Source organism: Pseudophryne corroboree, chromosome 6, assembly GCF_028390025.1.
Source record: "Pseudophryne corroboree isolate aPseCor3 chromosome 6, aPseCor3.hap2, whole genome shotgun sequence".
In the NCBI taxonomy this organism is placed as follows: Eukaryota; Metazoa; Chordata; class Amphibia; order Anura; family Myobatrachidae; genus Pseudophryne; species Pseudophryne corroboree.
In genome coordinates, this window is record NC_086449.1 from 17,314,919 (window position 1) to 17,383,636 (window position 68,718).

Genomic DNA, 68,718 nt, shown 5'->3' on the forward strand with positions numbered 1-68,718 from the left:
TTGCGGCTTAGGGAATTTTTCAAAGACACATTGGAGTCTGATGTGAGTACAAACAAATTGTCATGGACCAGGGACTCACCTCCGGTGATGATCTCCAGGGGCTCTCTCTCAGATGGCTAGCTCTACCGCGGTGGAGGTCTATGAGGGCCGCTGGTGTGCTGCAGTTGAGAGAGAGCTGGTGACTGTGCCGCCTGCTGTCACTAGAGCACTGTGCAGGGAGGCTGTCTGTGTAAGATCTCATGCTCTGGAGCACCGTGCAGGGAGGATGCCTGAGCAAGCTCCCCTTCTCTGGTGTGTCTGCAGTACTGGGAGCCGCCATGTTGGAGACCAATTCATAGTATGCCAATGGGACTTGGTCTTTAGTCTCTTCCAGCCAATCACAGGCTGAGCTCTCTGGTAAAGGGAGCAATCCGGTTTCAAACCTTGCCAGTGCTTTATGTTTCTGTCCCAGTACAGGTGTTTTAGCTCTGCGCTCCCACAGGTCCACCTGTGTGCCTTTCAGTGTCGCTTGGATTTTCAGCTCCACGGAACTCTCACCTCAGCTGTTGTTTGCTGCACAACTATCAGTGGTTACCCCGGCCTCGCGGGTCACAGCTTGCCACTTAGGACAGTGTCTCCTGGAGGTCTATACGTAGAGGATTTCCCAGCAGTTCTGCAGTGTTCTTCAGTCACGTCTAACAATCATCCACTCTGCAAAACCTCTTCAGTGCTTTTCAGTCACGTCTAACAATCATCCACTCTGCAAAACCTATTCAGTGCTTTTCAGTCACATCTAACAATCATCCACTCTGCAAAACCTATTCAGTGCTTTTCAGTCACGTCTAACAACCATCCACTCTGCAAAACCTCTTCAGTGCTTTTCAGTCACGTCTAGCAATCATCTACTCTGCAAAACCTCTTCAGTGCTTTTCAGTCACGTCTAACAATCATCCACTTTGCAAAACCTCGTCAGTGGGGCGGTGGTGGTGCTTGATTACCAATATTATTGTATTTTCGCTTTGCAGAATTGCGAATGCCTGTGCAGCAGAGCGCCTGCAAACACATTTTGTGCAGAACAAGACCAGTCCTGTTGTTTCTTATTCAGCGCAATGATTGCTGCAATGAGTGACATGGTAATGATGTCAGACACCTGCCCTGCAAATGCCCGGCCTCGCCTGCATTTTTCCAAACACTCCCAGAAAATGATCAGTTGCCACCCAGAAACTTCCACTTCCTGTCAATCTCCTTGCGTTCGCCAGTGCGACTGAAAGTGTTGTTAGAACCTGTGCAAAACCACAACACTTGTTGTACCCGTACGATGTGCGTGCACGTTGCGGTGCATATGCATGCGCAGATTAGCCCCATTTTGCCATGATCGCTGTGCTGCGAAAATCAATAGCATGCGATCAACTCGGAATGAGGGTCATAATCAGCTGTCAGTGGTGGGGTTCTACATGTGTTGTTTATGTATGATTTTATGCAAAAAAAATAATTAAGACATCTTAAAGAGTAATCTTTATATCTATGGAATTTCATAGCTTCTGTTATAGCTAAAATTCTGTTAGATCGACGGTCATGACATCTGTTTTCTTCTCTGCTTATTAAAACTATGGTGGTCGCTCGGTAAATTTCATCGCATCGCAGCGATTTTCCGCTTAGTGCGCATGCGCAATGTCCGCACTGCGACTGCGACAAGTAAATCTGCTAAGAAGTTAGGATTTTTACTCACGGCTTTTTCTTCGCTCAGGCGATCGTAGTGTGATTGACAGGAAGTGGGTGTTTCTGGGCGGAAACTGGCTGTTTTATGGGCGTGTGGGAATAATCGCTACCGTTTCTGGGAAAAACGTGGGAGTGGCTGGAGAAACGGAGGAGTGTCTGGGCGAACGCTGGGTGTGTTTGTGACGTCAAACCAGGAACGACAAGCACTGAACTGATCGCAGATGCCGAGTAAGTGTCGAGCTGCTCAGAAACTGCACAGAGATGTCTTATCGCAATATTGCGAATCTTTAGTTCGCAATTTTAAAAAGCTAAGATTCACTCCCAGTAGGCGGCGGCTTAGCGTGTGCAATGCTGCTAAAATCGGCTTGCGAGCGAACAACTCGGAATGACCACCTATATGATTTGTCCATTTTTATGGAACTACTGAGATCACAGATAGATTATAGCTTTTTTATGTCATTCAATTTTTTTTCATTAATGTTGGAGTTTTAATTATATGTGTATAGATTTTGAATTTATTCTTTTGCACATGCAAAAGCTTCTCCTTTTTTTCTTTTGCCTGATCTCTAGAGACTTATAAAGACATGGAATAAGGTATTATCACATTGCAAGTTTTATGTACTTATTCTTTACATTTTTTTTTTAGTTTACATTTCTTCTTTGCAAAAGTAAATTCTGTTATTGAAAGAATTAAATTATTCACAATGCATATCTCTCAATGGGCTGTATTTGCTGACACTAATTTACTGCATGGCAAAAACTAGCTTTATAGTATGATATTATTATTGGGCAATCCAATTACAGCCTGTTTTTACTGTGTGGTTAATGACTCATCTTTTGGTGATAACATATGAAGTCCTGGATAATTTCCCAGACGCTTGTGTTATTGATGATAAACAGGTCTCTGGGGGATGCTTATCAGGGATTCTTTTCAGCAAGCCTGAGGCAAGTGAATCCTGATAAATGGCGGTGGTAAGGGCAAATTGGATAGCCGCCAGGGCGTCCATTAATGGCAGTGATTTACCACAGCTAATAGGATACCACCAATATAAAAATAAATATCCTCAATAAGCACATGTTTTCAAGTTGAATTTCATTTGCACAAGGTTTTAAGAAATAATATTGAGTCTATTCACACTAATTATACTTTATAAATTGATATGTTATTTAATTAAATGAAGTTATGTTTACATTTCTCAAATGTTTCTTTGAAGTCTTTATTCCTCAGGCTATATACGAAAGGGTTAACCATTGGTGTCACCACAGTATAAAGCAGTGATAATGCCTTGCTGGTAGCCAATAAATGTCCCTTGGCTGGAACCATATACACAGAAAGAAGAGTGCCAAAAAATATACACACAACAGTCAAGTGAGAGCTGCAGGTGGAGAAGGCTTTCTGTCTCCCGCTGATGGAGCGGATGTTTAGGATGGTGGTGATGATGTACACATAAGAAACAATGATCATTGTAAATGGGCACATTATCAAAATAATGCCAAAAAAGGTGGCCTGGAATCGAAAAAATGAAGTATCTGAACAAGAAATCTCTAGAATAGGAGGCAAATCACAGAAGAAATGGTCAATAACATTCGGTCCACAAAAGTCGAATTTGCATATATTTATTTCATTTTTTAACAGCAACAAGAAGCTTAATGACCATGATGCCATAACAGATTTCACACAAAATACTTGATTAATTATAGAGTTATATCGCAGAGGGTTACAGATAGCCAAATATCGGTCATAAGACATCACCGTTAGGATGAGACACTCTGAAGACTCTGTGTTAGCAAACACATAAAACTGTGAGATACAGGCACCAAGCGACATGGTGGCACCTTTATATAGTACAATGTGCAGCAAGTTAGGGAGAATGTCCGTGACCATCAAGATGTCCAGTACAGACACTTGTGTGATGAAGAAATACATGGGAGAGTGAAGATTTCTACTCATTGAAACCAAAACAATGATTATAACATTACCACACATGGTGACGCAGTAAATGATGAGCAGAAACAAGAATAACAGAAAGTTGAAGCTATTAAGATTTGGAAATCCCAAGAGAAATACAGAAGATATATTGTTTCCATGCATCACATGATCAAGACCTGAAGGATGCAGCAAATATCACACACTATTATTATTACAATCGTTTATTCTGCTACAGTATATATAAAGAGCATTTATAGTATCCCAAAAGACGTGAATACCTGTCTATGATTGTGGTGTGATTTCTTTAATCCTGTTGTTGAACAATCAATATTGTATGTTGTTATTTTAATCCTAATGTAGAGAAACCCTTTCCCATATTCCAGGCATTCCCAACCACGGTCCTCAAGGCACAATAACAGTGCAGGTTTTCGTAATATCCAGGCTTCAGCACTGGTGACTTAAATAGTAGATCAGTTATTTTGATTTAACCATCTGTGCTGCAGCCTGGATATCACTAAAACCTGCACTGTTGGTGTGCCTTGAGGACCGTGGTTGGGAATGCCTGCCAGAAACCCATGGTTTCAAGCTATGGTATACTCAGTTATAATTATGAGAACTTAAAATATGTAAGACAGAAATAATTTTGTCAAATAAGTGAATAGATTCCTCTTAGATGCATTATTATTCTCTATATATAATAGCATATATTGCTAATTGTGGGACTGATCAATATGTAGGCAGTTTGATTCTCAACACAATACGCTGCTCACATCACTTTCTCCCTAATGTCTACTTTAGGCCACATAGACCTGGACCTAAGCACATTCATAAAAAATAACTAAAATAACTAACAGTTACTTATTATTCCTTATATAATGGGACACAATTACTAACTATTATGCTCTTATTGTCTATTAATGTTCACATAGAAGGCCATTCAATGTACAATGGATGACTTTTATATTTGTATCTCCTGTCTGAAACCCCTCCTGGCATGATGAGAGAGCAGCCTCCTTGAGATTTTGTGAAAGTGCTCTTCCAACCTTCTCTTCATTCTAGTCAGGGGCAGCTCCAGAGGTGAGGCTGCAGCTCAGTTCAAAATTCAAATAGGGGAGCAGCACCAACTGCCAGTGAGTCAGTTTGAAATGGCAATTGGTGACAGGTGGTGTGGTTTCCCTATTTAAAATTTTAACTGGCCTGCAGCCCCTTCTCTGGAGACACCACTGAATCCAGTTAACATTACTCTCCAAATTCAAACACATCTATCAGAATACAATTTCCTGAAAAATCCCTTGTGCATAATGAATCATGGAGCTCTGACTTGATATGAATAATTATTCTGTCATTTGTGGCTTTAATGTGCTTAGGGGGATGTTGGGCATTCTTCTTTCAGATATAGCTGTACGTGTAGCTGTGCTGAACTAGTCCCAAGTACTCCAAACATATTAAACTGCATTGACGGTGCTTTTTTTTTTTTTAATGAGTGTCTTACCATGACCACAGGACATAATATTCATTTACATTGTCACCAGTTCAAATCTCTATATAAAGATGTGTCCTTATTCATGTTGTGCTTTGCACCAAACATTGCAAGACGCTTGGTGCAAATTAGAGGTTTGACCATGGGTATAAATGTGTACATTGTCTTATTTGTATTCTTGGTGTAAAATCACAGATTAATTATACAAATACAGTACATGGCCTGAGGCAGTTAAAACAGACCAGGAAGAAATTACAAGTGCAAACATCAGAGTTTTTGGTGCTTGTGACCATGGCGTTGTAGTTTGGAATGGGTGGAAGTGGCATGATTGTGAGACAGACTTGATGTGGACAATGAAAGAAAAGGAAGAGTTGGGGATGATACCAGACGTTGTACTTGTGGGCAAAGGAGATGATGGTGTTATCAACAGATACAGAGAGAAGGAATAAGGACAATGAGAGAAAACAATGAGTTTAGTTATGGATACATTTATTTTGAGAAACTATGGAGACAATGAAGAGAAGATAATATAGAGGCACAATATAGGGTGAAGGGAAAATAGAGGAGAGGAAAATTTGAGTATTATCGGTGTAGAGTTAGTATTGGAAACCAAAGTAGTTGATGAGATCACAAAAGAATGAGGAGTAAAGGGTGAAGAGAGGGGGCTAAAACATACCCTTTGGGAATATCAACTAATAGAGGTAGGTAGGTAGGTAGGTAGGTGGAGTAAAAGGAAGATTCAGAAAATAAACAATCAGAGAATTAACAGTTTAACCATGGTAGAACAAGGTCAACTAGATGGACAAAGTCAAAGAGACTGAAAGATTCAAGGGTTTGAAGTAGTAGAGGTTGATCCATAATTTTTGCAGATAGTTAAAGGAGAATAAGTAAAGAGAAAATGATGTTCGATTTAGCAATGAGAGGATTATTATTGACCTTGGTTTTGGAAGTTTCAATGGAGGGTATGGGATAAAGACAATATGCATATAGTACTAACATAATGGATGGAGAGGAAAGGGATTTGGTTGTGATAGGCAATCCATACAGACATTTGGAGTGGGAGATAGATACAGTAGGATGGTATTTGTTGATAGAATATAGGTATATTTTAGGATGGGTGAGATGAGGACAGGTTGAATATGTTGGCAAACTAGGAGATTGTATCAAGAGGGAAAGGACCAAGTGAGAAGTAATGCAGTCAAGGATGCAAACGGTGAGAGAAGAGAAAGATAAAATGTAAACTGAATTTAACCCCAGTGGCAGAGGACAGCAAACTGTGTGTCAGGCACAACTAAGCCAGTTTCCATTTTCTCTGCCCCAGGAGAAAAAATAACATTCCTTAGATCCAATACAGTTTCTTGGATAGCATTAATCCCAATTGATAGAATATAATCCATTAATTATAGTAAAGTTGTAAGACAAAATGACAGTATGATGCAAAGAATATAAATATTAGTTAGATACACATACTGTAATTAAACAGTCATAAGGTACAAAACAATCATTTAAAAATCTAAATGACAACTTAAAAACAAAATGGCTGTATGATGTAAAAGAAAAGCCAAATGACAGAAAATAAAATGGCAATAAGGTGCAAATAACAAAAAATGCAAGTTTCAGAAAATAAAATGACAATTGTTGACAGACTTATTTTCAAATTAAATACTTCTATGTGAAATTCAGTCATGTTAATATTCTATATTAAAAGACTTAAAATTTACATGACAATTAAAACTCTAAACTGCTTGGCCATTTCAATACCAACAAAATAATAATAGTATACACTGCAAATGCCTTCCATTATTAACTAATTATTTTACTAAAGAGTGTTTAATTGTTTGAGATCCTGCAGCTAGTCCAAGTATTGTCTAGCAAAATTATGTGATGAACTTAAACTTTGTACTGATTTAGGACTTTTTCATCCATACTGTACACAACTTCATTAGCTAGTTTCAAGTGACCAAAGAGTATATTTACTAAAAGTCTGTTTAGATTGATTTCCATGTAATTTAAAATCAATAATTAAATTATAAATTCTTAAAAATGGTAGAAGTAACCTTTAGTAAATATGCATCTATATTGGTAGTTTAATTGGCTCCTGACAAAATTAATTCTAGCATGAACGCACATGGGTGTGTGTGTGTGTGTGTGTGTGAGTGTGTAAATGTGCTACAGAATATATATTGTAAGCTCCACTGGGGCAGGGACTGATGTGAATGCGCAAATATTCTCTGTTACATGTGGCGGAATATCTGTGCACTATATAAATAATGGGTAATAAATAAATAAATAAATAATAATTTTCAGCACTTTCCATTTAAATTAGCTGCAGGAACCCAGAGCACTAATTAACAAAAGCAGAATTTTTCCTCACAGCCTCAGGAAAAATATGCCTTAAATCTGCATTCTAAGGTGTGGAGAACCCCTTTCATTATGCATTTTGTGAGGAAATAATGGAATTGCAAGCATTAACCCTGTGATTACTGTGCTGGGAAAAGGGTAATTAATTGAATAGTTTTTACCCACAATGTGTTCTCTATTAGCTGCAGTATAAAATCCTTGGCTAACTGAATATGCCGCATTGGATTACCATATGTTTACATTTACATTTTTTGCAAAACAGGATTAATAAATACATTTTGGCAACTTGCAAGTGTCCATTAAGAACAAGAATACATCACAAACTATATAAACACACCAAGCAAGAAATATATTCACAGAATAGCGCTCATGCAACCATTAGTCACCATTATAAATTACTTAATTGAAGATGTGATTGAATTAGAGATGTGTGGTTCGATCCTTCAGAAATCTGAATCCACAAGAATTTTGTGCATGCAAACCGAACCGAAACCCACTCCAGATCACTGACAAGATCCACTCAAAACCGAGTCCAGGTTTGAATTTTCCTGTAGTTTATAATTTGGAATTTAAATCCATATTTCATTTTGGATTGCAAAAATTACATTTTAGATGCTTTTATTAAATTTTTTATAAATTTTTATCAATTACTGTTGTTTTTTTCCCCTCAATTTAAAACTGAAATGTAATCCGAATTTGAACTAAAACACTTGATGGGCGTTTTGCAAAAACCAAAACAAGAAGATGAATCAGAATAAAAACCAAAATATCAGTATTAAGTATCAGAACATTTACAGATCTTCACAAAGGTAAATCTTTGTATTGAATATTTAAATGAAGTGTAAATACTACTAACCAGACTTTGGTGAGTGTTGCAATTTTAAAGAGACTGCTTTATAAAAAACAGGAATCTTGTTTAACAGTATTTGAAGGAGAATCCTTAGATTGAGTCAGTAATTTCCATCAGTCAGGAGGAGACTAAGGGGCGTTATACTGAAATATTCTGATTGAAAAAAGTTCAGAGGAGTGGATAGAAGCGCATTGATCAAACTCTTTTTGCCCATTTGATCCCAACCGAGAGAGGAGGTTTTGCACAGTGCTGAATGTTGCCACTTTCATATTCATAGTCTCATGGCTACATGATGTGTATAACCTTGCTTAACATACTCTACGGGTTCCTACTACTAGATCATGTGGCTTCTCCCTATATGTCCTCTATTTGTTAAATTGTGACTGAAATACACATGATATATATATATATATATATATATAAATATATATATATAACCTTGCATAATGTTTGGGTGCATAAACAGCATTTTCCTTGATCCAAATATATGGCTTCTGTTTGCTTGTACTGCAATTCAAATATACAGTAGATCCATGTTTACTGCCACATGCTGCTTTTAGGTTTTTAAAATATATTTTATGCATCTTAAAGCTGAAATAAAATATACCTCATAAGGAAAACTCTCCTTTTGATTCCCTTTTGACTATTAATATTTATTGAGGATTAAAGACAAATGTTTCAGTACTATGCTCCTCCGGTCTGATGTGGATTACTATGTGACATGAGGAATATCCCTTCAAAAACTATTGACAATGATCCTGATTCTCTATAATGAATCTATTTTAAAGTTAAACACTCACCAAAGTCTGGGGAGTAATAATTGTACTTTTTCTAAGGACTCCATATATAATGGCAGTTAATCCACAAAAATGTGGAAAGAAGATTCTTGCACTTTTATACTGTATCCCTCATGTTTCATTTTTGTCTGTTGATTTTCCCTTATGTGCAGTGTGTAAGAAGTTTTGCAGGAGAATTCACATATGTGTTCAAATTTAAAGTGAATTTTTTAGTACAAGCAGTGCTTTTATCTTCCTATTTTTTATTTTTTGGAGATATATGTGTAAGGATTTGGGATAATTTTTCATGATGATAAGAGCAGCGTTAATTGAGTGCGCTGAAAAAAACCCTGTTTTTAAGTTGTTTCACTTAATAAGATTTAGCCCATACAAGACAGAATTGCTGTAGAAATATTGGGTCTTCAGGAGATCTCTTTGACATACTGTTGGACTCACTAAATACACCTGTATGGGTGCAATTATTTACCCTGATTAAATGACTAACTGGATCTCCTTATTCTACCCACATACTACCCTTATCCATTTTATTAAAATATAAGTATGAATATTGCCAAATCCTCACCACTGATAAGTATGAATATTGGCATATTCTCACCATTGGCTGAGCAGCTACAGTATAACTTCATTGGCATAATCTCACATCCCTACCTAGATACAATCATAGCAAAATGCTGATTTTTTTAAGTTAAATATCAGAGATAGATCATTAAAAATGCAATCCAACTGAAAAAATAGGTCTTATAAATGTTTCAATCACTAGTTAAAAAAGACTTCTTGAAAATCCAACATAAAAATATTGTCCAAATATTTTTTAAAAGTACATTTTATGTTCAGTAAATTATTATTCTGTATACCTCTTGTATTCTTTAAGAACAATAAATAAATAAACATGGTTATTAAATACACATTTTAGCCAGTGTTGACCTACAGCACTACTGTTTTTTCTTTGTAACATTCATGCTTTTTGAAAAAAAATCAATAAATACTGTTAAGGAAAAAAAAGTAAAAAAGCCTTTAAAAAAAGCCTTTAAAACCAAGAAGCAAACACCTATGTTTCCATGGGGGTATTCAGATTTGTTAGCAAACCAAAAACACAAGCAACTGGGCAAAACCTTGTTGCTCTGCAGGTGTGGTAGATGTAACATGTGCAGAGAGATTTAAATTTGGGTGGGTTATATTGTTTCTGTGCAGGGTAAATAAAGTCTGCTTCAATTTTACTCTGCAATTTAGTTTTCAGTTTTAACACCCCACACCCAAATCTAACTCTCTCTGCACATGTTATATCTGCCCCACCTGTAGTGCAACATAGTTTTGCCCAGTTGTGTGCTTTTTTGGTTTGCTAACAAACCTGAATAAAGCCCCATATTTGGCACTCTGCAATAAACTGACATTGAAAAGTAGAGATGTCCACTTAATCAGGACATATTGACTTACCTAGACAAATTCTCAAATTGTCTAAATGTAAAAGAACGGGGATAATGCTCATTTTACAACACATTGCTGCAGATGTCTCTTATTTATCTACAGAGTTACCTTAGGTAAACTGGTTAATCTGTGGAGACTTTCTTGAAAATCCCTTGTGAGTGATAAATATAACCTTTAGATAATACATTATTTGGAGAACAATTTTGTTGATTAAGAGAAGAAAATCTAGTAGAAAAAAATGGTATGTAGACAAATCTTATTCAGAATATAGACTAATAGCAATTAATCTAACTGAGGGAAGAGTAAAATAGCACATAGTCTTATTGCAATTAGCATATGTATTCTAATTGCAATCATCTTAATTACAGATATGGCCATCTTCACGGTCACGGGTTTGATTTTCATGTGGTCAATCAATGCATTTTCTATGGATCGCATGTGAGCCTCTATGAATGCACCCATGAAAGTGCAAATGCATCATGGTAAACCTGCCATGAATACCCGCAATTGCGGGTAAGCTGAAGAGTGTTACATCTGTAGAATAAAACTAACTGAGCGAAGATCACTGTGTGTGGTTACCTTTACTTTTAATTTTGACTATATTTTGAATAGTCAAAAAATAGACAATTACAGTAACATGTTGACATGCCAATATTTTAAATCTGAATCAGCTCAGTTGCGCTACAGTATGTATATATATATATATATATATATATATATATATAAGTATATAAAGCATTCACAGCAAAGTGAGTGTTCAGATTCTCCAGCATAGATACAGTAGGACTGCCAAAGGTGCAACTGCTCCCTTACATTCCCCCTGACTAACTCATCTAACCAGGTCTTTATGCCTTAGCTGTTCTTAATTAAGGAAAGGTTGTAGTTCCTCCCTGAGCTACAGCAGGTTAACCGTTTCCCCGTAATGTTATAAATCTAAGTCCCAATCCGGGAATTTACTAAGCACCAATCTCGGCAGTGTCTGGTCTATTCGTAATGGTTTGAATGACAACGTCCCGAAATACGAATGAATAGACCATCGGTCAAACGCGGCTGTTATTTCATAGAATACGGCCATTCACTATTCATTCGTATTTGGGTGTTAGTTTCTGAGTGCTCAAGTGCGGGTCTGTTTCTTTTCAAATCGTTAAAAAAGCAGCAAAAAAATAGACCTGCTTTTTCCAGTCGAGTTTGGATAACCATGCACGGGGCAGTGAGATCTGTGCATGGTTATCTATGGGAAAGGGTCTGTTTAGTTTAAAATCTGAAAAATAAATTGCGTGGGGTCCCCCCTCCTAATCATAACCAGCCTCGGGCTCTTTGAGCCGATCTTAGTTGAAAAAATATGGGGAAAAAAATGACAGGGGTTCCCCCATATTTAATCAACCAGCACCGGGCTCTGCGCCTGGTCCTGGTTCCAAAAATACGGGGGACAAAAAGCGTAGGGGTCCCCCGTATTTATGAAACCAGCACTGGGCTCCACTAGCTGGGGAGATAATGCCACAGCCGGGGGACACTTTGATATCGGTCCCTGTGGCCGTGCCATTAAAACCCCAACTAGTTACCCCTGGCCGGGGTACCCTGGAGGAGTGGGGACCCCTTCAATCAAGGGGTCCCCCCCTCCAGCCACCCAAGGGCCAGGGGTGAAGCCCAAGGCTGTCCCCCCCAGCCAAGGGCTGCGGATGGGGGGATGATAGCCTTGTTGAAAAAATGTGAATATTGTTTTTAGTAGCAGTACTACAAGTCCCAGCAAGCCTCCCCGCAAGCTGGTACTTGGAGAACCACAAGTACCAGCATGCGGTGGAAAACCGGTCCCGCTGGCACCTGTAGTACTACTACTAAAAAAATACCCCAATAAAAACAGGAGACACACACCTTGAAAGTATAAGTTTATTACATACATGCACACCTCCAAACATACATACTTACCTACCTATGTTCACACGAGGGTCGGTCCTCTTCTCCATGTAGAATCCATGAGGAACCTGTGGAAAAAATGATACTCACATAATCCAGTGTAGATCAGTCCTCTTCTGTTCTCTGTATAATCCACGTACTTGTCAAAAAAGTAAAACGCAAACCCGACCACGCACTGAAAGGGGCCCCATGTTTTCACATGGGACCCCTTTCCCCGACTGCCAGGACCCCCCTGACTCCTGTCTAAGAGGGTTCCTTCAGCCAATCAGGGAGCTCCACGTCGTGGCACCCTCCTGATTGGCTGTGTGCTCCTGTAGTGTCTGTCAGGCAGCACACGGCAGTGATACAATGTAGCGCCTATGCGCTCCATTGTAACCAATGGTGGGAACTTTGTGGTCAGCGGATGACCGAAAGTAACCTCACCGCTGACCACAAAGTTCCCACCATTGGTTACAATGGAGCGCATAGGCGCTACATTGTATCTCTGCCGTGCGCTGCCTGACTAACACTACAGGAGCGCACAGCCAATCAGGAGAGTGCCACGACGTGGTGCTCCCTGATTGGCTGAAGGGACCCTCTTTGACAGGAGTCAGGGGGGGTCCCGGCAGTCGGGGAAAGGGGTCCCATGTGTAAACATGGGACCCCTTTCAGTGCGTGGTCGGATTTCCGTGTTTTTTTTTTCCAAGAACATGGATTATAAAGACAACAATGGGTACACTGGATTATGTGAGTATACATTTTTTCACAGGTACCCCAAGTATTCTACATGGAGAAGAGGGCCGAGCCTCGTGTGAACATAGGTAAGTTTGTATGTATGTAGGTGTGCATGTATGTAATAAACTTTTACTGTCACGGTGTGTGTGTCCTGTTTTTTGTTGGGTATCTTTTTAGTAGTAGTACTACAGGTACCAGCGGGCCTGGTTTTCCACTGCATGCTGGTACTTGTGGTTCTCCAAGTACCAACTTGCGGGGGAGGCTTGCTGGGACTTGAAGTACTGCTACTAAAAACAATATTCTGATTTTTTCCCCTTGGCTATCAGCCCCCCATCCGCCGCTTTTGGATGGGGGGGACAGCCTCGGGCTTCACCCCTGGCCCTTGGGTGGCTGGAGGGGGGGACCCCTTGATTTAAGGGGTCCCCACTCCTCCAGGGTACCCCAGCCAGGGGTGACTAGTTAGTGATTTAATGCCATGGCCGCAGGGACCTAGATAAAAGTGTCCCCCGGCTGTGGCGTTATCTCTCTGACTAGTGGAGCCCGGTGCTGGTTCAAAAAATACGGGGACCCCTACGCTTTTTGTCCCCCGTATTTTTTGCACCAGGACCAGGTGCAGAGCCCGGTGCTGGTTGATGAAATATGGGGAACCCCTGTCATTTTTCCCCCCATATTTTGTCAACCAGGACCGGCTCAAAGAGCCCGAGGCTGGTTTGGCTTAGGAGGGGGGACCCCACACTTTTTTTTAATTAAATTTAACACTTTCCCACCCCTACCCACTGATAAACATGCACGGATCTCACGGATCCGTGCATGTCTATCAGAACACGGTAAAAAAAAGCAGGTCTATTTTAAAACTACTTTTTTTTACGATTTGTATTTATTCACGGCAGTGTTTGGCTATTGCCGCCAGTGTTTATGAAATACAGATTTTAGTAAATTACCGAGTTCTATCAAATAACAGGAATATTTGACCGAAGGTGTATTCATTCGTATTTTTTTACTTTGACTTAAAAAAAAATACGAATGCCCTCATCACTGCTGAGATTTGTGTTTAGTAAATGACCGAGATGACACTTTGAAGAAAAACCACCATCTCGGTCAAAATCGGGAGCTTAGTAAATATACCCCCACGTGTCAAACACGGTTCCGAGCCCGGCTCGGTTATTGCTGCCTGACTCGGAAAACCCGAACGAGGCAAAACTTCATCATCCCGCTGTCGGATTCTCGCGAGATTCGGATTGCATATAAAGAGCCGCACGTCACCGCCATTTTTACTCGGGCATTGTAGAGAGTACAGAGAGGACGTGGCTACGTTCTCTCAGTGTCAGTTCTCAGTATCAGTGCTCAGTATCAGTACTTGTTGTCTTGTGCTGCATCGTGCTGCTCAGTAATACTTGTACAGTGTCTTGTGCTGCATCTTGCTGCTGTAGGGTGCTGTGGTAGTAGTGTCCTGTGACTGTGCATCGGTCATCATCATTCCAGTCACAGTGGTATCTGGGGGGTGACAATTCCAGAGTGCTTTTGTGCTGCTCACTAATACTAATACTAGTACAGTGTCTGGTGCTGCATTGTGCTGCTCAGTGTCAGATCTCAGTAGTATCATCAGTGCTCCGTATCATCATGCTCAGTATCATCAGTGCTCAGTATCACTGCTCATTGTCTTGTGCTGCATCATGCTGCTCAGTAATACTACACTACTAATACTAGTACAGTGTTTTGTGCTGCATCGTGCTGCTCAGTGTCAGTTCTCAGTAGTATCATCAGTGCTCAGTATCACTGTTCATTGTCTTGTGATGCATCGTGCTGCTCAGTAATACTACATTACTAATACTAGTTCAGTGTCTTGTGCTGCATCGTGATGCTCAGGTCAGTTCTCAGTAGTATCATCAGTGCTCAGTATCACTGCTCATTGTCTTGTGCTGCATCGTGCTGCTCAGTAATACTACATTACTAATACTAGTACAGTGTCTTATGCTGCATCGTGCTGCTCAGTGTCAGTTCTCAGTAGTATCAACAGTGCTCAGTATCACTGCTCATTGTCTTGTGCAGCATCGTGCTGCTCAGTAATACTACATTACAAATACTAGTACAGTGTCTTGTGCTGCATCGTGCTGCTCAGTAGTATCATCAGTGCTCAGTATCAGTGCTCAGTAGTATCATCAGTGCTCAGTATCAATGGTTAGTGCTCAGTGTCTTGTTCTGCATCTTGCTGCTGTAGGGTGCTGTGGTAGTGTCCTGTGACTGTGCATAGGTCATCATCATTCCAGTCACAGTTGTATCTGGTATCTATCTAGTGGTATCTTATTCCAGACATTACTGCCGTCTAATTCCAGATATAAAACTGGCATATAATTCCACACATTAAAAAATGAAGAACAAAAATGTGGAGGGTAAAATAGGGAAAGATCAAGATCCACTTCCACCTAGTGCTGAAGCTGCTGCCACTAGTCATGGCAGAGATGATTAAATGCCATCAACGTCGTCTGCCAAGGCCGATGCCCAATGTCATAGTAAAGAGCATGTAAAATCCAAAAAGCAAAAGTTCAGTAAAATTACCCAAAAATCTAAATTAAAATCAACTGAGGAGAAGCGTAAACTTGCCAATATGCAATTTATGACACGGAGTGGCAAGGAACGGCTAAGGCCCTCTCCTATGTTCCTCATGACTAGTGGTTCAGCTTCACATAACGATGGAAGCACTCATCCTACCGCTAGAAAAATGAAAAGAGTTAAGCTGGCAAGAGCACAGCAAAGAATTGTGCGTTCTAAATCACAAATCCCCAAGGAGAGTCCAATTGTGTCGGCTGCGATGCCTGACCTTCCCAACACTGGACAGGAAGAGGTGGCTCCTTCCACCATTTGCACGCCCCCTGCAAGTGCTGGAAGGAGCACCCACAGTCCAGTTCCTGATATTCAACTTGAAGATGTCACTGTTGAAGTACACCAGGATGAGGATATGGGTGTTGCTGGCGCTGAGGAGGAAATTGACAAGGAGGATTCTTATGGTGATGTGGTTTGTTTAAGTCAGGCACCCGGGGAGACAGTTGTTGTCTGTGGGATGAATATGGCCATTGACATGCCTGGTGAAAATACCAAAAAAATCACCTCTGCGGTGTGGAATTTATTAAACAGAAATGCGGACAACAGGTGTCAAGCCGTGTGTTGCCTTTGTAAAGCTGTAATAAGTAGGGGTAAGGACGTTAACCACCTAGAAACATCCTCCCTTATACATCACCTGGAGCGCATTCATCAGAAGTCATTGACAAGTTCAAAAACTTTGGGTGACATTAGAAGCAGTCCACTGCCAACAAAATCCCTTCCTCTTGTACCCAAGCTCCTGCAAACCACACCACCAACTCCCTCAATTTCGATTTCTTCCTTAGACAGGAAAGCCAATAGTCCTGCAGGCCATGTCACTGGCAAGAATGACGAGTCCTCTCCTAACTGGGATTCCTCCAATGGATCCTTGAGTGGAACGCCTACTGCTGCTGGCGCTGCTGTTGTTGCTGCTGGGAGTCGATGGTCATCCCAGAGGGGAAGTCGGAAGACCACTTGTACTACTTCCAGTAAGCAATTGACTGTTCAACAGTCCTTTGCGAGGAAGATGAAATATCACAGCAGTCATCCTACTGCAAAGCGGATAACTGAGGCCTTGACAACTATGTTGGTGTTAGACGTGCATCCGGTATCCACCATTAGTTCACAGGGACTAAGAGAATTGCTTGAGGTAGTGTGTCCCCTGTACCAAATCCCATCTAGGTTCCACTTCTCTAGGCAGGCAATACCGAGAATGTACAGAGACATCAGAAAAGTGTCCTCACGGACATGTGGACAAGTGGAGCAGGGCAGACTCAGGACTATATGTCTGTGACAGCCCACTGGGTAGATGTATTGCCTCCCGCAGCAACAACAGCAGCAGCAGCACCAGTAGCAGCATCTCGCAAACGCCAACTCGTTCCTAGGCAGGCTACGCTATGTATCACCGCTTTTCATAAGAGGCACACCGCTGACAACCTCTTACGGAAACTGAGGAACATCATCGCAGATTGGCTTACCCCAATTTAGCTCTCCTGGGGATTTGTGATCTCGGACAATGCCACCAATATTGTGCGTGCATTACATGTGGGCAAATTCCAGCAAGTCCCATGTTTTGCACATACAATTAATTTGGTGGTGCATAATTTTTTTTTAAACGACAGGGGCATGTAGGAGATGCTGTCGGTGGCCCGAAAAATTGCGGGACACTTTCGACATTCAGCCACCGCGTGCCGAAGACTGGAGCACCAGCAAACACTCCTGAACATGCCCTGCCATCTGCTGAAGCAAGAGGTGGTAACGAGGTGGAATTCAACCCTTATATACTTCAGAGGATGGAGGAGCAGCAAAAGGCCAATCAATATACAAATAGAGTGCGCTGTCAACGGCAGCCTGTACAGTGAAGGTCAGTTCCCTCAAATATACATGTATAGGAAAAAAGAAAATGTACTGGCGCCGGCTGGAATTCAATAACAAGGTATATTTAATGTATAAAAAATATATTTAATAAACTCAACTGAGAGGTTCAGCTTATCTCTCAGGATTAAAAAGCTGCTTTAAAAGATAAATCATATAAATAAATAAATTCATCACATAAATAAATGGTTGCTGTAGGAGAACACAGAGTATTAACCCTTTCAGTTCAAATGTCCACAGTTCCTGGCTAGGACGCTGATCCACATTTGCCCACAAGTGGTTTTATATAAAAACTTTTTACCAGACTTGCAAGTCTGGTAAAAAGCTCCCCTTTCATATACAGCAGACAGAGAGAGCACCCCTTTCATATACAGCAGACAGAGAGAGCGCCCCTTTCAGATACAGCAGACAGAGAGCACCCCTTTCAGATACAGCAGACAGAGAGAGCTCCCCTTTCAGATACAGCAGACAGAGAGAGCACCCCTTTCAGATACAGCAGACAGAGAGAGCACCCCTCTACAGATACAGCAGACAGAGAGAGAGCACCCCTTTCAGATACAGAAGAAAGAGAGAGCACCCCTTTCAGATACAGCAGACAGAGACAGCACCCCTTTCAGATACAGCAGACAGAGAGAGAGAGCTCCCCTTTCATATACAGCAGACAGAGAGAGCACCCCTTTCATATACAGCAGATAGAGAGAGCGCCCCTTTCAGATACAGCAGACAGAGAGCACCCCTTTCAGATACAGCAGACAGAGAGAGCTCCCCTTTCAGATACAGCAGACAGAGAGAGCACCCCTTTCAGATACAGCAGTCAGAGAGAGAGCACCCCTTTCATATACAGCAGACAGAGAGAGCGCCCCTTTCATATACAGCAGACAGAGAGAGCACCCCTTTCAGATACAGCAGACAGAGAGAGCTCCCCTTTCAGATACAGCAGAGAGAGAGAGCACCCCTTTCAGATACAGCAGACAGAGAGAGCACCCCTTTCATATACAGCAGACAGAGAGAGCACCCCTTTCAGATACAGCAGACAGAGAGAGAGCACCGCTTTCAGATACAGCAGACAGAGAGCACCCCTTTCAGATACAGCAGACAGAGAGAGCTCCCCTTTCAGATACAGCAGAGAGAGAGAGCACCCCTTTCAGATACAGCAGTCAGAGAGAGAGCACCCCTTTCATATACAGCAGACAGAGAGAGCGCCCCTTTCATATACAGCAGACAGAGAGAGCACCCCTTTCAGATACAGCAGACAGAGAGAGCTCCCCTTTCATATACAGCAGACAGAGAGAACACCCCTTTCAGATACAGCAGAGAGAGAGAGCACCCCTTTCATATACAGCAGACAGAGAGAGCACCCCTTTCAGATACAGCAGACAGAGAGAGAGCACCGCTTTCAGATACAGCAGACAGAGAGAGCACCCCTTTCAGATACAGCAGACAGAGAGAGCACCCCTTTCATATACAGCAGACAGAGAGAGCACCCCTTTCATATACAGCAGACAGAGAGAGCACCCCTTTCAGATACAGCAGACAGAGAGAGCACCCCTTTCATATACAGCAGACAGAGAGAGCACCCCTTTCATATACAGCAGACAGAGAGAGCACCCCTTTCAGATACAGCAGACAGAGAGAGCACCTCTTTCATATACAGCAGAGAGAGAGAGCACCCCTTTCATATACAGCAGACAGAGAGAGCTCCCCTTTCAGATACAGCAGACAGAGAGGGCGCCCCTTTCATATACAGCAGACAGAGAGAGCACCCCTTTCAGATACAGCAGACAGAGAGAGCGCCCCTTTCATATACAGCAGACAGAGAGAGCACCCCTTTCAGATACAGCAGGCAGATAGAGCACCCCTTTCATATACAGCAGACAGAGAGAGCACCCCTTTCAGATACAGCAGACAGAGAGAGCGCCCCTTTCATATACAGCAGACAGAGAGAACTCCCCTTTCCGATACAGCAGAGAGAGAGAGAGAGCACCCCTTTCATATACAGCAGACAGAGAGAGAGCGCCCCTTTCAGATACAGCAGACAGAGAGAGCACCCCTTTCAGATACAGCAGACAGAGAGAGCACCCCTTTCAGATACAGCAGACAGAGAGAGCACCCCTTTCAGAAACAGCAGACAGAGAGAGCGCCCCTTTCATATACAGCAGACAGAGAGAACTCCCCTTTCCGATACAGCAGAGAGAGAGAGAGCACCCCTTTCAGATACAGCAGAGAGAGCACCCCTTTCAGATACAGCAGGCAGAGAGAGCACCCCTTTCAGATACAGAAGACAGAGAGAGCACCCCTTTCAGATACAGCAGACAGAGAGAGCACCCCTTTCATATACAGCAGGCAGAGAGCGCACTCCTTTTTCAGATACAGCAGACAGAGAGAGCATCCCTTTCAGATACAGCAGACAGAGAGAGCACCCCTTTCAGATACAGCAGACAGAGAGAGCTCCCCTTTCATATACAGCAGACAGAGAGAGCGCCCTTTCAGATACAGCAGACAGAAAGAGCGCCCCTTTCATATACAGCAGGCAGAGAGAGCACCCCTTTCATATACAGCAGGCAGAGAGAGCACCCGTTTCATATACAGCAGACAGAGAGAGCACCCTTTTCAGATACAGCAGACAGAGAGAGCACCCCTTTCATATACAGCAGACAGAGAGAGCACCCTTTTCAGATACAGCAGACAGAGAGAGCACCCCTTTCAGATACAGCAGACAGAGAGAGCACCCCTCTACAGATACAGCAGACAGAGAGAGAGCACCCCTTTCAGATACAGAAGACAGAGAGAGCACCCCTTTCAGATACAGCAGACAGAGACAGCACCCCTTTCAGATACAGCAGACAGAGAGAGAGCTCCCCTTTCATATACAGCAGACAGAGAGAGCACCCCTTTCATATACAGCAGACAGAGAGAGCGCCCCTTTCAGATACAGCAGACAGAGAGCACCCCTTTCAGATACAGCAGACAGAGAGAGCTCCCCTTTCAGATACAGCAGACAGAGAGAGCACCCCTTTCAGATACAGCAGACAGAGAGCACCCCTTTCAGATACAGCAGACAGAGAGAGCACCCCTTTCAGATACAGCAGACAGAGAGAGCACCCCTCTACAGATACAGCAGACAGAGAGAGAGCACCCCTTTCAGATACAGAAGAAAGAGAGAGCACCCCTTTCAGATACAGCAGACAGAGACAGCACCCCTTTCAGATACAGCAGACAGAGAGAGAGAGCTCCCCTTTCATATACAGCAGACAGAGAGAGCACCCCTTTCATATACAGCAGATAGAGAGAGCGCCCCTTTCAGATACAGCAGACAGAGAGCACCCCTTTCAGATACAGCAGACAGAGAGAGCTCCCCTTTCAGATACAGCAGACAGAGAGAGCACCCCTTTCAGATACAGCAGACAGAGAGCACCCCTTTCAGATACAGCAGACAGAGAGAGCTCCCCTTTCAGATACAGCAGAGAGAGAGAGCACCCCTTTCAGATACAGCAGTCAGAGAGAGAGCACCCCTTTCATATACAGCAGACAGAGAGAGCGCCCCTTTCATATACAGCAGACAGAGAGAGCACCCCTTTCAGATACAGCAGACAGAGAGAGCTCCCCTTTCAGATACAGCAGAGAGAGAGAGCACCCCTTTCATATACAGCAGAAAGAGAGTGCACCCCTTTCAGATACAGAAGACAGAGAGTGCACCCCTTTCAGATACAGCAGACAGAGAGAGCGTCCCTTTCAGATACAGCAGACAGAGAGAGCTCCCCTTTCATACACAGCAGACAGAGAAAGCACCCCTTTCAGATACAGCAGAGAGAGAGAGCACCCCTTTCATATACAGCAGACAGAGAGAGCGCCCCTTTCATATACAGCAGACAGAGAGAGCTCCCCTTTCAGATACAGCAGAGAGACAGAGAGCGCCCCTTTCAGATACAGCAGACAGAGAGAGCAGCCCTTTCAGATACAGCAGACAGAGAGAGCGCCCCTTTCAGATACAGCAGAGAGAGAGCACCCCTTTCATATACAGCAGACAGAGAGAGCGCCCCTTTCATATACAGCAGACAGAGAGAGCACCCCTTTAAGATACAGCAGACAGAGAGAGCGCCCCTTTCAGATACAGCAGACAGAGAGAGCGCCACTTTCATATACAGCAGACAGAGAGAGCGCCCCTTTCATATACAGCAGACAGAGAGAGCACCCCTTTCAGATACAGCAGACAGAGAGAGCACCCCTTTCAGATACAGCAGACAGAGAGAGCATCCCTTTCATATACAGCAGACAGAGAGAGCGCCCCTTTCATATACAGCAGACAGAGAGAGCACCCCTTTCAGATACAGCAGACAGAGAGAGCACCCCTTTCATAACAGCAGACAGAGAGAGTGCCCCTTTTAGATACAGCAGACATAGAGAGCGCCCCTTTCAGATACAGCAGACAGAGAGAGCACCCCTTTCAGATACAGCAGACAGAGAGAGCACCGAGTTTCAGATACAGCAGACAGAGAGAGCTCCCCTTTCATATATAGCAGACAGAGAGAGCACCCCTTTCATATACAGCAGACAAAGAGAGAGCACCCCTTTCAGATACAGCAGAGAGACAGAGAGCACCCCTTTCAGATACAGCAGGCAGAGAGAGCACCACTTTCATATACAGCAGACAGAGAGAGCACCCCTTTCAGATACAGCAGACAGAGAGAGCACCCCTTTCAGATACAGCAGAGAGAGAGAGCACCGCTTTCAGATACAGCAGACAGAGAGAGCGCCTCTTATTCAGATACGGCAGACAGAGAGAGCACCCCTTTCAGATACAGCAGAGAGAGCGCCCCTTTCATATACAGCAGACAGAGAGAGCGCCCCTTTCATATACAGCAGACAGAGAGAGCACCCCTTTCAGATACAGCAGACAGAGAGAGCACCGCTTTCAGATACAGCAGAGAGAGAGAGCACCCCTTTCATATACAGCAGACAGAGAGAGCACCCCTTTCAGATACAGCAGACAGAGAGAGCACCCCTTTCATATACAGCAGACAGAGAGAGCACCCCTTTCAGATACAGCAGACAGAGAGAGCACCCCTTTCATATACAGCAGACAGAGAGAGCACCCCTTTCAGATACAGCAGACGGAGATAGCACCCCTTTCAGATACAGCAGACAGAGAGAGCGCCCCTTTCATATACAGCAGACAGAGAGAACACCCCTTTCATATACAGCAGACAGAGAGCGCACCCCTTTCAGATACAGCAGACAGAGATAGCACCCCTTTCAGATACAGCAGACAGAGAGAGCGCCCCTTTCATATACAGCAGACAGAGAGAGCACCCCTTTCATATACAGCAGACAGAGAGAGCTCCCCTTTCATATACAGCAGACAGAGAGAGCACCCCTTTCAGATACAGCAGACAGAGACAGCACCCCTTTCATATACAGCAGACAGAGAGAGCACCCCTTTCATATACAGCAGACAGAGAGAGCGCCCCTTTCATATACAGCAGACAGAGAGAGCACCCCTTTCAGATACAGCAGACAGAGAGAGCACCGCTTTCAGATACAGCAGAGAGAGAGAGCACCCCTTCCAGATACAGCAGAGAGAGAGAGCGCCCCTTTTATATACAGCAGACAGAGAGAGCACCCCTTTCATATACAGCAGACAGAGAGAGTGCCCCTTTCATATACAGCAGACAGAGAGAGCACCCCTTTCAGATACAGTAGACAGAGAGAGCTCCCCTTTCAGATACAGCAGACAGAGAGAGCACCCCTTTCATATAGAGCAGACAGAGAGAGCACCCCTTTCATATACAGCAGACAGAGAGAACACCCCTTTCATATACAGCAGACAGAGAGAGCACCCCTTTCAGATACAGCAGACAGAGATAGCACCCCTTTCAGATACAGCAGACAGAGAGAGAGCCCCTTTCATATACAGCAGACAGAGAGAGCACCCCTTTCATATACAGCAGACAGAGAGAGCTCCCCTTTCATATACAGCAGACAGAGAGAGCACCCCTTTCAGATACAGCAGACAGAGACAGCACCCCTTTCATATACAGCAGACAGAGAGAGCACCCCTTTCATATACAGCAGACAGAGAGAACACCCCTTTCAGATACAGCAGACAGAGAGAGCACCCCTTTCATATACAGCAGACAGAGAGAGCACCCCTTTCATATACAGCAGACAGAGAGAGCACCCCTTTCATATACAGCAGACAGAGAGAGCGCCCCTTTCATATAAAGCAGACAGAGAGAGCACCCCTTTCATATACAGCAGACAGAGAGAGCACCCCTTTCAGATACAGCAGACAGAGAGAGCACCCCTTTCAGATACAGCAGACAGAGAGAGCACCCCTTTCAGATACAGTAGACAGAGAGAGCTCCACTTTCAGATACAGCAGACAGAGAGAGCACCCCTTTCATATACAGCAGACAGAGAGCACCCCTTTCAGATACAGCAGACAGAGAGAGCGCCCCTTTAATATACAGCAGACAGAGAGAGCACCCCTTTCATATACAGCAGACAGAGAGAGCGCCCCTTTCATATACAGCAGACAGAGAGAGCACCCCTTTCATATACAGCAGACAGAGAGAGCACCCCTTTCAGATACAGCAGACAGAGAGAGCACCCCTTTCATATACAGCAGACAGAGAGAGTACCCCTTTCATATACAGCAGACAGAGAGAGCACCCCTTTCATATACAGCAGACAGAGAGAGCACCCCTTTCAGATACAGCAGACAGAGAGAGCACCCCTTTCAGATACAGCAGACAGAGAGAGCACCCCTTTCAGATACAGCAGACAGAGAGAGCACCCCTTTCAGATACAGCAGACAGAGAGAGCACCCCTTTCAGATACAGCAGACAGAGAGAGCACCCCTTTCAGATACAGCAGACAGAGAGAGAGCTCCCCTTTCAGATACAGCAGACAGAGAGAGCACCCGTTTCATATACAGCAGACAGAGAGCACCCCTTTCAGATACAGCAGACAGAGAGAGCGCCCCTTTCATATACAGCAGACAGAGAGAGCACCCCTTTCAGATACAGTAGACAGAGAGAGCTCCCCTTTCAGATACAGCAGACAGAGAGAGCACCCCTTTCATATACAGCAGACAGAGAGCACCCCTTTCAGATACAGCAGACAGAGAGAGCGCCCCTTTCATATACAGCAGACAGAGAGAGCACCCCTTTCATATACAGCAGACAGAGAGAGCGCCCCTTTCATATACAGCAGACAGAGAGAGCACCCCTTTCATATACAGCAGACAGAGAGAGCACCCCTTTCAGATACAGCAGACAGAGAGAGCACCCCTTTCATATACAGCAGACAGAGAGAGCACCCCTTTCATATACAGCAGACAGAGAGAGCACCCCTTTCATATACAGCAGACAGAGAGAGCACCCCTTTCAGATACAGCAGACAGAGAGAGCACCCCTTTCATATACAGCAGACAGAGAGAGCATCCCTTTCATATACAGCAGACAGAGAGAGCACCCCTTTCATATACAGCAGACAGAGAGAGCACCCCTTTTATATACAGCAGACAGAGAGAGCACCCCTTTCAGATACAGCAGACAGAGAGAGCACCCCTTTCATATACAGCAGTCAGAGAGAGCACCCCTTTCAGATACAGCAGACAGAGAGAGCACCCCTTTCAGATACAGCAGACAGAGAGAGCACCCCTTTCAGATACAGTAGACAGAGAGAGCTCCCCTTTCAGATACAGCAGACAGAGAGAGCACCCCTTTCATATACAGCAGACAGAGAGCACCCCTTTCAGATACAGCAGACAGAGAGAGTGCCCCTTTCATATACAGCAGACAGAGAGAGCACCCCTTTCATATACAGCAGACAGAGAGAGCGCCCCTTTCATATACAGCAGACAGAGAGAGCACCCCTTTCATATACAGCAGACAGAGAGAGCACCCCTTTCAGATACAGCAGACAGAGAGAGCACCCCTTTCATATACAGCAGACAGAGAGAGCACCCCTTTCATATACAGCAGACAGAGAGAGCACCCCTTTCATATACAGCAGACAGAGAGAGCACCCCTTTCAGATACAGCAGACAGAGAGAGCACCCCTTTCATATACAGCAGACAGAGAGAGCACCCCTTTCATATACAGCAGACAGAGAGAGCACCCCTTTCAGATACAGCAGACAGAGAGAGCGCCCCTTTCAGATACAGCAGACAGAGAGAGCGTCCCTTTCAGATACAGCAGACAGAGAGAGCTCCCCTTTCAGATACAGCAGACAGAGAGAGCACCGCTTTCAGATACAGCAGAGAGAGAGAGCGCCCCTTTCATATACAGCAGAGAGAGAGAGCACCCCTATCAGATACAGCAGACAGAGAGAGCGCCCATTTCAGATACAGCAGACAGAGAGAGCACCCTTTTCAGATACAGTAGACAGAGAGAGCTCCCCTTTCAGATACAGCAGACAGAGAGAGCGCCCCTTTCATATACAACAGACAGAGAGAGCACCCCTTTCATATACAGCAGACAGAGAGAGCGCCCCTTTCATATACAGCAGACAGAGAGAGCACCCCTTTCAGATACAGCAGACAGAGAGAGCACCCCTTTCAGATACAGCAGACAGAGAGAGCACCCCTTTCAGATACAGCAGACAGAGAGAGCACCCCTTTCAGATACAGTAGACAGAGAGAGCTCCCCTTTCAGATACAGCAGACAGAGAGAGCACCCCTTTCATATACAGCAGACAGAGAGCACCCCTTTCAGATACAGCAGACAGAGAGAGCACCCCTTTCATAAACAGCAGACAGAGAGAGCACCCCTTTCATATACAGCAGACAGAGAGAGCGCCCCTTTCATATACAGCAGACAGAGAGAGCACCCCTTTCATATACAGCAGACAGAGAGAGCACCCCTTTCAGATACAGCAGACAGAGAGAGCACCCCTTTCATATACAGCAGACAGAGAGAGCACCCCTTTCATATACAGCAGACAGAGAGAGCACCCCTTTCAGATACAGCAGACAGAGAGAGCACCCCTTTCATATACAGCAGACAGAGAGAGCACCCCTTTCATATACAGCAGACAGAGAGAGCACCCCTTTCAGATACAGCAGACAGAGAGAGCGCCCCTTTCAGATACAGCAGACAGAGAGAGCGTCCCTTTCATATACAGCAGACAGAGAGAGCTCCCCTTTCAGATACAGCAGACAGAGAGAGCACCGCTTACAGATACAGCAGAGAGAGAGAGCGCCCCTTTCATATACAGCAGTGAGAGAGAGCACCCCTATCAGATACAGCAGACAGAGAGAGCGCCCATTTCAGATACAGCAGACAGAGAGAGCACCCCTTTCAGATACAGTAGACAGAGAGAGCTCCCCTTTCAGATACAGCAGACAGAGAGAGCGCCCCTTTCATATACAGCAGACAGAGAGAGCACCCCTTTCATATACAGCAGACAGAGAGAGCACCCCTTTCATATACAGCAGACAGAGAGAGCACCCCTTTCAGATACTGCAGACAGAGAGAGCACCCCTTTCAGATACTGCAGACAGAGAGAGCGCCCCTTTCAGAAACAGCAGACAGAGAGAGCACCTCTTTCAGATACAGCAGACAGAGAGAGCACCTCTTTCAGATACAGCAGACAGAGAGAGCACCCCTTTCAGATACAGCAGACAGAGAGAGCACCCCTTTCATATACAGCAGACAGAGAGAGCACCCCTTTCATATACAGCAGACAGAGAGAGCGCCCCTTTCATATACAGCAGACAGAGAGAGCACCCCTTTCATATACAGCAGACAGAGAGAGCGCCCCTTTCATATACAGCAGACAGAGAGAGCGCCCCTTTCAGATACAGCAGACAGAGAGAGCACCGCTTTCAGATACAGCAGAGAGAGAGAGCGCCCCTTTCATATACAGCAGAGAGAGAGAGCGCCCTTTTCAGAAACAGCAGACAGAGAGAGCACCTCTTTCAGATACAGCAGACAGAGAGAGCACCTCTTTCAGATACAGCAGACAGAGAGAGCACCCCTTTCAGATACAGCAGACAGAGAGAGCACCCCTTTCATATACAGCAGACAGAGAGAGCGCCCGTTTCATATACAGCAGACCGAGAGAGCGCCCCTTTCAGATACAGCAGACAGAGAGAGCACTCCTTTCATATACAGCAGACAGAGAGAGCACCCCTTTCAGATACAGCAGACAGAGAGAGCGCCCCTTTCAGATACAGCAGACAGAGAGAGCGTCCCTTTCAGATACAGCAGACAGAGAGAGCGTCCCTTTCAGATACAGCAGACCGAGAGAGCGCCCCTTTCAGATACAGCAGACAGAGAGAGCACTCCTTTCATATACAGCAGACAGAGAGAGCGCCCCTTTCAGATACAGCAGACAGAGAGAGCGTCCCTTTCAGATACAGCAGACAGAGAGAGCGCCCCTTTCAGATACAGCAGACAGAGAGAGCGTCCCTTTCAGATACAGCAGACAGAGAGAGCGCCCCTTTCATATACAGCAGACAGAGAGAGCGCCCCTTTCAGATACAGCAGACAGAGAGAGCGCCCCTTTCAGATACAGCAGACAGAGAGAGCACCGCTTTCAGATACAGCAGACAGAGAGAGCGCCCCTTTCATATACAGCAGACAGAGAGAGCACCCCTTTCATATACAGCAGACAGAGAGAGCATCCCTTTCAGATACAGCAGACAGAGAGAGCACCCCTTTCATATACAGCAGAGAGAGAGAGAGCACCCCTATCAGATACAGCAGACAGAGAGAGCGCCCCTTTCATATACAGCAGAGAGAGAGAGCACCCCTTTCAGATACAGCAGACAGAGAGAGCCCCCTTTCATATACAGCAGACAGAGAGAGCACCCCTTTCAGATACAGCAGACAGAGAGAGTGCCCCTTTCATATACAGCAGAGAGAGCACCCCTTTCAGATACAGCAGACAGAGAGAGCACCCCTTTCAGATACAGCAGACAGAGAGAGCACCCCTTTCATATACAGCAGACAGAGAGAGCGCCCCTTTCATATACAGCAGACAGAGAGAGCACCCCTTTCATATACAGCAGACAGAGAGAGCACCCCTTTCAGATACAGCAGACAGACAGAGAGAGCACCCCTTTCAGATACAGCAGACAGAGAGAGCGCCCCTTTCATATACAGCAGACAGAGAGAGCACCCCTTTCATATACAGCAGACAGAGAGAGCACCCCTTTCAGATACAGCAGACAGACAGAGAGAGCACCCCTTTCATATACAGCAGACAGAGAGAGCACCCCTTTCAGATACAGCAGACAGACAGAGAGAGCACCCCTTTCAGATACAGCAGACAGAGAGAGCGCCCCTTTCAGATACAGCAGAGAGAGAGAGAGCACCCCTTTCATATACAGCAGACAGAGAGAGCACCCCTTTCATATACAGCAGACAGAGAGAGCACCCCTTTCATATACAGCAGACAGAGAGAGCACCCCTTTCATATACAGAAGACAGAGAGAGCACCCCTTTCAGATACAGCAGAGAGACAGAGAGCTCCCCTTTTCAGATACAGCAGACAGAGAGAGCACCCCTTTCAGATACAGCAGACAGAGAGAGCGCCCCTTTCAGATACAGCAGAGAGAGAGAGAGCACCCCTTTCATATACAGCAGACAGAGAGAGCACCCCTTTCATATACAGCAGACAGAGAGAGCACCCCTTTCATATACAGCAGACAGAGAGAGCACCCCTTTCATATACAGAAGACAGAGAGAGCACCCCTTTCAGATACAGCAGAGAGACAGAGAGCTCCCCTTTTCAGATACAGCAGACAGAGAGAGCACCCCTTTCAGATACAGCAGAGAGACAGAGAGCTCCCCTTTTCAGATACAGCAGACAGAGAGAGCGCCCCTTTCAGATACAGCAGACAGAGAGAGCGCCCCTTTCATATACAGAAGACAGAGAGAGCACCCCTTTCAGATACAGCAGAGAGACAGAGAGCTCCCCTTTTCAGATACAGCAGACAGAGAGAGCGCCCCTTTCAGATACAGCAGACAGAGAGAGCACCCCTTTCAGATACAGCAGACAGAGAGAGCACCCCTTTCAGATACAGCAGAGAGACAGAGAGCAGCCCTTTCATATACAGCAGACAGAGAGAGCACCCCTTTCATATACAGCAGGCAGAGCACCTGCCCAGCGCCACGCCAGAGACAACACAGCACTGGAGATGGACAAGTCCGTCCAGTACACTCTCCACAGCTGGACTTAGAGATGGAGCCTCACTCATCTATACCATCTATGGCGTTTGTCCCGATCATGGCATCACAGTGTGCCTGGTCGCAAGACCGCATGTTTTGTCACAGGTTGGCACACAGAGCTTAGCTAGGTGCATGGTGTTACCAGTGAGTGTAATACCAGTGATCATCCACCAGGTATCGCTTTTGAAAATCACCACTGTGTGTGTGTGAGGTTAGCAGAGCATCCCAGCATATGATGGCTAACTCCTGCAATTACACACAGAATACAGGCATGCTGCATATCATTTTAATCAGCAGAAGCTGCTCGTGCATCCTATTACATTACTTTGTGGAAAAAACACAAAAAAGACGCTTGGTGCTACGAAGTTCGGCCATGGCATGGTCTCTTTAACGTGACTGCAGCAAGGATGTAAGAGAACTTGATATACAGATGTGTCCTCAACTCAGATCATTTCACTCAGTCACTCAACCCATATTATTTCCCCTGGCCCCTTTCACACTGCACAAAAAAACAGGTTGCTGCACATTCACGTGCAATAAACTGGGTTATTTTTTGGCAGTTTGAAAGGGGTATACTGTATGTGTGTGCACACAAAATTGATAAATACATATTCCAGAAATAACAAGATGTGGACATCCTGGGGATACATCTACATTGCGTTGGTAAAGTATGACACTTTGTGTAAGCTGGGTACATTTATTTAATAAAGTAACACAATCACCAAGTTGGTAATGAGTGTTGTAAACTTTGCTGATTAGGATTTGTCTGCTTCCTACCAAGCTGCTACTTATATTTCTGACTTTGTGTTACAAAATATTTAAGAGCAAAATTACACAATTTGGAACATATCAACTTGGCCCCATACTTGGATTTCTTCTGATTTAAATCTAACATTAACATTCAAACAGATTCAGATAAAGTGCAAATCGAAAATATAAACTACAAATATGTACATTCAAAGACTATTGAGGTATCTTACTAGAATGTGTTCCCCAGGGAAGTGCAATGGGTCAGGGATAGCTTGTGGCTGCAGGAGGAACCCTGCACTGATGCTACCACCATACCGGGGCCTCCTCCTTGGCCTACTACTTCTGTGCTCCTACAACCCAGTCACACAGCAGGCACACTCTTCACACATTCACCTGCTCACTGTGGCACAACTTCATCTCTCTGGACACCAGGATGGCCCTGTGGCTCCAGATCCGCAACCTCTGCTAGCAGTGGCATGTCCCAGCGGTACTGCTTAGTGTGTAACTGGCTCACTACAGCTGGTTTCTTGACCATCTCACTCCTTGCCTGCCACTGGTGATCTCCCGATGCTGCGGTCACAGCAGAGACACCAGTAATATGCTTCCATAGTGTGAGCCGGCAGTACTGCATGTGACTGACCCAGCTTTCCCCAACAGCATCATCTACTACTACAGCAATGTGAAACTCCGAACTGTGCTGGCTGAGTGGCTCTGCCATTCCCAGTGCATTTCAATTTGAAGAGGACTGAAGACTGCAGTTTTGACTCTGCTATCCCAATGTTGACAGTCAGCATGCCAGGATTATTTCCTGGAACATAAGCTAACACTTCTCCAAGTGTTAATGTAAATACAATAGCTAAGTACATAGTATGAAAGTGACCAGCACACTTCTTAATCTAGTCTGCATCTACACTGTTCTCTGCTTGACTTCTGATAACTGGTAGTACTGTACAGTACATACATACAGCACTTTTATATTTCCCTCCCGCATCTGGCAGTGCTGTATAGAAATGAACATATTAAGTGACATCACCGGGCTGGAAGTGGTTTTCTCATGGTCGCTTTTGGCAATTCACAGACAGTTTAAACTCCTTAATTAGACCAATGCCAGAACTAAACTATGACAGAGTGACCTCCCCCAAATTCAAATACACCCCCCTGCCCCACAGTATGGCAAGAGATTAGCTTGTTTCTCTGTTTATTAAGTAAATTTTCGGTCTCTCTCGCTTTCACTCATCAGCAGACAATTGTGTATTAGGTGGAATGTGCTTTTTTTGTATCACTCCGAGTCATCGAGTAGGAGAGACAGATATGCAAACTTGCACAGTGAGGATTGGTATACGACAGGTCTCGTGATTAATCCACATTTCAATATTTAGTTGCCCTATTATAGTTATACAGAAAATGTCACTGCCTGTGGGGGTCATTACGAGTTGATCGCTAACTGCCATTGTTCGCTGCGCAGCAATCATTTAAAAAAAATGGCAAAACTGCGCATGCATATGCGCCACAATGCACACGCGCGGCGTACGGGTACAAAGAGCATCATTGTTTTACACAGGTTCTAGCGACAATTCCATTCGCACAGCCAAACGCAAGGAGATTGACAGGAAGAGGGCATTTTTGGGTGTCAACTGATCGTTTTCTGGGAGTGTTTGGAAAAACGCAGGCGTGGCCAGGCGTTTGCAGGGCGGGTATCTGATGTCAATTCCGGGACCTTCTTTGCAGCAATCATCGCACAGGATAAGTAACTACAGGGATGGTCTTGTTCTGCACAAAATGTGTTTGCAACCGCTCGGTTGCACAGGTGTTTGCACTTTTGCAAAGTGAAAATACACTCCCCCGTGGGTGGCTACTATGCATTTGCACGACTGCTAAAAGTAGCTAGCGAGAGAACAACTCAGAATGACGGCCAGTGGGTGATGTTGCTAGCTGTGATGATGGAGCCACTATGTTGCGATCAACCAGCTATTCCAAAGAGGCAGCAACTGACAATGCACCAACAAAACCATATAACAAGGACATCACAGGCAGAAAACAGCATTACTGGACTCCACAGCTCTATTAGGGGAAGGCTCCGGCAATGTTACTTCCATCTATTGGGACTTCACTATGTTATGCTGGAGGACGGGGGCCTGTTCTAAGTATGGAAATGTCTGGCACCTAAACAGTGATTTCCAACCTTGCAAAGCCTGGGGAGGGTGGCCCAGCATTGCCAGGGTCCTGTCACTGCAACAGTATTGACTATATGTGTGTTCCACTGATGCCTTCCGGTTTGCATGCAAAGAATCGGAAGTCCACAGCTAGCAAGCTGCAGATTTTCAGTTGTATCTTAGAAGCCCCGGACAGGACATCTGTTGCCAGTGGTATTTTCCATATTTGAACATTTATTGGGATTATAGTTATACATGTCAGACTCCTTTAAAGGAGCCTATTTTGTTATATATTTTAGAAAAATATGTCTTTGTGTATTATACTGTAGCTGTATTTGCATTATTTATATATGCATTTTAATGGTTTGTTTTAGAATATTTGTAGCACTATTGTTATGTACTATAAGAGGGTGGTATTAGCATCACATGACCATTTTGGAATATAAATAGAGTACCGGGGGAGTAGTCCCACACCTTGAAAAAGGACAGGCATTTGAAAAGAGTAGAGCTGTGTACTATGGGTGCATGGAGTAAAAGAAACAGACAAACAGTATACTAATTCACAATTTATTTATTTTAACATTGGTAAGTAATTAACATTGAATTTACTTAGCTACAGAGATGTCTTCTAACAATAAATTCAATCAACAATGGAATCCAGGAGCACCATCCTCATGAAATAAGCTGGTTAAATCAGGTTACAGGCTCTTCTGCAGTTCAGACCAAGCATGAGGCTTCAGCTGTGGTGCAGTTCCTCAGCCTATACACAGTAGCTACAGAACCACAGTCCAAGATATTACTCACATATAAGGGTGAAAACATAATCTAAAAAATGCTGTTGGCTAAGCAATGGTTACAAAACTTTATCAGCAGTTTCAAACACAGTCTTAAAAAACGAAGTGACATGAGACTGAAGAAGCAGGCACATTTTTTAGTATACACCATTTTAAGCCATGGGTGTAATAGCAGTGGAACAAACGCCTTACATATATTGAAGTGTTCAATACTTTCCTATGGCCTTTAAATATACAGATAGCAGGGGATTTAGCAGCTACTGTATATGTTAGATATACTGACATAGGGGGTAATTCAGAGTTGTTAACAAAGTTAGCAATTGAGCAAAACCATGTTGCTCTGCAGGTGGGGCAGATGTAACTTGTGCAGAGAGAGTTATATTTGGGAGGGAGGTGTGCCAGCTGAAATCTAAATTGCAGTGTAAAAGTAAAGATGTCAGTATTTACCCTGCACAGAAACAATATAACCCACCCAAATCTAAATCTCTCTGCACATGTTACATTGGGTTCGGTAGGGAAGGCTGGCGCCCATGATCCCTACATATGAAATACGACATTGGGATCCCGATTGCAAAGAAGCCAACAGGGGTGAGTTTGGGGTGTTATACCTTCTTTCTACCACCACAACCCGCCCTAACCATTGCCTAATCCTAACCTTCTCCTTAGTGCCTAACCCTAACCTTCCTCCGTAAGTGCATAAACCTAACCCCCGTCCCAGCTGCCTAAACCTAACACTCCCACCATGCAGCCTTACCCTTACCTTCAGAAGGTGACACCTAACCCTAACACCCGCACCCTAGCTCTCCTCCCACAGCCTAGTCGTAAACACCCCACCCATCCGGCTTATCTATGCAGCGTTGCGGTGTGTGGATGTTCGGCATCCCTGATGTTGGGATTCCGATGCCAGAATGTGTACCTATACGGGATGACGGTGTTGGCATTCTGAATATTGTCAATATTCCGACATCGGTAATCTGCCTTCCGGGATCTCGCCAAGCGGGATCCTGACTGCATCCCGTTACATCTGCCCCACCTGCTGTACAACATGGTTTTACCCAATTTTAATCTGTGCTGAGATCATTCATCGCCCTTCAGGTTGGCGCAGCTATGGCTGTCTCTGCAGTCTGCGCACTGAATGTTGAAAGTAGGAAAGTGAAATAATGGGCAGACCTGTTTGTGAGTGGATGACATTAACTGAGCAGCTGCAATTAGGAGCCTTACCACTGACGGATGGAGCCAACAAAAGCAAGCCAGGCCAGTTAAAAACCTTAGCACAGTTAGCAGGCAGCAACTACAAATAAATACCAGTAAGTACATAACTGAACTGTAAGTCATTTAGACAGGGAACGTGCAGGAAGGAGGTTGTGATGAGAAGCTCAACATATAAAATACAGACATGGTGCACAAATGAACATGTAGAAAACAGTGAGTACAATATAGATCATATGATGGGTGGGAGCACAATAAGAAATAAGAAACATTCTGCATAGAGGCATCTATTATCACCTAGAAGTATTAAAAAGCACTTGCAGGGACAGGGGCTCCAAATGGAGCCCGTTCCTGTGGTATTATAGAATTGAAGGGATCACTAATGCAATCCCTTTACCAGGACCATAACTAGGTGTGTGCCGAGGGGGCACCGTACATAGCGCTGCAGCGTAAGTGGCATTGTTGGTGGCACTTGACAATTATATGTTTTAATTACTTTCACTTACAGCTTCCCCCCTTATAGAAGCCCAGCATCTCCTGACCGCCCCTGCCTCCTACCCTGACCCCTTCAGGCTCTAATACCTATAAAACATTCATGAACTCAACTTGAGAGCTCTTATTCATTCCCACTGTCCTTTATTAAATTTTAAGATGCTGATATATCTAGGATTCAAACCCATTGCCTGTGGTATTGCAGTCAGACAATGTATTAATTGAGCTATCTGCCCTTATATAAAAAGGTAGGGAATTCTAAGCTAGAGAAATCTAACTATTTGAAGCTTAAATGACCTTGTACTTTGTGAAAAAATGATCAGCATTGCGGCTAAGCAGATCTATGTAGTGTGTGACTGCAAGAGATTGGATGTGTGGCTGCACACTACATACAGTAGATCTGCTCAATTTCAATGCTGATTGTTTTTCTTACATAGTACCAGTAGCTTCATATAGTGTTCATAGTTTTTATGCAGAATCAAATAGCTTAATGAGTAGGGTGTTTGATTAGAATTCAGCAGGTTATAGATTTGAATCCTGGGTATGGCAGTATGTTATTTAATAAAAGGTATTGTAACCGAATAACTATGAGTTCTCAAGTTAAGTGCATGCATGTTGTATAAAGAGGATTTGTTTTCAAATCCATTTTCTTGCAGTGTTCTATAAATGTGTGTGTGTGGCATCATAGCGTGGGCTTCTCTGTGATCAATCTTGCTATGCCCCTTCCCCACGAGGTGTTTGCCTTATGTCTCTACTGAAAAATGGGGGGCAACAATTCTCTCTCTGGCACAGGGCACCAAAAAGTCTAGTTACGGCTCTGCCCTTTACTTCTTCTTTAGCAATATTGTGCATGCGCAGTGGAGAGTGTGGGAGATAGATTTTCGAGATCACCATCTCTCTTGTCTCAATCTGGAAACTTTTTATATTGCACAATTTTTTAAATAATTGTAACTTGCTCAGAATGACCATTCAGCCTTATTAATGGGCCCTTATTCAGAGTCTGAGTTCAACAAAGAAAATGTTTTGACACATGTTCATGGCTTCACTGTGAGTTCTACAATTACTAAAAAAATTCAGTACATAATGGAAACACAGAAGAGTTTAGTGGTCAGATAGTGGATAGATAATAAGTATACAAATAACTTGGAGAGTCTGAAATGAAAAATAAAACCCTTGCAAATAGAAAATGATATTTTATTCAATGACAGCACATTAAAATATTTGCAGGATTGGCCAAACTGAGGGGGTAATTCAGACCTGATCGCTAGGCTGCGTTATCGTACATCGGGCGATCAGGTTTAAATGCCGCATGCATATGCACCACAATACGCAGGCACGTCACACGGTTACAAAGAGGATCACCGCTTAGCGATGGGTTTGTGCAAAGGATCCATTCATACGGGCATTCGCAAGGAGATTGACAGGAAGAAGGCGTTTGTGGGTGGCAACTGACCATTTTCTGGGAGTGGTTGGAAAAACGCAGGCGTGTCCAAGCGTTTGCAGGGAGGGTGTCTGACGTCAATTCCGGTCCCGGACAGGCTGATATGATCGCAGCGGCTGAGTAAGCCCTGGGCTGCGCAGAGACTGCACAAGATCTGTTTGTACAGCTTGCTACACATGCGTTCGCACACTCGCGCAGCTAAAATACACTCCCCCTGTAGGCGGCAACTATCTGATCGCAGCAGTGAAAAAATCGCCTGCTAGCGATCAGGTCTAAATTAGCCACTGAGTACGAATCATTCTTGTAACGTGAAGTGACTTTTATAGCAATTTAACTATATTACTGCAGTTACAGCAGTTTTACTATTTGTATGTATTTATTAAGTCTCTTATATAGTACAGCATATTTCATTGCGCTTTACAATTACAACAGTAGTAATAGAACAAACTGGGCAAGCTTACAATCTGTAGGAAAATAGGCATTGGTACACAAGGATAGATGCTAATTGCATAATGGTACACCAGATTGCTGGGTTCTTAATGTGTGTATGATATGATCACTCAGCAATGTTGGCCAAGGGTCAGGAGGGTTTGAGAGTAAAGAAAGACTTGGTTTTACTCGGATTTACCCAAATCTCATTATTGGCTCACGGACGTCACGTGTTTTGGTTAGCCAAAAAGAAAACTCCAGAAAAAAAGAACTTGCGATAATTCTGGTGTTAAGAACCGAGAAAATCCGAACCCGCCCATCTCTAATTACAATAATCAATTACAATAATCAATGTGGGAGTTAAAGAGAGCATGGATTAGAGTTTTTGCTGTGTCTTGTGTAAGATATGGTCGTATTTTGGATATGTTTCTTAGATGTATGTTACATGATTTTGAGACAGATTGAATGTGGGGAACAAAGGACAGGTCTGAGTCAAGTATGACACCTAGGCAGCAAGCTTGTGGGGTAGGGATGATTGCTGAGTTATCAACAGTGATAGAGATATCAGGTTGGTAACTACTATTGGCCAGTGGAAATATAATTAATTATGTTTTGGAAATATTAAGTTTGAGGTGGCAAGATGTCATCGAAGATGAAATGGCAGAAAGGCATTCAGTGACACGGCCCAATACAGATGGTGACAAATCAGGGGAGGATAGGTAGATTTCACAAACAGATGATACTAAATCTGAAAGAGCTGATTAGTTTGCCAAGAGATGTGGTATAGATAGAGAAATGCAGAGGACCTAAGACTAAGCCTTGCGGTACTCCAACTGATAGAGGAAGTGCAGAGGAAGTTTAGAGGAGGTGGAATCAGAGAAACAAACACTGGAGTGATTAGATAAGTAGGATGAGAACCAAGAAAGGGCTGTGTCCTGAAGACCTAGGGAGTGTAGCGTTTGTATGAGAAGAAAGTGGTCAACAGTGTCAAAAGCAGCAGAGAGATCAATGAGAATAAGTAGTTAGTAATGGCTTTTAGATTTAGCAGTGACCAGATCATTCACCTTCTTAGTCAGTACTGTCTCTGTGGAGTGTTGGGCATGAAATTCTGGACTGAAGTGGGTGTAATAAGCTGTGTGAGTTAAGAAAGTGTATGAGGTGAATGTAGGCAAGTCACTCATGTACTGTAGCTTGGATGGGTATGGGAGCTGAGAAATGGGATGGTAATTTGAGAGAGTGTTAGGGTCAGAATTTTGTTTTTTCAGAATGGGAGTAATCATTGCATGATTGTACAGAGAAGGAAAGATAACAGTAGAAAGAGAGAGGTTACAGATTTTAGTTAAGGCTGTGATGAGCACATCAGACAGAGCTTTACTAATTGAGGGTATAGAATCAAGAGGAGAGGTAGTAGAATACGCAGATTAGAAGAGTGCAGATACTTAATCTTCATTTGTGGGATCAAATGAAGAGAAGGTGTTAGAGGGTTCAGGCAGGGAATTGAGCAGGTCACTGGCTGTGGAAGAGCATACCATTTCATTTCAGATCTTATCAATCTTGTCCTTGAAATAGGAAGCAAGATCTAACACACTGACAGTGGCTGGTGGCTTGTGTGAGGGAGGGCCAAGAAGTGATTTAAATGTATTAAAAAGTCACTTGAGGTTAGAGGCTTGAGCAGAGATGAGAGAGTGGAAATATGTTAGTGTGGCAGTGTCCAGAGCATTACAATAAGAGTGGTAAATGGTCTTATATGTGAGAAAGTTATTTGAATTAGGAAATTTGTGCCACTGACATTTTATTTTATGTGAGAGTTTAAGTAGGTGTCTTGTGAATTTAGCGTACCACGGTTGACATCTAAGTCTACGTGTAGTGTGATGGGTAGCCAGAGCCATTTTATCGAGAGAATTTGGTTAAGGTGTGATACAGCAGTCACAGGAGTGGTGAATGTAGAAATTGGTGAAAACAGTTGTTGCAGAGAGGTAGATAGTTTTTGAAAATTAATAGCGTTAACATTTCTGCAGGTTAGAGTAAGCTTGGTAGACTTCAGGGACATTGAGTTTGAAGTAATGGAGGAAATCATGCAGGTGATGAGGTTGTCATCTGAGAGAGGGCAAGGAGTGTTAGTGAGTTCAGAAACAGAGCATAGTCTGGTGAATACAAGATCAAGGCAGTGGCCCTTCTGATAAGTAGGGGAATCAATCCATTGGGAGAGGCCAATTGAGGAGGTTAGAGAGAGAAGTTTGGAGGAATGAGGAGATTGTGGACTGTCAATAGCGATATTGAAATCACCATAATGATGGTGGAGAAGATGTCAGAGGATAAGAAGTGAGAGAGCCAAGCACAAAAATCTTCCAGAAACTTTTTGGGTTGCCCAGGTGACACACAGAGAGAAAGGGGCAAAAATCCTAATAGAATGTATTTCAAATGTTTTAAGGCCCATACACACTGATCGATATATCAGGCGTTCTATTGAATGGTCGATATATCGCGGGTCCGTCGGCCAGTGTGTACGGGCGATATGTCTGTGAACTCCGTCGTTCACAGACATATCGCATCAGCCCCACAGCACAGCCGATGGCCAATATATCTAGCAATATATTGGTGCATTGCTGTGTGTGTACGGGCGGTCGGCCGACCGCCCATACACATGCAGTGGCAGCCGGCGATGATTGACAGCTGAACTGGGTGGGCGTATGTTCACACCCACCCAGTTCATGACATCAGTACCTGACAGATCGGGCAGTGTGTATGTACAGCACACTGCCCGATCTGTCCATAGATATATATGCCAATCAATTGATCGGCAGATATATTTATCAGTGTGTACCCACCATTAAATGGAAGTGAAGGAACAGGAGGTAAAACTGTCTATGTGTAAGATTTGGACTGTAATATTCCTACCCCATCTCCTTTACTGTTACCAGGCCTGGGGTGTGTGTGAAGTGGAGGCCATCATGTGACAGTGCTGCAGGGGATGCCGTGTCTGATTGTGTAAGCCATGTTTTTGTTATAGCTAGCATATTGAGTTTTTTTAATGAAATGGTCAGGAATACATGTCAATTTGTTGCAAACATATTGTGCATTCCATAAAGCACAATTTAGTGACTTGGAGGGAGATGGGAGACATGTGATGTTTATAAGGTTTGTTGGATTTATATTCCATTGTTAATCAGCTGAATGCAAGTGGGGTGTGTGGATGGGACCTGAATTTTGGGATATGTCACCAGCTAGTAGAAACAGAAGGAGAAAGAGATAGTTATAGTTGGGGGAGGTGTGTGATAGTTTCTTACGGTAACAAGAAGTTTGGAAACTGCTCTTATCCAATTAGTAATATCATCCAGGTGCATGAAAGGAAGTGGTTATTCTGAACAAGAAATATTGATATTGCCCATCACACTGGATGACATCAGCAACAGGATTTCATAACTACATGGTGGTAGACATTTCAGAGATCTCAGTTGCACACATTTGCAAAGGTATGGAAAGCCCCCATGCCACTTCAAGGCATCTCTGACTACTGGGGTACCTAACACTAAGTTTAAGTCTGGGGCGCGACACCCCACAAACCAGCAAGGGCCAGACACCCCAGGGCAGCACATCAGTGTGAAATTAAAGTGTAAGTAAATATTAGGAAGCAGAGGCTATATATAAAAGAAGATACACATGAAAAGTGTAATTATAAAGTCAGTGATGAATTACAAGAATAGTGAAGGATGTTGCCACATTTTAGAGGATACCATGAAGTGCTATTAGAAAAAACAGTTTGTGGTACATGGTGTTTTTAAAATAAAAGTATAGATAATTTAGGTAAGTGCATAATGAATATGCATGGTATACGGTGTAATTAATTTTTCTTATTATATTTGAATAATGTGCAGTAAAGTGGTGTGTTTTAAACATGTGCGACCATATACTGTAGATGAAGTCATCATCAGTGCGCAGATTGCCCACACTTATATCACCTGCACGTTAGACACCTACAGCTATGTTTACGACGTTATGACAGACGTCTAATTTGCAATTCTCGACTATGTGCCCACACTACAAATTTACTGAACTTTGCCCATGCCTGCAAATCCTCTACCTGGATCTGCATGCCAATTTCTACCCCAATGCACTAGTCACATGCTGTTGCAGGTCTGATTTATGCCTGCATAGTGTCCCACGGAGGGCACCGGATATTAATGTTGAAGTGAGCTGTGTATGGAAGGGAGTGCTGCTGAGTGGATTTGTATATATATATATATATATATATATATGTGTGTGTATATATATATATATGTATATATATATATATATATAAGTATATATGTGTGTGTGTGTGTGTGTGTGTGTGTGTGTGTGTGTGTGTGTGTGTGTGTGTGTAAGTGCATCAAAAGTTATTTATGCTTTAAGTGTTTTTGTTTTGGATATTTATATGTATTTCATTTAATGTTTAAGATGTTTATTACACATATCTTGGCTAATTTTTAATACATATAAAAAAGTGTCCATATATTGAACACAAACTGTACTATATACAATAAAGATCATTAAGAGCCAGTGATATCGAAATCCAATTCACGAACACCAACATCCAACACATAGTTACCAACTCCTGACTGACCAGTTACTTATTCCACAACTACAACTTCGTGAGGCTGGTGACCAATGGGAGCTGACAAAACCATTGTCCCTGACAACCCCAACAGAGCATCTGAAATACTATAGAATGAGAGCCAGCAGGAGCAACTTCCCAAGCCACAGCAGACATCACCACAGGAAAGGTTCTCATTTGTTTTCTGATTTTATACTGCACATACGTCAATAGGCTCCAAACATGGCATATGCATTAGAAACGTACAGCAGTAGGGGGCAGTATGGCCTAGATATTAATAACTAGAGATTTTCAGACAGCAAATACAAGTAATGAACAAGGAATCATTGTCTATTGTTCACAGAGACATGCACTGTTGCCTTCAATAGATAGATAAAAATTGTTGCAACAGTTAACTATAATACATATATATATATATATCCTGCAGTTTATTATATTCAAAAAAAGAGAAAAAAAATATACCATATATTTTTATTATCATTGTATCTTGAACCTGAGTTTTTATTAAATTATATTAATTGTAACTCACTTTCCATTTTACAAAAGCTCTCTTGAAGTCTTTATTCCGCATGCTGTAGATGAATGGATTAAGCAATGGTATTGCCACAGTGTACAGAAGTGACAATATCTTACTGGTAGCCAATAAGTGTCCTTTGGTTGGAATCACATATACAGAAATGAGAGTCCCAAAAAATATACACACAACAGTCAAGTGGGAGCTGCAGGTGGAGAAGGCTTTCTGTCTCCCACTGTTGGAGCGGATGTTTAGGATGGTGGTTATGATGTACACATAGGAAACAATGATCATCGTGAATGGGAATGTGATAATAATTATGCCAAATAGAGCTCCCTGGATGAAAATCAGTGAAGTATCTGAACAAGAAAGCTTTAGAATAGGAGGGAAATCACAGAAGAAATGGTCAATAAAACTTGGTCCACAAAAGTCTAACTTGCATATATGCACAACATGAAGTCCCATAAGGAAGACACTTAATGACCATGCTAGAATGGCAGATATTCCACACAATTCTTTACTGACTATAGTGTTATAGCGCAGTGGGTTACAGATAGCCAGATATCGGTCATAAGACATCACCATGAGGATAAGACATTCTGATGACTCTGATATTGCAAACACAAAAAACTGTGTTATACAGGCAGCAAGAGACATGGTGCCACCATCATGTAGGACAATGTGCAGCAAGTTAGGGAGAATGTTTGTGGCCATCAGGATATCCTGAAAAGATATTATTGTGATGAAGAAATACATTGGAGAATGGAGAGTTTTGCTCATTGACACTAAAGCAATGATAATAACATTACCGCATATGGAGAAAAGGTAAATATTGAGTAGAAGCAAGAAAAATATAATATTATAGCTGTGAAGATTTGGAAATCCCAAAAGAAAGACATAAGAGATATTGTTCTCATGCATTATGTGAGCAAATCCTGAAAGATAAACATACTGTGAGATACCACTAGTAATAGCTCATCCTAACACACTATCATAAAGTATTTACCTTTATTTGGTCAGCTGTATATAGAAAAATGTGTGGCATCCATATGTTATATTATCTGATCGATTATGACATTGCTTATATAGTACCAACAAAGTTTAGAAAGGTATTTGACCGTTTTCACCTACAGTAGGTACAGGAATAAATTACTTAATAAGTACAGTAAATGATAAGATAACAGCTAATTTATTAACACATTTTTATTAAATATGGCTGATTGCAATTATGTGTGTATTTTAGCAAAAATAATCGGTTTCTTTGTACAGGTTTTATTATTCGGGTTGGTTTTAGCCGATGTGTATTTTGGTGAATGGCATGGCTGTATGTGTGATGTACTCTATGACTGAGCCTGGTTAAAATGCTTCCTCCCGTAGTTGCAACTTGCATGTACAGCACACATAATTGTGGCAATCTGATTGAGAACTGTTTATGACTATGGACCAGATATAATGACGTCTGAGTTGACCGGCAGGTGCTGGTTTCCCAGCTGCAATCAGACTTTTTTTGAAAGTGGCAATCAAGTACTGTACAAGGCAAAATCATGCCTTGTAAAAGATTGAAGCATTAAAAAGAAAACATTTGAGTTCGGCCGGGAAACCCGCACCTCCGTCAACTCGGACTTTATTATATCCAGCCCTATGATTTGGAATGTAATAACTAAAATCTGCTCACTAGCACAAATATCTGAGAACCTGAATTTTAGCATACTGTACTTAACTAGATTGGCCTCTTCTGGTTGAAAAAAAAACCAAGTGAACAGAATAACAGAAGGAGCATCGCTAATCTTTACCGTCTATGGCATTTGTCCTGATCACGGATTCACGTTATGCCTGGTCGCAGAGTGGCGCATAGAGCTTAGTGTGGCATATGGCGTTACCGGTGAATTTAATACCAGTGATCATCCACCAGATGTCGCTTTTGAAAATCACCATTGCGCATGCGTGAGGTGTTCAATAAAATACTATAGTGCAAGAATCACCATTGCACATGTGTGAGGTGTTCAATAAAATACTATAGTGCAAGAATCACCATTGCGGATGCGTAGGGTTTCATTAAAATACACTATAGAGCAAGAACTACTTTACTGTACATACAGTATCTGTTGCTATGTTGGCCTTGTGGTATCGCCAATAGTTACTATGCACTTTAACAGGCAGCCTCCCCCACCTCCAATCCCATCCCCATGAGACTTGTGATTTCACGGATTTGGTAAACTGCTTAGTAAATGACAGCATTAAATATTTATTTATATTCAGTAGTGTACAGGCCATGCTGTATTTCTCATTTACTAAGCAGGGCACCCAGTTTGTGAAATCACGAGTCTCACTGGAGATGGGATTAGTGGTGGGTGAGGTGTCCTATTAAAGCAATGGGAATGCCCAGGAAACTCAGTCTCATAAAGATAAGACTCTCATAGTTTTAAAAGCTACACTTGTATATTTGTGCAATAAGTAGCACCTACAGTTTTTCTAATTTTGACTGTATATCTGTGTGTACATCTTAGTCTGCATACAAAGTATGACAGAACTTGTTATGGGAAAATTAGAAGAAAACATGCCTTTATTCTGTGCTTAAAAGTGGCTCTATCTGCATCCGAAATGAAACGTTACAGTGTTTACCAATAAAACACTGTAGCAGAGCATTTTGTATGCAAATTCAGTCGCAGTCACACACAGAATATAGGCATGCTATATATCATTTAAGCAGCAGAAGATGCTTGTGCATCCTATTACATTACTTTGCATCTAAGATGCATTTTCGTGGGGGGAACACAAAAAACACAATCAACGCTACCATGTCCTACGGCGGCATGGTGTGACTTCAAGGGCTGTTTAGCGTGACTGCAACAAGGATGTAAGAGTACACATCTGTAATATGCATTTACGGCAAGAAAAGATACCCAACATTAGCAGAGCTGCTCGGCAAATGACACCTCACCCAGAAGCCAAGGAAGGCACATTGCATTTTCACGGAAAACTTCAAACAAAGATGATCGGCGCTGATGAGTCCCGCTGCGGCATGGTGTGCCTTCAGGGGCTGTTTAGCATGACTGCTGCAAGGATATAAGAGGACACATCTGTAAACTGGCTTAGCATCTTTGATGCACACAAAGAAGAACAGTTCACAGTTCTACACAGCTTGGCATAGTGGTATCACCAGTGGTTGCCATGCCTGTGAGTTAGGGTTCGATTCCCGCAAAGGACACACTTATATTGTATATCTGTGTAAAGATTAGCATCCACATTTTTTTTCTAAATTTGCCAAACCAAGTTATGTCATACTTTGTATACAGTTTCAGACTTGCACACAGATATACAGTCAAAATAGAGACAACCGTAGTTGCAAGTGTGACTTTTAGAATTACAAGAGATTTATCTTTATGAACTGAGTTTACCGTACTTCTTCCTGGGCATCCCCATTGCTTTTTCTAGGTAGCTCCTGAAGCTCAGTGTTCATTAGTAAATCATGGTATCAATGTGTGTGCGACACCCGCACATCACTACTGAAATGACAGTCCAGTAATGATCTGTGAATCTTATTGCAACTTTTCCAGTTAAATCATACTGCAGGCAGGCTACCCACTCAACTGGTTAATGAAAATGAGTTGTCTAACCATGTTCAAACTGGTAATTTCTGATTGTGAATGTCATTAGAACAAAAGTGACAGTGCGGCCGAATTCATCTCAAATTTTCATTCACGAACAACTTCTGTCTCCAGCAGCAGAAACTAATAGACTTTTCAGTAGAAGGAGGAAATAAATAGTGAGACACAATTACATCATACATACTCTATATTATGATGCTTCACTGGTAAACACTTTTGGCTGAAAATCCCCCACATTACACTGTTAGCAGCCTTTCCTTCTTCCAGGAATCAACTAGTATGGTGCAGTATGTCTCTAGTCCTAGTCCTCTAGTTCTTTGTATGCAATAAGACATATTATTTTTTTAATTTTTATTTCTCCATGGTGGATACATGGAAACCATTTCAAGTTAAATAATGTTATTATGTATAAAATGTACAGTATAATCTGAATATATACTATTTGTGAAGGATGCACATGTCTCTGGCTGTTTATGTGCATTGAAAATTGTATCATCAGGAGCTAACTATGAATATATTTGTAGAACAAGTGGAGAAAAAGGGCACCTATTAGTGTTTAAAATATTTGTATTAAGTGAACCAAGTGGTAATATATGGACATTACTTATCTGATACAAACAATATCTTCGGTCACATGACCAATGTACATATGTGGACAGAAATAGAACAAAAATAACAGCGCGTACAGTTTTTTTTATAAATGTATTTCACCATAAATTTTAGTTGTATATAAAACACATTCTAAGGACAAGAACATCCTCAATAATAAAAAATCCACCAGCAGGGATTATTTTAAAGGTTTTTCACATAATTTTAATACAACATATAAAAACAAATAGTAAAAATGCAAGCGTACAGAATAAAACAAGAATTCAAGCTTATCGGTCCATATATGCAATCAGGTACATCCTGTTTCTCATAAAAATCCAATAAAGGTAAATGTGCAAACGTACAGGATTATTAAGTTAAAAAAGCTTATCTGTCCATAAAGAGGTCTCGGTTGCAGCAGTCCCAATGCTTTTCATCAGCAGTTTGACTTCATCATGGGAATATATTCATGCTTACCTAATCCCCTTTGTTTTAAGACTTAACCTTTGAGGATCTTGGATTGAAGTTTTTTTGGACCTTAAAGAGGATGACTTATTTAGGATCCTCCTACACATAGTTGCTATCGAACTAAACTGGCACTACTGTTTTTTTCTTATAATACATATTGGTTGATTGGATTTATCCCTGATGAAGTAGTTTTGATTAAATGCATTAGATGTTTTATCTATATCTACTGCATCCTCCATTATTTGAGGCTTCAAGTCACTTAGGTATGGCCAAGATCCTGAAATCATTCTCCTAAAACAGGAATCAAAAGTTTTGACTTGATGTACACTTATCTTTTGAATGTAAATGTGTATACTTTTTTTATATATATTTAAATATTTTAATGATTTTGTAAAATGTCTAAAAAACCCATTTTATTAAAACAAATGTTTATATCAATTGATTCTGTGTAAAACCATTTATGAGGTGGTTTTCTATAACACTAGGTTAAGAGCCCTCAGATTTTTCCTTTTAATTTTATTCTTGGAACCCATTCTAACAGGGGGATGTTCATGAGGTGTTACACAGTTTTAATTTAAAGCAAGGCTAGGAATTTCCAAATATATATATATATATAAAAGGAAATTTATCTTTCTCCTCTCTCTCTCTCTCTCTCTCTCTATATATATATATATATATATATATATAATCAGTATGCATGATATTATTGATAAAATGTAAATTGCACTATTATATGTTATAAAAAAATCACACTTTATTACCCTGCATATTGTGTTACAGAAGAATAACTAATTCCATAAATGCAAAATAGCTCTATTTATTCTGTATTTATAATATCAAAAGAGGAAGCTGGGCCCTTCAAAGTGCACATACAGTAAGTGAAGCTGCCATTGTATAATACTTTATAAGATTCCATTTACATTTTCAACTGAAGTACTAGGAGGACACCAGTAACTGATAAAACAGTATTGTATTATATGCTATTCCAGTCATATCACCTAAAACAAATGCAAATAAAAAGAAGCATAAAAAGAAGCCAAAGGAAGGCAATTTTATTTTATTTTATTTTTGCAAATTAGAAGTAGGTTATTATATATTCACTCTGATATGGTTAACCTTTGATAACTTTTAGGATATTGAAATTTTTTTTCAAATATCAGTAAATTTATAGGTGTACAATTTAGGAATGGTTTACATGGTTATTTTTTGAGTATATACATTAAATGTTTTTGAGATTTTTTTTTACTAATGGGTACATCTTCTGGTCTATTTCTATGTGATGCTGATTATGGCTTAAACAGATTCAAAGGACATTATTTTGCATCTGTCAAAAATAAATAAAAATTAAGAAATGGTACAAACAATCACAGAAGAAAAGTGACAAAAACCATGAAAGAAAAATCCATTTAACCAGGTGGATATACCAAATACATTAGCTCCTTTTTTATGGAAACTTAGAGAATGTCCCTAACATATCACAACTTTGCAATTACTCCATAAAAAGTTATTTGATATTTGACCAGCCTAATTATCTATTAATGTACTGTTAAATTGTCAGGAAAAAAGTAAAAGATACAATACAAGCAAACACTAAATGTAACGTATCTGACACCAACAGCTCTTCTATAATATTTCTACGTAAACTTTACTTACTAGATTATATCAGTGAATATAGCATGTTGCAGAAGAAATGCTGGAAGCAAAAATATAGATATACCAAATCCAGACAAAGATCCCTTGCCATGTCATATTTTCAGAACCAACCAATATTAAAATCTAAACTCAAAACCTTGATTTTCACTATATACACAACTTTGACAAATGAAGAGTTAAGAAAAATATTCTTGAGCTTTCACCATATAACAATATATAGAATGTGTTATTGACTCTCAAAACTTAACAAAAACAACATGCCAAATCTATTGGGCACCTAGTAACCTTCATATATTCACCCCGTCAGTCAAAAAAATGCTGGTTAGGTCTGCTATAACCTCTCCCTATACTGTAAGTACCCTTAAGTCTCCTATTACCAATGTTGTTCTGTATGCCTCTTGTACTGTGAAGAATCAATAAAAGACAAAAAATTAGACTTAAAAAATAATCAAATAAATATGTTATTCACTTTATTCAATTATACTGAACACTGAAATAAGCCAACATTGAAAATACAAATGTTCACTAATTTAAAATATATTGACTCACCTGGGTTATCTCTTACAGCACACTTCTAGGATTGACAATAAAGCAGTTTAAAGATGCAGAAAATAAATGGGGTGGTCAGTTTACAACCCATTGCTGCAGCTACCTCTTATATATTCTAAGAGAGATCTGGCTAATCTGGTGAGACTTTACTCAGACTCTCTTGTGTGTGATATAAGTAGTCTTAAGAGAAGACAATAATTGGAGAAATGTTTTTGACGATTAACTCAGCAACTCATTAATGTTTTCTTAATTGTAAACATATTATTAATGAAGAATGAAGACAATAAAATTGACTTTAATTTCTATATATAATTATTTAATTATTTTGCATAGGAAGAAAATTTTTCTTTTATCCACTGTTTGTCTATGTCTACAGTATATATGGTTTTATAACCTACAGATGGGTCCTCCGTTATCTTTGCTGACTTAGGCATTAGTCGCAATCAGGCATACGCAGCGTGCCTGGGTGCAAGGAGGCGCGCCTAGTCAAAGGAAGGCACACAGATTGTTTGGCGTTACCTTTGAGTGTAATACCTAAGATCATCCACCAGATGTCGCTTTTTAAAATCACCAATGCGCATGCGTGTGGTCTCCATTAAATACAATACTGAACTACAGCGTAATAACTATTTTACTGGTGCGTCGCATTATGCTACATTAGTCTACAGTATGTCATACAGTATATAACAGCACATACAGTACAGATGCAAATAGTACAGCATATGCAGATGCAAACAAACAAGTTACAGGAACAGTATGGTCTGTTGATGTTAGCGATATGTGAGCATCCAAATCCTGTAGTATTAAGTATAATGGGGAGAGATAAAAGCTTCTCCCTAAGTTCCTGGATGCCAAATCACTGTGTGTATAGTTTATACAGATGCAAATGAACGTGTTAAAACACTTGTGTTTGCAGACGCAACTAATGTGTGAAAGAGATAATGTAGCTCATTGACTTTACAGTATGTACAGTGCACTAAATGAGCGTCCGAGTCACCTAACAGCATAACCGAACACCAATGGGAAGGAATCATTCTTTGCAGTACTTTTACACATGAACTTGTGAATCTTCCATGCAGTGTTGTGAGCTAGCGATAAAGGCTCCCGCCTGCCTCGCTGAGAGTCCCGGGTTCGTTTCCCAAAGTGCCAAAAAAAAAATTTCTTTGTGACATTCACTTTATTATTATTTTTCTGTGTAATCCATTGTAAAACATTCAAAGTAAAGCAGGAGAGATGTGTGCTGAGCAAACCGCTCAGCACACATCTCTCCTGCTACTCAGCACAGCGCAATCTGTGCTGAGGATGTGGGGGGAGACGGGGGAGAAGGGGGGCCGCTCATTTCACCCAGCGGTTGAGTTGAGCGACTTGCTAGATTGGCCTGCATGCAGGCCAATATAGCACCAGCGATAGCGATGCATGGGGCTGTGCATCTCTATCATTGTAGGGGGTACACACGGAGCGATAATGCTCAAATTCTAAGCAATCTAGTCAGATTGCTTAGAATATCACTCCATAAGTACCCATCTTAAGGGTGCACACAGGTTTCACACAAATCGGGGTAAATCTGTAGTAGCGACTCATTCGCTATCTATAATACACAGTGGTAATGAGCACCTATAGACATACCAGTAAATATAAATTAATGTATTCTGCTGCAACTAACTGTTTGAGCAACACAGTACTGTAGATCATCGGTGTTAGAGAATCTGTGTTGTACATTACATGCTGTTCGTGCTAATACGTACACTAATAGAACATACTGTACAGAGATACTAAGGACGGTGGTTTGACATCCAGGAAGTTAGGGAGGAGCTTTTATCTCTCTCCATTGTAATCTTTTTAAGTATAGCAGGCAGAGAAAAAAGCTCCCCCTAAGTTCCTGGATGCCAAATCACTGTCCTTAGTATCTCTGTACAGTATGCTTTATTAGTGTACTAATTAGCACACACAACTTATAATGTACAGCGACAAGTTTAATCTTTCTATGTAGAATGGAGAGAGATAAAAGCTCCTTCCTAAGTTCCTGGATGCCAAATCACCATCCTTAGTATCTCTGTACAGTATTTTCTATTAGAGTACTAATTATCACGAACAGCTTGTAACGCACAGTGGCAAGTTTAATCTTTCTTTTTATAATGGAGAGAGATAAAAGCTCCCCCTAATTTCCTGGATGCCAAATCACTGTCCTTAGTGTCTCTGTACAGTATGTTCTACTAGTGTACTAATTAGCACGAACAGCTTGTAACGTACAGTGGCAAGTTTAATCTTTCTATGTATAATGGAGAGAGATAAACGCTCCTACCTAAGTTCCTGGATGCCAAATCACTGTGTGTATAGTTGATTCAGATGCAAATGAACGTGATAAAACAATTGTGTATGCAGACGCAACTAATGTGTGAAAGGAATAATGTAGCTCATTGACTTTACAGTATGTACAGTGCACTAAATGAGCGTCCGAGTCACATAACGTAATAAACAAACACCAATGGGAATAATAATAATAATAATAATAATAATAATAATAATTTTATTTATATAGCGCTCTTTCTCCAACAGGACTCAAGGTGCTTAACAGATACATAGCATAATATAGTACAGAAAATAATGAAGAACATTTTCATAAAATACAGAAGCATGAAGATACCAAAAGGGACACTATGGAAATGCTTGAGTAAACAGGATAGTCTTGAGTCTACTTTTGAAGGATTCTATAGTTGGGGCCTCTCGCACTGTGTGGGGAAGTGAGTTCCATAGAGTCGGAGCCGCATGACTAAAAGCTCGACCCCCAGATGAATTATGGTAGATTCTAGGTACTGCTAAAAGTCCTTCATCTACAGATCGCAGTAATCGAGTGGGGCAGTATGGGGTCAGAAGCTGTTTTAGGTACCTTGGGCCCTGTTCATGTAATGCTTTGAAACTCAGTAAGCCAATCTTGAAGATGATTCGCCATCTTACAGGCAGCCAGTGAAGGGAGTAGAGGATGGGTGTTATGTGGCTAGAACAGGGCTGGTTGGTTAACAGCCTGGCAGCTGTGTTTTGCACCAGCTGTAAGCATTGCAATTCTTTTGCTGGGATACCAAGGTAGAGGGCATTACAGTAGTCCAATCGAGATGACACAAATGCATGTATGACCTTTGGCATATCATCTGAGGGAATTAAGTGCTTGATGCTGGCTATGTTCCTCAGGTGAAAGAATGAGGATTTGATTGTGGCTGATATCTGATGTTTAAGTGTCAAGCCACCATCCAGGACAAAGCCAAGATTCCGCACACGATCACTGGTTTGTAATTCTGAATCCATGAGAGTAAGTCCAGTTGGTTGGCTATGCTGCAGTCTTGTCCTTTGATGTTGCGGTCATATCATAAGGACCTCTGTTTTATCCGGGTTCAGTTGCAGCCAACTGGCGCTCATCCACTCCGGTATCTCAGCTAGACAGCCATTTAGGGTTGCTATTGGGTTATCAGTGCCCGGAGCATAGGACAAGTACAGTTGTGTATCATCTGCATAGCAGTGGTAGACCAGGCCATGGCGCCTGATTATTTCACCCAATGGGAGCATGTATACTGCAAAAAGCATGGGGGATAGTATAGAACCTTGTGGGACACCACATGGCAATGGCACTGGTGGTGATGAGTATAATCCAGATGATACTCTCTGTGACCTGCCTGTGAGAAATGATTTGAACCAGCTTAGGACTGTGCCATCCAGACCACAGAAATGTATCAGTCGCTCAATCAGAAGCCCAGGGTCCACGGTATCAAATGCTGCCGAGAGATCCAGAAGGATTAATATTGAACAGTCACCTCTGTCTCTTGCCATCAGAAAATCATTTAACAAACACACCAGGGCTGTTTCAGTGCTATGTCTTCTCCTGATTCCTGATTGAAATGGATCATAAATATCATGAGTTGTCAGGCGGGTTTCCAGTTGATTTGCAACCACTTTCTCAATAACCTTTCCTAGGAAAGGAAGGTTTGATACCGGTCTGTAGTTGGTCATGCAGTCGGGATCTAAATTTGGTTTTTTAAGAAGCGGTCTAACAATTGCTTCCTTTTGGGGTCCAGGAAAAATGCCTGTCTGCAAAGAGCATTGAACAATTTTTGCAAAGACAGGACCAATTATATCCATACAACCTATTAGAAGCTTGGTTGAGGCTGGGTCCAGATCACAGGTGGTGGGACGCAAAATCCGGGCAATTTCAGCAGTGTCCTTTACATCTACTGGGTCAAAGCTGGTCCATAAAGGCAGGTAGCTTATATTGGCAGGCTTTGTAGTTTGGCACTCATTTGGCACTGTGGAGATTCCAGCCCAGATGGAGGATATTTTATCTGCAAAGAACTTTGCAAACTCGTTGCATCTTGCCTGGGAGAGGGTCTCATCAGTCTGCAGGCATGCTGGCTTGCAAAGCATCTCCACTGTGCGGAAAAGTTGAGCTGGCCTCTTGTTTGCTGCTGTGATCTCATTTGACAGGAACTGTGATTTCTTACGAGTGACTGTCGATTGATATTCTTCGTTATGCTTTGTTAGTTTTATTTTGTCATCCACTAGGTTAGTCTTCCTCCATCGTCTTTCCAGTCTACGCCCCCTTTTCTTGAGATCACTAACACTGTTATCGAACCATGGATCTTGACGGTGTGGTTTACGAGGTCTTCTACGCACAGGGGTGATAATATCAATTGCAGCCAAAAACATCCCTATTATAATAATGGACTAGGGAACAGGGATCTTCAAAGGCACCCAGTATAGCAGAGAGATCCAGATTTGCTGCAAGAGCCTGGGGAGTCATACCCCTCCTTGGACGATACCTGGTCAATTCTACAGGCAGAGATCTTATTTGAGGGGTTGCAACTGAGAACCAAAGGTAGTAGTGGTCTGACCAGATGACTGGGTTTATTTTTAGGTCAGTGACTTCTAATTCAATCTGAAAGACAAGATCGAGAGTGTGACCACTTTTATGTGTGGCAGAGGGAATGACCTGTGTGCACAGGAGGTCTTGGCCAAGGCGTGAGAGCTCATCATCCACCCATGCATTGAAATCCCCGAGGATGAGCCATCTTTGATGTTCCAGAACCAGGCCAGCAACGATGTCTGCAATTTCTTGTAGAAATATCTTTCCATCTCCAGGTGGCCGGTAAATGAGCAGTACTCTGAAACCTAATCCTGTCGAACTCCGGGCAGCAATGCACTCGAATGAGCGAGTAATTTCAATAGGGAGGACCCTAAGTTTAAGTTCTTTTTTGAAGCAGATAGCCACCCCACCACCCCTGCGGTCCAGTCTTGGGTTGTGGATGACAGAGTAGTTTGTTGGTACTGCAGCCTCCAATATAGGTGCTGCATTTTCATCTAGCCAGGTCTCTGTAATACAGGCTAGATCTGCAGATTTAATAAGGTCCGCAATTGTTGCAGTCTTGTTTCTTATAGATCTGGCATTACAAAGGACTGACCTGATTGGGCATACCAGAGGGCCTTCAGTTTTCTTTATGCTAAGTGCAGGAGCTCTGGGTATGGGGGTCACAAAGCGGGAGTTGGAATGAATCGCTCTTTGCAGTACTTTTACACATGAACTTGTGAATCTTCCATGCAGTGTTGTGGGCTAGCGATGAAGGCCCCCGCCTGCCATGCTGAGAGTCCTGGGTTCGATTCCCAAAGTGCCAATGTTTTTTTTTGTGTGTTCCCATGACCTTCATCTTATTTTTATGTTTTTCTGTGTAATCCATTGTAAAACATTCAATGGAAGGGTGCACAGAGATTTCACACAAATCGGGGTAAATCTGCAAGAGCGACTCATTCGCTATCTACACAGCGGTAATGAGCACCTGTAGACATACCAGTAAATATAAATTAGTGTATTCTGATGCAAATTACTGTTCGAGCAACACAGTACTGTAGATTGTCGGCATTAGAGAATCTGTGTTGTGAGAATCTGTATTGTACTTAATGAGAAGGGATCACTGCTTCTGTACCATTTACACATCTACAGTATCAATGCGACTGCAGTTCTCTATGTGATTTTCATACACAGTATACTGTTGCACATTTCTTGTAACCTGGCCTGTGTACTGCATGAACTGTGCAGGCTCCCAGGGGGGAAGGGCGATGGGGGTAGGGAGAGGCAGTGGAAAATACAGTAGTTTTGAAATACTGTATGAGCGTCCGAGTCCCCCAATGCCTAAACCAACACGAATGACTATATCCCTGAGGAAGCCCTATCATGAAGAGGAATGCGCATAGGTGGACAGTGTGTCACATCCTAAATGCATATATAATGAAATAATAAATCTCTAATTATATTAATGTATTTTGATAAATCCTGTGTGCACTGTTGTATCTCTGCGGTCTTTATTAAGATAGCGGCAGACACAGTCTCCTGAGATTGCAGGAGTCCATAGAAGATCCGATCATAACGGCCGAGCTAGCTGGGGCACCCGCAATACAGAATAGAAAGGAAACACAGGGAATTTTTTTAACACTTTTAACTCTTTTAATACTGTACACAATGAAGCCCTGCACGGAATGATGGGGGTAGGGGAGGTAGCTGGAAAGGGGATGGGGGTAGGGGGAGGCTTTGGAAAATACTGTGTTTTCCAATATGAGCATCCGATTCCTCTAACAGCATAAATGGGAGGGGGAAGGGTGAGGGGGGAGGGGTGGATTAACCAGCAGAGGTCAGAGAGCTGTTGAAAATATTAATTGTCTGTCGGGACCCAAAAAAAAGAAACCAATAAATTAATAAATAAAAGTAGTGTGGACAGATACAAATGAACATGTTAAAACAATGGTCCATTGTCGTTCGGTTTATTTGAGCTATTCAATTAAATTCAATTAAAATAGGCTTAAAGCTTAATGTCTCCGGTTCTGATGGTCCAATCGGCTAGAATTAGGTTGGTTTGGAAGGGGAGATAATTAGCTACCGGAGAATACCAACCCCAAGTTTCTTTGACCCCCAAAATGCTCATGGCAAGCGTCAGAACCAAAGGTGGGTCTGAATTAACGGACCCATTATAGTCTATGGGAAAATGGGTCCACTTTGAGTACTGATATCTCTGGTTCTGGGTGTCCCAGAGACTCAACTCTGGTACCATACAAAGGAGGAGACTCTTGCATTTCTGGGCAAACTAACCACTAGTTTATGTGATACCACATAGGGAAGTGGCAAGCAACCATGTGTCGGGTTCCCTCCAGTTGTTTGCCCAGTTTGCACGGGATGCAGGGTTTTTTGGCTAGATAGGAAATACTGTACAGAGATGCTAAGCACGGTAATTTGGCATCCAGGAACTTAGGGAGGAGCTTTTTTCTCTCTTCATTACACTTAGAAAGATTACAATGGAGAGAGATAAAAGCTCCTTCCTAAGTTTCTGAATGCCAAATCACCGTCCTTAGTATCTCTGTACAGTATGTTCTACTAGTGCACTAATTAGCACAAACAACTTGTAACATACAGTGGCAAGTTTAATCTTTCTATTTATAACGGAGAGAGATTAAAGCTCCTCCCTAAATTCCTATATGCCAAATCACTGTACTTAGTATCTCTGTACAGTATGTTCTATTAGGGTACTAATTAGCTGTTCGTGCCATTGGTCACCATCTGTGTGTACACTATGCAGTACAGGACTGTACAGTATATTAACTTCACAGTCATCGCTGACCATTTGCCAGAGCTTGTACTGTAGATCAATCCATCCATTGCTATTCAAACTAAAGTACTGGATTAGTGGAGCATTAGCCACCCAGTGCTGGAGATGTGTATTGCATGCTGAGTATCTAGTCGCGCCTCAACGTGCCTGTCCGTGATTAAACTCAGCAACCTAAGATATCGCTTAGGCATTACTAAACCTCTGTCTAGGAGCAGAAAAAGTCAAGATAACAGAGGACCCATCTGTATGCTTGTCATATAATCTGTAATTTTTGATGTAGTAATACGTGAAATAATTAGGCATATTTCAATATATTCTTAAATTCAGGTTTACATACTTTCTATTCCAGGTTAAAAACATATTTATTAAATAAAAAAATAAAAAAATATGCAGTGATTCGTCCTATCATTACAGTATATAGTAAAAATGTTCATAGCTTCTTAATGCTTTTTTGTACTGTACACTAAGTGGCAGAAAAATTGAGTCACTTACTGGGATATTTAAAAGATAATAAATGAATGCAGTCATGATCAGTCCTAAAAACTTAAATTGTTTTAGATAAGAGTATTTAGGTTCTCACTGATGTGTGGTACCGATATCTGTTTTAAGTCACTTGGTTTTATTTGCCCCTTCTTAGATGCCTGGTGACAAAAAGGTCCAATTTATCCTTTTGATTATTTGCCAAACCAAAGAACCTACAATATTTTTAAACAAAATTCTTATAGAATAAATATATTTTTTTATAAGAAACATAGAAATGCAAAGCATACTTTGCATAATATAAGTTTTTGAAGACCTGTGAAACAAGCAAAATACAATTTGTTATTGGTATAATAATTTCATCCCAGAATATAAAAATCATGCTGCTAGATTAATTTGATCTCACAATACAATGAGGCTTTGTGTGCCTGTGGTAGAGAATACAGATTTTTAATTCCATTGGACAGTGACTGCTGGGAATAACTAAATTTATAAACTGTAGAAGCCTGCATAATGGCACTCATTCCGAGTTGTTCGCTCTGTAATGTTCTTCGCATCGCAGCGATTTTCCGCTAATTGCGCATGCGCAATGTTCGCACTGCGACTGCGCCAAGTTAATTTGCTAAGAAGTTTGGTATTTTACTCACGGCATTACGAGCTTTTTTCTTCGTTCTGGTGATCGTTGTGTGATTGACAGGAAGTGGGTGTTTCTGGGCGGAAACTGGCCGTTTTATGGGTGTGTGTGAAAAAACGCTGCCGTTTCTGGGAAAAACGCGGGAGTGGCTGGAGAAACGGGGGAGTGTCTGGGCGAACGCTGGGTGTGTTTGTGACGTCAAACCAGGAACGACAAGCACTGAACTGATCGCAGTGGCAGAGTAAGTCTCGAGCTACTCAGAAACTGCACAGAAAAATCTTTTCGCAATATTGTGAATCTTTCGTTCGCAATTTTGCTAAGCTAAGATTCACTCCCAGTAGGCGGCGGCTTAGCGTGTGCAAAGCTGCTAAAAGCAGCTTGCGAGCGAACAACTCGGAATGAGGGCCAATATGTGCACACTATACAAATAACTGTTTTTTTTTACATTCAGGCAATACCATAAACATTGGAAGGATGATCAGATTGCTTAGAGTTTTAAAATAAACAATGTTGTTATTAATATGTGCTATTTTTGTGTGCAATTTCTAACATCATCGGGCGATAAATGATATTGGGGGTAATTCTGAGTTGATCGTAGCAGGAACTTTGTTAGCAGTTGGGCAAAACCATGTGCACTGCAGGGGAGGCAGATATAACATGTGCAGAGCGAGTTAGATTTGGGTAGGTTATTTTGTTTCTGTGCAGGGTTAAATACTGGCTGCTTTATTTTTACACTGCAATTTAGATTGCAGATTGAACACACCACACCCAAATCTAATTCTCTCTACACATGTTATATCTGCCTCCCCTGCAGTGCACATGGGGGGTAATTCTGAGTTGATCGCAGCAGGAATTCTTTTAGCAGTTGGGCAAAACCATGTGCACTGCAGGGGAGGAAGATATAACATGTGCAGAGAGAGTTAGATTTGGGTGTGGTGTGTTCAATCTGCAATATAAATTGCAGTGTAAAAATAAAGCAGCTAGTATTTACCCTGCAAAGAAACAAAATAACCCACCCAAATCTAACTCTCTCTGCACATGTTATATCTTCCTCCCCTGCAGTGCACATGGTTTTGCCCAACTGCTAACAAAGTTCCTGCTGCGATCAACTTAGAATTACCCCCATAGTGTGTCAACCAATGATTGATTGTACAGTGTACACTGTTCAAAAACAGCAGGTGGCAAGATGGTCATACAAAATTTTAGCAAATTTTATATGCTGTTTTTGTAGAAAAGGAGAACTATGACTATTTCTCCTTTTAATGCTTCTCAAAAGTATCAGTCAATGGTGTCTATAGTTCTTTATCACATTACCCTTTTCTGATGTCTCGGTAAGTAAATTAGGGATGAGTGGGTTTGGTTCCTTGAGAACTGAACCTTTCCCATCTTGGGTATCCAAGTCCAGATCGAGTCAGGCGCGGTTTTTCGCCCCTTAATCAAATCCGAAAATGAGGCAAAACGTCATCATCCCACTGTCGGATCTCGCAGGATTTAGATTCTATATATAGTACTGGTGATTGGTGCCATCTTCACTCCGGACTTGGAGAGTGCACAGTAAGGATGTTTTCCTTCTGTGCTGTGTGCTAATAGGGAAGGCGCAAGCAAGGAGAGTACAAAGGGTCCAGGAGAGAGCAAAAGGGGGCAGGAGAGAGCAGAGGGGGGCAGGAGAGAGCAGAGGGGGCGGGAGAGAGCAGAGGATTTGTTTTGCAGGAGAGTTGAGTTAGGTCTGCTGTCACTGTGTTAGGACTCTGCATAGAAGCATACATAGTGACAAATACATAGTTTTTAAGGTTAAAATAAGACAAATTGTCCATCAAGTTTAAACTGGTAGTCTTAAAAATATTACAGTAGGGGAGCACTAATTTTAATTTTGGTGAATGTTTAACCATTATGTTAATTCCTCTTATTTATTTTATTATTTTATTTTATTGGTGTAGTGCCCTCTTTATCCCTCTATAACACCCTATCCTTATCCATTTGGAATTTATCTAGCCCATTCTTAAAAGTAATGACCAAGTCCGCCATTACTACTGTTTCAGGCAGGGAATTGCAAGTATGTACTGTCATAACTGTGAAGAAACCTTTCTGTCTCTGTGTGCGAAATCTCTTCTCCTCTAATCTAAGCGGGTGTCCACATGTCCTTTGTGGTGATCTTACCAAAAACAAATCCCCCGTTAGCTCTGTGTATTGACCCCTTATATATTTGTAAATGTTAATCATGTTGCCTTTTAATTTTTTTTTCCAGTGTAAACATGCCTTGCCTATCAAGCCTTTCCTCATATTCTAGCATCTCCATCCCCTTAATCAATTTGGTTGCCCATCTTTGAACCTTATCTAGTTCCAGGATATCCTTTTTGTAGTATGGTTTCCATAATTGTGTACAGTATTCGAGATGTGGCCTCACTAGTGATTTTCATAATGTGAGTATAACACTCTCATCCCTTACGTCAATTCCCTGCTTTATGCATGCTAATACATTGTTTGTCTTTTTTGCTACATTCCTACTTTGGATACTACTGCTAAGTTTGTTATCTATGTGATCACCTAAATCTTTTTCCAATACAGAATTCCCTAGTTTCTCCCTATTTAGTATGTAGGAGTATTTCAGTTCTTGCTACCAAAGTGCATTACCTTACATTTGTCTGTTTTGAACCACATTCTCCATTTAGCTGCCCATGTTCCAATCTAAATAAGTAGTTCTGTGGAGACTTAGCATCCCCCTCCGAATTTAAAACCTCATACAGTTTGGTGTTGTCTGCAAAAATTGACACTGTACTCTCTATACCTACTTCTAGATAGTTTATGAAAATATTAAACAATAGTGGTCCAAGTACAGATCCTTGTGGCACACACTTACTTCAGTCCAATTCGAAAATGTTCCATTTTCAACCACTCGCTGCTCCCTTTCATCCAACCAATTTTTAACCCAAATGCATATTGTGCTCAGTAGCCCATGTTCTCTTAATTTACATATAAGTCTCAAAAGTCTAAAAAGATTACATTTCACCTCTTTACCCTGATCTTGGTTCACACTAACCATTTCATGAAAGCCTATTAAGTTAGTTTGACATGATCTATCCTTCACAAATCGTGTTGGTTTCTATTAATAACCTTTTTGGTTTCGAGGAACTCCTGTATTCTATCCTATAAAATACCTTCCAGTACTTTCCCCACTATAGATAAAGACTTACTGGTCTATGATTACCTGGCTCAGATTTACTTCCCTTTATAAATATCTGCACTACCTCTGCTATATACCAGTCTTTGGGGACCATGCCTGATGTAAGTGAGTCATTGAAAATCAAGTATAGGGGTCTTGCTAATTCAGAGTGCAGCTCCATGAGGACCCTTGGGTGAATTCTTTCAGGACCAGGTGACTTATTAATCTTAAATTTCTTTTTAAACGGTCACTAACTACTTCCTCAATTAAATAAGCATTAAGCAGTGGTACATTATCATTCCTGAGGTTATGCCTCAATCCCTCCATCTGATCCTCTCTTGTGAATACTGATGAGAAAAACTTGTTTATGTTTTACTCAATGTCTTCTTTGATTAGGACGCCCAAATTGCCTTTTAAAGGGCCTATATTCTCTATCTTTAATCTTTTGCTGTTGATGTATTTAAAAAACTTTTTGGGGTCTGATTTACTTTCCTTTGCTATAAGCTTTTGATTCTATTTTATACACTCTGATTTCTTTTTTGCATATTTTGTTACAATCCTTATAGTACTGGAATGTCTCCGCCTTCCTGTATAATTTATACTTTTTGAACGCTCACCTCTTTTTGGCCATTAATTCCTTAATCTATTTATTAAGCCACATTGGTTTGGAATAAATACTCCTTCTTTTGCTGCCCATTGGAATGAACTTATGAGTATAACTAGAGAGCAAAATTTTTAATACATCCCTTTTCTCCGTAGTATTCTTGCCTTTAAACAAAATCAATGTCACTTAAAGCTTCATCATGTTGATAAAGCTAACTATTTATCTTATAACATTCACTATAAATGGGTAAGAGACTCAGTACGCAATTGGCGTGTGGGGTACCGTAAGGGTACGCACTTAGCGTAGCATACGCTCGGCCGTGATCGAGACGCACATGCGACACGCTCGCTCACAGCTTAATCACTGTTTCAAGCATGCTATAGGCGGCCGACTACCGTAATGCTACGCTACCAGCGTAGCGGACGCTCGAGTCCACGAGGAGAACACGAGCGGCGCAGACGCTCACGGGATGACAATCAGTAAACCATGAATTTAACACACAGAAAGGATACTCTTATACTGTAAACCTTGTACTGAAATACTGTAGCGATGTAACGCTGCTTAACCTTGTTAATGCTAAAGCTGCTTGAGCATTTGAGACGCTCCTATTACCCACTGCAATATAATAAACACACGATACCTTGCTAAAGTTCCAACACCTTTACTAACAAGCTTTTAGTTATATCGAAAAGGGGAAACAGTTTACAAGTCATACACTACAAGCTAACATATCATTCTAACAGAATATCTAGACAGAAATATACAATAGCGTCACAATCCTATACGATAACAGAGAGAGAGAGAGAGAGTATGGCCAATACAAACAGAGAACAAGTTGGTTACAGATAATTACTTACACACACTGGGGAATGATCGCTGCGCAGCTCTGGTACCAGCTCCGAGTTAGTCAAGATGAAAACCGTTTGTGGAGAGTGAGTGAGCTGCCCAGGCTGGCTGATCTTATATACACTGCGTACAGTACACTACAAAGGGACCTATAATCTCATTGTTCATTGGACACAGGAATGTCTCCTCGCATCATAGCAAAAGGTCATAGGTTAGTTTGAACAGGTGGGCTGTGACTATATCAAACTGCTCAGGTGGGAGGGAATCTGAAGATTCCCGCCGCATGGGTAATGAATCGCAAATATAGTAAATGTCCAGAAAATACTAATGGCCATAACTATACGCAGGAGCGATTAATCTTTACCTAACCAGCACCGGATTGTTTCTAATAAAATGTTCTTTAGTTAGGTACCAGACACAGCTGCTCAAACCCTGTCTGACCCTTCGTACCATGCAAAGAGGAATTCCTCTGTCCAGCGACCCTTTGCATTAAACAAACTTACAGTCATTATTAAGGGGAACATTATCTATAAAACATACTATTTGGTTTTATTATTTAACGATTGAGTCGCCCGCTAGACGCACACGAACTCTACCATAAATGCACATACCACGCGCTCGAGCGCATGGCCGAGGAGGCGCCATCACGCAGCTGCGAGTATCCGTACGCACGGGAGAGAATGTGCACGTGCAGCAGGCACGCGCATGAGGTGAATATATGGCAACGTGTAGCATGATATTTTTTCGTCTTTGACAATGTCAAAGTTGGCTTTGCTAAAGTTTAAAGCAGAGGTTCTCAAACTCGGTCCTCGGGGGCACACACAGTGCATGTTTTGCAGGTAACCCAGCAGGTGCACAGGTGTATTAATTACTCACTGACACATTTTAAAAGGTCCACAGGTGGAGCTAATTATTTCACTTGCGATTCTGTGAGGAGACCTGCAAAACATGCACTGTGAGTGCCCCCGAGGACCGAGTTTGAGAACCTCTGGTTTAAAGTCTTAGTTTGGCCTATATAGAGCTGCTTTTGAAAACTGATATTGAATGTGACCATATTGTAGTCGCTGTTTTCCATTGGCTCCCGTACTATAATATTTGAAATCAAATCCCCATTTTTTGTTACTACTAGATCTAAGATTTCATTGTACCTAGTTGGTTCCTCGATTAGTTGAAGTAAGTAGTGATCATTTCATGTGTTTAAAAATATAATACCCTTAGCAGTATCCCATGAATCATTTGTCCAGTTAATCTCTGGATAGTTAAAATCTCCCAACACAATTACCTCTCCTTATTCTGCTGCTTTTTGTATTTGCTTCAGTAACAATTCCTCATCAGACACATCTATACCAAGCAGTCCCATCGTGAATGTCTTCCTTTATATCAGGTTTTAGAAAAGGCTTTACATAAAGACATACCAATCCATCTCTTTTTTTTAATCTATCTCTACTGAACAGCATATAAACCTCTAGATTAACTGTCCAATCATGAGATTCGTCCCACCAAGTTTCAGTAATACCTATAATATCATACTGTTTGTTTGCTGCAAGGACTTCTAGTTCCCCCTTTTTCCCTGTAAGGCTTCTAGCATTTACCTACATACAATTAAGATAAGTGTTACCTCTACTGCTAGGAACTTTATTTTCTACGTGCATTATCGGTGATCCGTGTTTATCATTAAATTGTGTTTTGGCTGTACCCTTGTAAATACCCTTGCTGTCTGCTCTTTACCTCCTCCCTTCTCCGCCCCATGTAGCTCACTATCTCCATCCTTAGTATTCTCACTGCTTGACCCATAGTTTCTAGCTAAACCTTCCCCCCAGGCGCCTAGTTTAAAATCTCCTCCAACCTTCTAATCATCCTTCCCCCCAGCACTGCTGCCCCTCCTCATTCAGGTGCACTCCATCACAACAAAAAAGATGGCGCCTGACTGAGAAGTCCGCCCAGTGTTTCAGGAACACAAACCCCTTTTTCCTACACCGGTATCTAAGCCACACATTAACCTCCCTAATCTCCCTCTACCTCCATGTGCTAGCGTGTGGCACAGGTAATATTTCAGAGAATATTACCCTAGATGTCCTTGCCTTTAGTTTCTGGCCTACGTCCCTATAGTAATTATTAAGGACTTCCACCTAACTCTAACTTTGTTGTTGGTGCCAATGTGAACCAAGACTGCTGGGTCGTTCCCAGCCCCTCCCAACAATCTTTCTACCTGGTCCTTAAAGTGTCGTACCCGAGCACCTAGGAGACAACAGACTATTCGATGATCATGGTCCCGGTAGCAGATTGTCCTGTCAGTCTTCCTGATAATAGAATCCCCTACCACCACAATATGACTAGGTACCTCAATTCCTTTTTTCCCATCTGTACCAGATGGACCGTTCCTCATGTTGCTTGAGATAACAGTCTCCTCCAGCTCCCTTATTTCTTCAATGCCATCCACAGAATCTTCGTCCAATCGAGCAAATTTCTTGGGGTTTGGCAGTTTAGAGATGTGCTGACTCCCCCTCTTTTTCTTCTTCCTTCTAACTGTCACCCAGCTGGCTACGTGATTTTCTCATCTACAAGTGTCCCGCCTTGCAACTATTCCACCATTCTATCTAAGCTTTGCTCGAGATTGTGAATGTCCCTCAGTCATTTAACGGATTGCTCTAGATCAGTTACAGTACCTGGGCTTTCAGGGCAACAGTTGACACACACCTCACGAAGATGTATTCACAGGTGCGCATACATCTTACACAACATGCATTAAGTAAGATTCTCAATCATGATTCTCAATCATGGCCCCAATGTAGTTAAGCTTATACTTATCTTCCCTTGTGCAGCCCCTGATAGTTTTTTTTATGCAGCAGCAGTCCCCAGCCCCATGCAGCAGGCTCCTCTAGTAGCAGCAGCAATTTCAGCAGTCATTGGCCCCCTCCGTCATGCTCCTCTAATGGCTGCAGCAGCAATCACTGACCCCCTTAAGAAGCTTCTTCTGGCAGCAACAGTAGCAGTAGGCTCTGATCCCCCTCAGGCAGGCTGTGATGGTAGCAGCTCTTGGCCCGGCCACAGCAGCATCACCAGGCAGCTCCTGATACACACACACAAAAATGCAGCCTCATCACAAACATAAACACAGAGCAGAAGCGGCAGCTCTTACACTTGCTGCGCATTCTGCTCTGCTCAGCCTCCACTCCAGTCTCCTCTCCCACTCTGCTTAGCACTGACTTTGGCCCCCTCTCTGGCACCCACTCCGAGCAGCACCAGAAACCTCTCCGGCCCCCCTCACCGGCACCAATCGCACATGTGCACACGTTTACCACTTCCAGTTCTGGGTCACAGAGTCAGCATCACTCCTCAGAGAGCCATCATTCATCCTCACTCCTCCTGTATTGCTACTATGCCTTTAGCTGTATATGTATAGGACCAGGTGTTCTCTGTCTATAAGTGGCTGTGTACTGCCGTATATATAAAAATACGGCAGTACACAGCCATGAACTGCATCACTCTGGTGCATCACTCTGACTATTAGTGCTACGGCTGCCATACACTACTGCTGTATATATCTGTGTGTAATTTAAAGCAAAAAAAATATTTTTATTGGTGTGTCACTCTGACTACTAATACAGCGGCTACCACACACTACATATATATATTATCTGTGTGTGATCCAGAGCAAACTATATTTCTATTGCACGTCACAACTACCATTGCTGCCATACACTACTGCTTTATAAATCTGTATGGGACCCAAAGCAAAAAATATATTTATTTTGTTCATCTCTGATTACTGGTGCTATATCTGCTGCACACTACTACTATATATCTGTGTGTGATCCAAAGCAAAAAATAAATTTATATTGGTGCGTCACTCGGTGTCGACTAGTACTGCATCTGCCATAGACTACTGCTATAAATCTGTGGGTGATCCAAAGCCAAAAATATATTTCTATTATGTATTTAAAGGGGTGCCCTGTCTGTTGTATCTGAGAAGGGTGATCTATCCATCCATTTAGGGGCTCCGCTCCAGTGTAAAATTAGAATAATATAAGCAAAAAACAAAAAGCCTAAAATTATAGTTATTAAAAATATTTTTTTTTTGTTTGTGCTGTAACCCAGTGTATTATACCATTTTTATTTTATTTTCACAAGTACTGTGACACTGCCAGTCAGACCACAGTATAATATTTTTAACTCATAAACACATTCTGCAATGTTGTCAGTGTAGTCAACAGCAGTGTGTAATTATGATATATATTTCTGATTCATTTGTGTGACACTGTAATCACCAGTGTGTGATATAAAAATACTTCTACATATTGTTTACTCATTTGTGTGACACTGTAACTACAGTGTTTTATATCACACTGTAACTACAGTGTGATATAAAAAATAATATATATTTTGATTAAAAATAATATTTTGTGCTGTGTCATCCCAGTATACATCCAGGGATGCAGCTGCTCTGTCCATATAGGGTTTTCTGTCAGTCCACCTAAAATAATAAACAACTTTTTTTTATATTTTGTGCTATATCCTAACAGAATACATCAAGGTCTGCTCCATCCATTTCAGGTGTGGTGTTTGTAGCTCATATTCTTATTATAACTTATAGTCCAATTTTCTTCTTATCACCACATTGTAATTAATTCAAATTAATATTATTAATGATTATAATAAATTAGATGAATTTTCATTAAATTAATATAAATAAACTTTCCACACTCATGTAGTGAATTTTCTGCATATTGAAGATATATTTGAGAAAACAAAGAATTTGATACAAAATAAATTAAATTAAATAAATTAAATTAAAATAAATTGAAATTAAAATCGATTAAATAAATTAAATATAAAATATTGTTTTATTATTATTCTTTGCCTTAATCATCTTTTAATGAATAGAAATCTTGAGCCTTGCCTAATGCATCATTTTTAAATACATTCTTTTTTTAAATATTTTGTCCTGCCAGCATATACATCCAAGGGCTGTTGCTGCTCCATCCAGCTACCTCGGTGCAACCTTTTGGCCTAAACTGGATAAAAACAATATTGTAAGCTGGAAAGTGTTCCGAATAGTCTGTAAATTAGTGGAAATGAATGTTATTAAGGCTAATAATACTGTTGGAACAAAAAGACCCCCATATTCTGTTATTTTAGCTGTTTTGGTTATTTAAAAAAAATACAGATCCAAAACCAATACTGACACCAAAACCCGCAAGGGTGGTTTTGGGAAAAAAAATTACAGATCCAAAACATGAAGGAGATAGATACAAAACCTGAAAATTGGCCCGGTGTACACCCGTAAAGTAATTAGAGAGAAGTCAATTAAATGGTTGCAAACTCCTAATAGCATACTTTTATTTAACAAATATGTAAAGTAGACATTTTTAAATATCTTCCTTGAGATAGGTCATGGAAAAATTAATTTTCTTGAATATTAAAAACAGGAGGATTTAAAGGATACTATATTTTTTGATGTGTATTATGTAATGTTGCTGATTTATATATTTATTTAATTTACAAATTCGTATTCCTGGATGAAAGATTTCTAATGTGTGTTGGTAAATCCTCAAAAGAGTGATAAGGTAAATATTGGACAATTTGAATTGGACAAAACAAGAGGTCCTAATTTTTTAGATACATTTTATGGGGTACCCAGAAATTAAGTTTCAGGTATTCATTTGTATACAGCATGGCACCTAAATTGAAAATTAAATTTTATGAAAGTAAATTGGTTTAAAAATTCAGACAGGCAATGTGAAAAAATGGTCACAATCCACAGTTGCTAAGGTATTAGTCAATATACAGTGGTATAACTTTACAGCATCCTTTATTTTAATTAAGAATATAGAGGTTAATAAGGTTACTAAACCACTTGCTAGGCATGGTCACATCAGATGTGACCATGCCTGCAAGTGCTCTGTATGACCTGGTCACACAGGATGCGATCAGTCAGAGGTGTTGGCAGCGGCAGGAAAGAGAAACTTCCCTCCGCTGCTGCTGTCAGAGAGACCAGAAGGTCCCTCTGCCTCCCTTCACTCTCCCCTACTGATTGCCATGCTGCTGATCACTACTAATCGGTCAGCAAGGCAGGACCCCCTCCCCCTCCAGTGGCTGCAGACAATGGCAGCTGCTGGGGAGTGTAAATAAACCCTCCCAATCCATCCCCAGACTCCCCCTGTATACCTGGAGGCTGTCCCAGCTTTCAAAATGAAAGCCGCAATGGTTGCTATGTTCCCGATGTTCCGATGGTCTCAATGTTCCTGATAGATGTTTCATCTTCTTCACCTAATTTACTCATAAAAAAACCAACAGTTTTTGGCGAAATAAAT

The 68,718-nt window shown here is 41.8% G+C and overlaps 1 protein-coding gene across 1 annotated transcript; it reads right to left on the reverse strand.

Annotated features, from left to right (window-relative positions):
• Positions 1–2,869: 2,869 nt before the first annotated feature.
• Positions 2,870–42,894, reverse strand: LOC134934060 (olfactory receptor 5P56-like). Its single transcript, XM_063929574.1, has 3 exons — positions 42,196–42,894; positions 12,472–12,523; positions 2,870–3,804 (listed from the first exon to the last, which is right to left on the reverse strand). The coding sequence occupies exons 1-3, from the start codon at positions 42,892–42,894 to the stop codon at positions 2,870–2,872; spliced, it is 1,686 nt and encodes a 561-aa protein (XP_063785644.1).
• Positions 42,895–68,718: the final 25,824 nt, after the last annotated feature.

Coding starts and splice junctions, on each gene's coding strand:
- LOC134934060 (XM_063929574.1), bottom strand. CDS start 42,894: ATGGCCACAAACATTCTCCCTAACTTGCTGCACATTGTCCTACATGAT. Junction 12,524..42,195: donor GAGCTTTTGTAAAATGGAAA/GTGAGTTACAAT, acceptor TTTTTTCCACAG/GTTCCTCATGGATTCTACAT. Junction 3,805..12,471: donor CGACCCTCGTGTGAACATAG/GTAGGTAAGTAT, acceptor TGCATCCTTCAG/GTCTTGATCATGTGATGCAT.